This window comes from Lissotriton vulgaris, chromosome 3_1 (genome assembly GCF_964263255.1).
Source record: "Lissotriton vulgaris chromosome 3_1, aLisVul1.2, whole genome shotgun sequence".
Taxonomy (NCBI): Eukaryota; Metazoa; Chordata; class Amphibia; order Caudata; family Salamandridae; genus Lissotriton; species Lissotriton vulgaris.
Genome location: NC_141689.1, coordinates 783321742 through 783393830, shown reverse-complemented (window position 1 = coordinate 783393830; position 72089 = coordinate 783321742).

Below are 72089 nucleotides of genomic sequence, written 5' to 3'. Positions count from 1 at the left end.
CGGGGGAAGCTCTGGGACGCCATGCTAAAAATGGGTGTGGATCCAAACCTAGTCGATTTGTTAGATGATATGCACTCGAACACCAATGCAAATGTCAGATTCACCCAAGACCTGAATGTGACCAAAGACTTCGGGGTGCATCGTGGTGTCCGACAAGGCTGCATCCTGGCCCCATTCCTTTTTAACTTATATATAAATGATCTGGAAGAGTATCTTTTAAGCACCAATACGGATTATCCGTATATTGGCCGTAGGGGGCTGCCAGTCCTTTTATATGCGGACGACGCAGTTCTCCTATCAAGAACAGCAAACGGACTTCAAATCTTACTAGACTCCTTCCATTCTTTTATGACCTCAAGAGAGTTAAGCATTAATAACTCTAAATCATACATAATGAAGGTCGGACAGGGAAATAAAAAAGTAAACTGCCTAAATGTAAATGGTGTACGTATTCCTACTACACATACATTTTCCTATCTCGGGGTCCTCTTTGACAGTCAATTAAATTGGGGACCCGTGATTGAAAAAAAGAAGGGAGAAGTCACTAGGGTAAACGCGGCAATAATGGACTTTTCTAAGAAAGTGGGCAATAGTCCAGTTGCCGCCTTACTCCAACTTTACCAAGCAAAAAGTGTCTCGACAGCGTGCTATGGAAGTGAAATTTGGGGTTACCTTCCTCCGGATCCCTTACAGACTGCTGAAAATAACTTCTTGAAACTAGTATTAAGGGTTCCCAGGGGCACGGCCAACTTCTCCGTGCACGAGGAACTGGGGGTTTCCTTCGTAAGTGACAAGATTGCTGTTAATCCCATGTTATGCTGGATGAATTGTTGGTTAAATGATAACATTCCACTCACCCAGCTTATTTTAAGAGAGTCACTCACATGGGACAACAGGATGAAGGTTCCCTGGTTAAAGTATCTTTGTAAGTGCTTTGCTGATCTAGGTCGCCCTGAACTCTTTTTATCCCCTGAATCGATCACTAAACAGGATGTTATAACGGTCAAGAAAGCTTTTATTGATCTTAGAATCCAAGATAGGGAATCACGTGAGCTAAAAAAAGAGAGTGTTCGTAATCATGTATTAGTAAAAAGCACCTTGCTCATGGAACCCTATTTATCCTGGCAATTGTCCAGTTACGACCGTTTTTTACTGATCAGGTTCAGGTTTAATCTGTTTCTTTTTTGCTGGCTGTGCCAAGGGGATCTCATCGTGGACAAGTGTTGCCGGCTTGCGGCTGCGACGATATGTCTCCGCAAGACCTGGCACACTTTCTTTTCTTTTGTCCCTTTTATACTGTACCGAGGAAACTATATTTAAAACCCTGTCTGAAAAAATAAAATTTTACACAATACCGTCCTGCACTGCACTTTCTACAGCTATTAAGTTGTGAATATACCTTGTATTTATGTAGTTTTTTAAAATTGGCAGTAAAATTTAGAAATAATATGGAAGGATAAAAATAATATATGAATTGCTATTACCTCTTTTTTATAATGGACTCCGCAAAATACTCTGAATGCTTGTTGTATATTTGTCTTCTCCTGCTCATTTTACAACTGTACTTTATTCTTATGTGTAAATGTGTTCTTTTAAATGTAGTGTAAATGCTTTTATGGTTGTCAATTCGCACAACCGAATAAAGTTTATTGACTTGACTTGACTTGAGTCCCAGGCTCTCCACATCACTGGAGTCAAGCTATCCAGGCTGAAGAAGGCTGATAGCCAGAAACCGGTCCTTGGATGCTTGATGCCGGTCTAGGAAAGACATGGCTTGGTAGTTCGGGCTGGACTGTTCCCATGAGGCACAGGGTCAAGGCTGATTTGCATATAGCCATTGTCTGACCTAGGGTGGTGTGGAGTGCAAACAAACGATGGATTTAGGCCCAGATCTTTGTACTGGGGTGAATGTAAGACATTGTTCTGCATTCTGTCCATCAACTGTGGTTTTTGCAATTTTCACCCGAGTGTGCTGGGTATGCTCAGACGTGAGCCCCAGGCTCTCCACATCACTGGAGTCAAGCTATCCAGGCTGAAGAAGGCTGATAGCCAGAAACCGGTCCTTGGATGCTTGATTCCGGTCTAGGAAAGACATGGCTTGGTAGTTCGTGCTGGACTGTTTCCATGAGGCACGGGGTCAAGGCTGATTTGCATATAGCCATTGTCTAACCTAGGGTGGTGTGGAGTGCAAAAAAAACGATGGATTTAGGCCCAGATCTTTGTACTGGGATGAATGTAAGACATTGTTCTGCATTCTGTCCATCAACTGTGTTTTTTGCAATTTTCACCCCGAGTGTGCTGGGTATGCTCAGACGTGAGTCCCAGGCTCTCCACATCACTGGAGTCAAGCTATCCAGGCTGAAGAAGGCAGATAGCCAGAAACCGGTCCCTGGATGCTTGATTCCGGTCTAGGAAAGACATGGCTTGGTAGTTCGGGCTGGACTGTTCCCATGAGTCACAGGGTCAAGGCTGATTTGCATATAGCCAGTGTCTGACCTAGGGTGGTGTGGAGTGCAAATAAACGATGCATTTAGGCCTAGATCTTTGTACTGGGTGAATGTAAGACATTGTTCTGCATTCTGTCCATCAACTGTGTTTTTTGCAATTTTCACCCCAAGTGTGCTGGGTATGCTCAGACGTGAGTCCCAGGCTCTCCACACCACTGGAGTCAAGCTATCCAGGCTGAAGAAGGCAGATAGCCAGAAACCGGTCCCTGGATGCTTGATTCCGGTCTAGGAAAGACATGGCTTGGTAGTTCGGGCCGGACTGTTCCCATGAGGCACAGGGTCAAGGCTGATTTGCATATAGCCATTGTCTGACCTAGGTTGGTGTGGAGTGAAAAAAAAAATGATGGATTTAGGCCCAGATCTTTGTACTGGGGTGAATGTAAGACATTGTTCTGCATTCTGTCCATCAACTGTGTTTTTTGCAATTTTCACCCCGAGTGTGCTGGGTATGCTCAGACGTGAGTCCCAGGCTCTCCACATTACTGGAGTCAAGCTATCCAGGCTGAAGAAGACTGATAGCCAGAGACCGGTCTTTGGATGCTTGATTCCGGTCTAGGAAAGACATGGCTTGGTAGTTGGGCCTTGACTGTTCCCATGAGGCACAGGGTCAAGGCTAATTTGCATATAGCCATTGTCTGACCTAGGGTGGTGTGGAGTGCAAAAAAACGATGGATTTAGGCGCAGATCTTTGTACTGGGGTGAATGTAAGACATTGTTCTGCATTCTGTCCATCAACTGTGTTTTTTGCAATTTTCACCCCGAGTGGGCTGGGTATGCTCGGACGTGAGTCCCAGGATCTCCACATCACAGGAGTCAAGCTATCCAGGCTGAAGAAGGCTGATAGCCAAAAACCGGTCCTTGGATGATTGATTCCGGTCTAGGAAAGACATGGCTTGGTAGTTCGGGCTGGACTGTTCCCATGAGCCACAGGGTCAAGGCTGATTTGCATATAGCCATTGTCTGACCTAGGGTGGTGTGGAGTGCAAAAAAACGATGGATTTAGGCCCAGATCTTTGTACTGGGGTGAATGTAAGACATTGTTCTGCATTCTGTCCTTCAACTGTGTTTTTTGCAATTTTCACCCCAAGTGGGCTGGGTATGCTCAGACGTGAGTCCCAGGCTCTCCACATCACTGGAGTCATGCTATCCAGGCTAAAGAAGGCTGATAGCCAGAAACCGGTCCTTGGATGCTTGATTCCGGTCTAGGAAAGACATGGCTTGGTAGTTCGGGCTGGACTGTTTCCATGAGGCACAGGGTCAAGGCTGATTTGCATATAGCCATTGTCTGACCTAGGGTGGTGTGGAGTGCAAAAAAACGATGGATTTAGGCCCAGATCTTTGTACTGGGGTGAATGTAAGACATTGTTCTGCATTCTGTCCATCAACTGTGTTTTTTGCAATATAGTGTGCAGCAGCTAATAGAAGGTCTCCAAATCTATATTACGTACCTTTGTGAGTTATGATAATCTGGATCCTTAAGAAATAGAAATTGGTAAAACTAAAGAAATGAAATTGTGAGGCTTTCTCAACTTGGTCTGCTAATTTAGAAGGAGTGAAATTGTAAAAAAAAAATGCGATTCTCCTATTATCATGCCTAGAGAATCTAGATTTCATTAAAGACACGGAGACTAACACTATGCAATGACTTTTAATGCAGTTCCAAGTAGCCGCATGAGTCATAATACAAAGGTTCCAAAAGAACATTGAAATAAGCTAAGAAACATAACATGACAACCATCTGCCTCTTTTAACTCAGGCGAAGAGAAGATAAGGAAGATCCAATGAAATAGAACGAATGACGAACTTGAAGGCTGACATCCAAAGGAGACGTGAAGAAGGTAACCAACCAAGGGGATATCCACAAACGTAGCTCACGAAGAAGGATTATCTGAAAAGAAAGAACGCAATGAAAAATTGTGACCAAAGGGTTCACAAACAAAACAAGATAACTACAAAATTGAATCAAGGTATAACATGTCAATGAGAAACAATTGAAACAGCATGTCAATGAGAAACCGATGAACAATCAAACTATAAGTGAGAATAAACAAGGAGTCACCAAGCACCAAACAGGGGAGTGGGACGGGTGGGATAATGTTAGCCTCTGTGTCTTTAATGAAATCTAGATTCTCTAGGCATGATAATAGGAGATTTGCAATTTCATTACAAGAACGGAGGCTACATTATGCATGTTGGTAGCCTTGTAAAACAACATTAGACATGTGTTCAATTGGTTTACAATAGTGTCTAGCAAAGGTACTAGCATCAGACCAGTCAGCAGCTTTAAGAATATCATCCAACTTACCTCCAGACCATAGTAAATTACTCGCCAAGGCACACGACGTTGCTGCGGGTGGTGTTCAGGACGAGGGCTGTGGATGGGCGCCAGCCGTTTTTTACGATAACGGCCTGCTGGGATACAGTGCCCACACCCTCCTCCATTTGGACTCACAGGATCCCAAGTCCAACATCATTTACATGTCTAATTCAGCATACGGACTGAAACAGTCTTTACAGTAAGGTGGCACGATCCGTTATACACCAGAAGAACTTTTAAGAAATCTGTACTGCTGTCCCCCGCTAGCATACAATTACTAAAAATACAGCGTCGGAAAAAACCTAAATAATAGGACAAGTGTAGCTGGCAAGGTGACCCCAGGACCATGCTTCCACTTTCTTCCACGCACGCGACGTCCGATTAATTTCAAAGCCCTGAAGAAGTCCCAGTTGGGCACGAAACGCGTCGGCTGTTTGTGTTTTGACTAATGATTGAAAATAAAAGATTTGAAGAAGAACTCTGACATCTCCGAGAGACATCATTAATATTACTACTGTTTCATGTTTTGTGGTGCACCTTTGCGGTTGTTCGAACTACTCGCCAAGGCACCTCTAAGTGAATGAGCTTGAAACTTGGCTACGTTAATACCTGCTAAATTCATAGCAGACGTAACCCACCGAGCAATGGAAGTAGAGGAAATGGCTTTATGGGGTTTAACAAAGGAAATAAGGAGTTGATTCTCATTAATAGGTCTCAGGTTAGACATTTTTTGAACATACGCTTTCATACAATCAAATACAAAAAGTTTCGGACAAGGGTCGAAACGAGGATAAAAGATTGAGTCAGACCTGGTTTTGGTTCTTCTGTAAACCTCAAATTTAACTCCAAATAAATTATAGGATCTGTTAGAGAAGATCTCCAGAGCTTTTACATCAGAAATTCTTCGACAAGAGATAAGGCAAAGAAGAGTAGCGAGTTTAATGGAGAGAAGTTTTCCATTCAAAAGAGAATTGTCTGGCCAAGATATGAAAAGATCTAGAATCAAATTTTCAGACGATGCTCTTCATGACTCTACAAACAATGACGTTTTTACCGACAGTCTTCCCGTTAACAAGAACATGACCTGCGGAGATAGCAGATCTACAGCAATTATTCGATATATAACTTAAACTTTTGTCAAAAAGTTCAGCAAGAAAGTTCACTACATAAACGATAGGTGACTGTATGGGATCCAAATCCCTTTCCAGGCACCAACGAAACCAAGATTTCCAGATATTATTATATCTGTAGTGAGTTCCCGGTGGCCATCACTCTCTGAGGAGAGTAGCAGCTGATGTCGAAAGTCCTGAGACTTCGTTGGATCTCCTGACACTCTCCAAGCCAGAAGGTTCAAACTCCCCAACAGGGTCAGGAGGTGAGAATCTCCGTTTACGTCTTTAAGGAGATCCTCTAGAGAAGGTATCAGAAAGGGAAGTTCGCATGTTAGCTCCAGAACTGTGGGAAACCATGCCTGTGATGGCCAGAAGGGAGTTATCAGGACTAGAGAGCATTGGTCTTGTCTCACTTTCTGCAAAACTCTCTGGATCATTGCAAATGGGGGAAACGCATATGCATTGATCCCTGACCAGGGATGAAGGAATGCGTTCACTGCTAGAGCACCGGGATCTGGCATCCAGCTGTAGTAAAGCTCCAGTTGAGAAGTGAGACGGCTCGCAAAAAGGTCTATCTCGAAAGGACCCCAGATCGAATTCAGCGAGTCGAAAACAGCGACGTTGTGCTTCCAGTCGCTGAAGTCCGAAAGAAATCTGGAATTCCAATCGGCAGAGACGTTTGATTTCTATGGATAGTACTCCGCTTGGAGGGCAGTTTTGTGTTCTAAGAAGAACATCCAGAGCCTCTTGGCTAGGTTGGAAAGGTCGGCAGATTTCGTACCTCCCAACCGTTTGATGTAGGCCACTGGGGAATCATTGTCCATCTTCAAAATGACCGACCTCCCCTGCAGGGAGTGCTTGAAGCTCATAAGAGCGTTAAGGCCAGCAGTTAGTTCGAGAAAATGTATGTGGTGGGATTATTCCTTCTGAGACCATATCCCTCCCGTGTTCTGGTCCAGGAGGCATGCACCCCAACCATTTAGGGAAGCATCCGATTCCAAAACAAAATCTAGTTCTGATCCAAAAATTGCTTTCTCATTCCATGCCTCCAAGTTTTCCAGCCACCAGCCTATTCTGCTATGGCATCCAAATCTAGGGTGATTCGGTTTCGTACCAGAGACCGGACCTTAGCACTCTCCCTTTTATCCTTTGCAAGGCCCGGTAATTCAGAGGGCCTGGAAAAATTGCCTGGATGGAGGAAGATAGGAGACCTAGGAGTCTGGCCAGCTCCCTTAAAGGGAGATCCTCTTGTCTTAAGACATGCCGTATCTCTTTCCTAATCTTGGAAATTTTAGAAGGAGGTAGGAAGAGGAGACACTTGGAAGTGTCCAGAGTGAAGCCCAGAAACTCCAGAGATTTTGTTGGGGTTAGGATGGACTTCTCCTTGTTGATAATGAAACCCAGGCTTTCCAGAAGATCCACGACCGTTTCTAGATCTATGAGAATTTGTTGGAAGTCTTGAGACATTATCAGGATGTCATCGAGGTAAATGATAAGACGGATACGCCGCTCCCTCAGTAAGGAGGCTACTGCTCTCATGACCTTGGTAAAGCACCAAAGAGCTGAAGAAAGTCCGAAGGGAAGGGCCTGGAACTGGTAGAGGTGACTTTTCCACAGAAATTGGAGGAATGGTTAATGCATTATTGCCATCGGAATCGTGAAATACGCGTCCTTTAAATCCAGTTTCACCAACCTGTCTTCTTTTTGGTGAAGGTCTCTCAGGAGGTGTATCCCCTCCCTTTTGAAATGCCTGTAAACAAGAAATTTGTTGAGGTTTTTCAGATTTATCACGCGTCTCCAATCCTTCGCTTTTTTTCTCCACGAGGAATAATGTACTTACGAAAGTTAAAGAATCCAAAGGAACCTCTATATTGCCCCTTTTTGGAGCATGTAAGAGATTTCTTCTACTATTTTCTCTTTCTCTAAAGAAACAGGAATGTCCCTTGATAGGGTAGTTTGAAATGGAATCGGAACAAAATCTATCATAAAGCCTTTTACTGTGGATAGAACCAAAGGATCCCGGGTTATTTCCTCCCATCTTTTTGAAAAAAGCCTGAGTCTGCCTTCCACTTTTAAGGGGATAGAAGGGGAAGGTAAGAGTGGAAGACTTACTTAGAGGATTTGAGGTGAATGAAGCACAAGATCTTGTCCCTCTCGCTCGGTTTCCTCTTCCGCGAGTGTAGAAGTAAGGGGTGTAGTATTGTTGATAGCCTCTTCCGAAGGCACGGGTTCTCTGGTAGGGCATCTGGTTAAATTGTCCCGAAGAAAGGCCCCTTCTTCCGGCCCTCCCAAAAAGATTATTATTAAACACCCTTCTAATGTTATGTTGGGCCTTATCAAGGGCTGTGAAGGTAGACACATACTTTCCGAGTGATTTGATAAGCTCCTCCCCAAAAAGGAGGCCTTTAGGATTTGAGGAAGGTTCTTTCTCGGCCATGTCAGAAAGTTTGGGGTCGAGTTTATATAGAATCAGTCTACGTCTTTCGGCGTTAATCCTCGCATTAGCATTGCCCACAAGAATGAGGGCTCTTTGACTCCATCCTCTAATTAAATCAGTATTGAGAGGGGTACCATGAAGGTGGCACTCTTCTGCAGAGTCAAGGATCTTAGTAAGGGGGCCGAGGAAATCTAACAGGCGGTCTTGGCAGCCCTTGAACGATTTTTCCAGCCCCTTCCTGGGATCACGCCCGAGCCTGAAAAGGAACTTTATTAGCTCAGGATCAAGATTAGGGGTAAAACACACTTTCTTCTCAATGGAAGGCCTTGAGCACTCCGCTCTAAGTATATTCCTCGTCTCTCTTTCAAGGGGAAAACGTATCCATTTTTTTAATAAACTTAGAGACATGATCTTGGGGGGGACCATTGCGATGAGCGAGGATGTATCAAGTTTAGGGGGAAAACATCTCTTCCCCCATTGGGTCTAAGATGCTGTCTTTTGAGGAAGTAGGAAGGCCAACATCCTCCTCATCCAGGTCTAGTACGTACTCTTCAGGATCGTATGAATTATCATCAACGAAGTCCCCCATGACATGCTGAGCACCATGAGACAATGATCCCCCAAGAGCATCCAAAATATCTGGGCCGCGATGGGCACTTTAAGAAGATGTGTCGCTAGGGACATCCTTCTGGTTTGAGGTGCGAGGACCTCCAAATTGTTTCGAGGTGCTAAGACCCCATACCTGTAGAGGTGCTAGGACCTCCAGTGCTCGCAGAGACATGAGATACAATATTATTCAATTTCTTGGTACGTTTGCCTCCCAAAGGTAAATTATCATGGCAAGAGGTCTCATCAGACCCATCTTCCTGAGAGGGCAGGGGTCTCTTGTAAGGTACGGCCTGGCCAAGTGTCTCTTGCATACATGACCTCATCTCCCTTTGGATTAGGAGTCTAAAGCCATTTCTACCAAAATTAGGTAGAGTGTTATTAGTATTTTATGTAGAAAGCTAAACGCTCTTAAGCTATCTCCCCCTCTTTTTTTATTAATGTATATAAAGCTTAGCACTATAAGCTATCTCCACCTCTTTTTTTTTTTTTTTAATTAAGTGTCAGGTTTGCAGTAAAATGAGCAGGTTTGCAGTAAAATGAGCAGGCTCGCAGTAAAATGAGGAAAGAGACAACTCCTCGAAGGTAGAGAAGAAAGAGCAGCTGATCGTTCAACTACCGATCGAGGGAGGCGAGGAAAGTCCCTTTATATATCTTTTGCCCGGGAGAATATCTCTAATATCGCGCTTCCCACACGATCTGCAAGAAGGGATGAGGAGAGAGCGGACCCACCGCGATGCACCTCGGGGCAGAGCTAATGATAGTGCCGGGCTCAAACGCATCCGAAAGAAGGCGGAAAGGCTTGCGTTACCTAAGGATTACCACGGTCGGCAAATCCGGGGGTAGCGAGCGAGGGAGAGCTCTCGAAGGGCTCCGACCCCGCCCGTGTGCCAAACTCGAGCCGAGCTTGAGCGAGCAAAGGGGAGGCTCCTAAAATGCTCCAACCTCGCTCGCGCCTCGAATAAGAGCTGTACAAGTTTGAATCAGAGAGTGGTCGGGGGCCCGGGGAGAACACGGTAGGACGCTCCATAATCAAGCGCGGGTACCATTTTAAACAAGGGAAAACTTACCTATAGCTGTAAAGGCAAAGGGGTTAAGCAAGACATTACATATACACGCATAAAGACATATAGAAAGACGCATAAGGTCAAGGCAGAAGATCTCCATGAATGGCAGATCATTGGGAGGGGAGGGGAGAGGGCAAAGGTGGGGAAAGGGCCACCAATAACCATAAACAGTAAAAATGACGAATTATAGTCAGAGAAGATAGTAGGATACTTATCTGCTTGGAGCCGCATTTTAAAGAGGCAGATGGTTGTCATGTTATGTTTCGTAGCTTGTTTCAATGTTCTTTTGGAACCTTTGTATTATGACTCATGCAGCTGCTTGGAACTGCATTAAAAGTCATTGCATAATGTTAGCCTCCGTTCTTGTAATGAAATCTTAGTTATCAAAAAGGACACTCATAAGACTGGGTACCCTGTTTAGTGTATGTAAAAGCAAAAGCTCTTGTTAATTGGGATGAGTTATATAATTAAAAAAGGGGAAAACTATATCTAAAAAGAAATTAGATTTTTTAAAATAATACAGATGTGTATATCTTTCCTTGGAACTTAAATGGGTCACAATAAATATTGATATTGTTTAGCTGACCCACCTAAGAGTAGTACATTTATAAAAGACCAACTTCAAATATTACTTACCCTAGGGCACTCATTCTGATGTCAGTCTGACTGCAACCAACCACTTGTCTGTTGTGGTAAGACTGACATATGCTGCTAGAAGTTGGTGGTAAATAATGAAAACCCTTCAAAAAGCATTTTTTTTGCTTTAAAAAATGTGCCATGTTGCAGACATACATGCCCTCAATTGTGCACCCATGCACAATTGAGGGGTGCAACAGGGTGTCAAATTGACACCCTGTCCCCCTTGCAAATTGGGTAATTTTACCAAATCGGTATTTACCGATTCAGTAATTGGCATTGATTCCTATGGGCCTTGAGGCCCATAGGAATCAATGGCAATTACCGAATCGGTAAATACCGATTCGGTAATTACCGAATCGTTCCGAATCGATAATTTCAAAAGTGGAATTACCTACATCCCATTTACCTACTCTTAAATACCGAATTGGTATGATTCCGTATTTAAGAGTAGGTAAATCGAGATTACCTACATCGGGCCCCATGTCCCTTTACACCTGCCCTTTCATGGTGGTTTCCCCGCCATGAAAAAACAGGTGGAAAGTGACTTTGGGGGCCCCCAGCAGGACCCCCTTCCCTTCTGGGCCTCCACTATGGTCCCTGGGGGGCACCTCTGGTGCCCCGCCTAGCATCCCTGCGCCACTGCATGGTGCCTGCCACATGGTGCAAGACTGTTTTAAAAGTGTATATTTTCTATTGCTGCTTGTGCTGCAGCCCGCAGCGCAAGCCACAAAACGCATGTAAACTTTGCGACTGCCATGAAGGCAGTCACATTGTAATACTAGCAGCGGGACCGCCAACTCGTTGTTGGTGGTCCCGTTTCCAAAACAATGCCAGTCGGAAGCAATTTCGACTGGCATTGTATGATGCCCTGAGACTGGCTTGTGTTTATAAAGTGGTTCTTGTGCGACTTGCATGTATGCTCTTTGATACAGAAGAACATCAAATAATTGTGTACACAGTTTATTGTTTGAAAGAAATACAGGCTTGTCAAATTAACACTCCTTTTATTACTCCTTTTATTAAACTACTGACTGGGCCATTTTAATTTCAAGTGCTGATAAGGAGCTATTCAAAAACATTTTAATGTGATATTTTTCGCAGTACATATTGGTTCTGTGGTCTTCAAAGTTTGTAATGCAGAGTTGGTGGATGGGGATGGCAAATGCTTATGTGGCGGCAAAAATGTATTCAATTGCTGACTCACAGCAGACTGTAAAGGTATTCTTGGGATGCAGGACTGAGGTCCATAGGCGCAATATTCTAGAATTACAGTTTCCTAATTGCAATTCTTACCAAATTGCAATTAGGAACGCACAATTCCTGATGTGAGAAAGCGTACATCTTTTAAGTAGTGATTCCTACTAGGTTGCAAATCAGCCTACCTCATGAATATTAATGAGGTAGGTTGCAACTTGCGACCCATTAGGAATCGCAGCCATTAATAAAGAAAACTTAAAAATAAAATACATTTAAGAAGAAAAGATGAAACTTTGAAGTTTCATTTGTTAAGACTATACAGTGGTTCATGGGACTCAAAATATCTCAAAGGAGAAGGGGTTCTTTGGGGATCCTTTCCCAGTTGCGAATTGTTACAACTTCCTTCGAGGTGTTGCAAAAATGTTTATGTTTTACAACTATAATTCAGTGACAAACACTCAGACATAGCACTACAATTCAGCATTTGAAATGGACACCCTAAAGATGCCCCTTCCAAATAAGGAATCGCTAACACAAATCGCAATTCAGTATTGTGTTATCAATTCGCAATTTGTGCCTTTCACATTTCCAAAAGTATGTTTGCGCAAATATTGTCACACTCCTACAGTCTAAGTCTTCTCTTCTCATTGGGCACCCCCTGTCCCCACTCTCTTGTCAGTGGCACTCATGGCACTCTGCGAACAGCCCATTAAGAGCCATTGCACATCGCTGCTGTTACTGTTAACATCTCCTTAAAGTCTCCAAATTAACCACTAGTGTCCACACTTTCCACTAAGGCACCCATATTCCTTCACTGTCCAGATCTATAGCTATTCACAATCCTCTTTCCTTTTCCCACTCCTCTCTTTGTCCAGTTCACACCCTGCATGTCCATCTATCTGCAGTCACTATGAATTTCCCTCCCAACCCATGCTTGGTGTGTGGCACAATACTTTTTCTCTCTCCATTTAGCACTTATTATTGCCAGTTCCCACCTACTATGCTTGCTCATAATTGCCAGTGCCCATTAAACATACAGAAATGTAAATCCACATATGTTAAAAATAATTTGTGCATATCAGATTTCCATATTAGATGGGACTGACACTGTGCCAAATAGAGCAGTTTGCCACTTCCCGGATCCTAGAATAATGTACTATCAGTCATATCGTACTAACAATTGTAGTGCCATGAGCCACATATGGGAGACAGTGGAGTTTATCTTAACTCTACTACGTCCAGCAGTGGGAATTTGGAAAGGGAGTGTATTGGGAATAACTCTATGCATTATTTATATTTTTCAGCTTCAACTTTTACCATATCTTCGTATTATGCCCTAATTGCTTGCTTTGGTGGGAGGGAAGGAGATGGGGATAGTGAGCCCTCTCTCAATACCCGCCATTTCTATGTGAGCAATGATTCTGTGACCCAGAAGAAGGGGCAGGAAGTGAAAGAATTTGGAGCTGTCTTAGTTGTTCCTTCCTCTTCCATAGAATGAAAGGGGGTGCAAAATTCACTTGGGTGTACTTCAGAAAGTGCGTGCCTGATCACACTCATCTCCAGTAGATCCATTGCTTTGGCCTATCCTACCAGAACACATATGCAATTTCCTGGGATGCAAGTTCATAGGTGCGCATACCCTTTTAACATGTATGACCATCTGTTCCGAGCTGGTAGAACATTCATGATGTCTAATAGCTTGGAGTGGCAGGGAATCTGATTACAAACCCTAACACACATGAGCCAGGCTAGAACATTTTTACAAGACAGCCTTGTCCAGTTTTAGTTGATGCTGCTGGGACCGTCAACTACCATATTAAAAGAAAATAAAGGGGTACATATACCTTAACAAGTTCTTACGTGGATGGGTTGGAGGACAAGCAGGTGGAAGAGAATGGAGCAGCAAACACTGTTTCTCATATTTCACTTAACATCTACTTCTTCTAGGGTCAGCCCATTCCACTTATCTTTCGCATAAGCATGAAGCTTTGGACAAGGAGAAGGGTAGGGAATAAAAGACTTGGGAGTAATATCAGTCACTTCACATCCTAATAGCAACTTTCAGTCTTTGGGATTGTGCCCTGTGTAATAGGAGACAGTTGGATGAAGGTGTAGGGTGCTTGATGGTCCTTGGAAACAATCTGTATGGCCTTCCTTCCACATCAGCCACAATCATCATGATCAGATTAGAGGCATAAACAAGGAATAAGCTGGAAGCTCTAAACTAAACCCACCAACTTATCCATAACAAGCATTGGAAATGCAATAGGTCTCGCATTAGGAAAGTTTGAGCAATTGGTATTGTAAATGACACTTTTTTTATTTATGTGTTGGTTTTGAAAATATCAAAAGTAATAGCTTTGTCAGTTACAATGTCAATAGTTTTAACTTTCGCAAATGTGACACCTATAGCATTTGTAATGCAATGTGTGTTGTCTTTACGTGACTTAGATGTATTGATATTGCAAATAACAATGGCTTTTAATTTTGTAAATAATTAATACTTAAAGAAAATTTATTGTAATTTATAAATGGCAATAGCTTAAACGTTTGTAATTTAATTTTGTGAAGATTATGTTCAGTGTATTTTATTGTGACGAAAATCCAAGAACATTGCATTTGCACCTGGTGGTGTATGTGGTGGTGGATGTGGTGGTGGATGTGGTGGTGGTGGATGCGGTGGAAGTGGTGGTGGATGTGGTGGTGGTGGTGGATGTGGTGGTGGTGGTGGATGTGGTGGTGGTGGTGGATGTGGTGGTGGATGTGGCGGTGGTGGATGTGGCGGTGGTGGATGTGGCGGTGGATTTCATGATGGATGTGGTGGTGGATGTGATGGTGGTGGTGGATGTGGTGGTGGATGTGATGGTGGATGTGATGGATGTGGTGGTGGATGCGGTGGTGGATGCGGTGGTGGATGCGGTGGTGGATGCGGTGGTGGATGTGGTGGTGGATGGGGTGGTGGTTGTAGTGGATGTGGTGGTGGATGAAGTGGTGGTGGGTGTGGTGGTGGTGGTGCATGCGGTGGTGGTGGATGCGGTGGTGGTGGATGTGGTGGATGTGATGGTGGTGGATGTGGCGGTGGATGTGGAGGAAGTGGAGGTGATGGTGGAGATGATGGTGGATGTGGTGGACAGTGCACACAGTCAGAGCAGCGTGCACCAAAAACAAACACAGCCCATACAAAACCGAAACAGCATGTATCAAATGCAGAGACGGTTCACACAGAACATGAGCACCGTGCACCTAAAGAACACACAGCCTATGCACAACTGAAGCAGCATGCATTAATAGTTCCGACAATACACATAACACAAGCAGTGGATTGAACAGAGTAGTGGAGGGATAGAAGAGGGAAGAAAACCAGAAGTGTTAATTGGGAGATCATAGGAGTAAGTTGAGATCTGAGATGAGTATAGGAGGGATGGAGGAGGGGAGAGAAGAGCCAGTAGAAAGGGATTAGGGAGAAAGAGAACATAAGACAGAAGGTGACACAGATGGAGGTTGGAGATTGGGGAGGGCAGAGGTAGGGAAGGAGAAGGGAAAAGGAGATGAAAAATTAGAGGGAAGTGTGCCACGAAGGCAAAGAAAGAGATGAAGATAACAGGAGGTTCAGGGGGGATAGAATGTGAGAGAAGAGAAAGTGAGGGAGGAGTGAAGTGAGGACAGCAGGAGGAAGGTGTTGGACTTAGGAGGGGACTAGATAGGGGGAAGGGGAATGGGGGTGTACTAGAGGAGATGACATGGGATCTAAAGACGAGAGAAGGGCGCGGGAGACGAGTGAACATCGATGGAAAAAGTGGAAGATTGAGGGAGGAGAACTAAAAGGTGATGCGATGAGGCATGGTCGCGAGGGGAGAGTACAGAAAGAGCAGAAGTTGGGGAAGGAGAGAGAAAAGAAAGTAGAAGAAATGGAGAAGCATGGGGAGGGGGCAGGAAAGAGATGGGGTGAGAGGATAAAGAGTGGGATAGAAGGACCAGGAGAAAGGGATGGAAGGTGGAGAGAAGAGGGGGAGTGGCTGAGATGAGGGTGAGGATGTAGGTGGAAAAAAGAAACTAAAAAAGATGGGAGTGGAATGAGCCTAGAGGAGAGGGAGGCTGGAGAGGAGAGAGGCAAGAAAGAGACGAGAAGGAGGGGGGAGGACAGAGGAGAGGGGGTAAGAAAGACATGAGGGGCGGGGTGGGGGGAGAGGGAGGCTGGAGAGGGGGCAAGAAAGAGATGAGGAGGGTGGGGGGGGGCGTAGAGAGGCCAGAGGAGCTGTGAAGCATCCAGACTGTCCTGAAGGAAATAAGGTGCGAGGTCGGGGTGAGGCCAGAAAGAGTTGGGAAGGGAGGATGGAGAGGAGATAAGTATATGGCAGTGGGGACGGAAAATAAAAGAGATGCGGAGAAGAGAACAGTTTTACGCGGGAAAAGTGAAGGAGGGCGCTGCAAAGCGAGAAAAAATCAGAAGATAAGAAAGAGGGGTGGGGAGAATAGAAGGAGATGAGGACGGGTACGCAGAGGGAGAGAAAATGAAGAAAATGAGGCGAGAGCGGAGAAGAGAACGAGATACAAATGAGACGACGGCGGAGGGGACGAAAACAATGAGATAAGGATGAGAGGATGAGACGGAGGCTGGAGAAGTGAAGTGCGGGAGAAGGGTGGGGGAGCGAGCATAGGAAAAAGGAGAGAAAGGGCTTCCGAGAGAATTATTAGTGGAGGGGAGAAGAGGAAGGCCGTAAGGCGCAGAGGGAAGAGAGAAAATAATGAAATGTGGATGCGTAAGAAGGGAAGAAAAGGCAAACAGAAGTGATGAGAAGAAAGAAAGAGCATTAAAAGAGAGTGCCGCTCTAGAGGGTACACGAGGAGAGGGAGGACAGGGCATGAAAAGGGTGTGTGCACACTTTAGAGTGTGCATCTGATCTGAAGATGCTTTAAGGTGGTAAGAAGGGGCAAAGGGAGGGCTGGGGAAGTGATGACGTGGAAGAAGTGAGACGTAGGCAGAGATGGGGGTAGAGTAGTAGGTGCAATGGCATGGTATAGTGAGGGGGTGTGGCGTAGCGGAAGGAAAGAAGGAGCACGAGAGACTGCGCAGAGGTGTCAAGAGAGTGACATCCATGTGTGGTGGTGTGCATCAGGATGCACTGGGACAAAGGCAGTCAGAGAACGAGGGAAATGAGACAGACCACGTGGAGAAAGAGACAGCAAAGTGGAGAGGATGGTTCTAAGATTAGCAGGTCGAAAAGTGGGGAAAGAGGTGAGACGCGGAAGGACTGCATGGTGCACGCGAGAAGGAGGGGAGGAACAAGGGAGGGGAAGGAAGAACACGAGCTGGAAAGGGGGCAGGAGATGTAACGAAAAAGGAAGAACAAAAACGGAGGTTGGATGGGCAAAGGAAGAAAGAGGCGACACACGAACTGCAATAAATAAAACTAAAAAGGAAAAAATTGGAGATATAAAATAAAAAGGGGTGAAAGAGGGGGAGGCAGGAAAGTAAACGGAGAGCAGTGAGACAAAACGAAGACGACTTTCAGGAGGAGAGCGTGGGAAAGGAGAGGAGGGGAGAGCAGCAGAAGAAGCCGAATGAGAGAGATCGAATGAGGAGAGGAGAGAGGCGGGGCAGGAGCCCGCTTGTTAATAAATAATCCCCGGAGGTGGTGATATTTCCCGGGATTGTGAGAGAACATTTCTCGCTGCACCAACACAAACAGAGGCAGCGAGAGACATGTCACCGGGGGAGGGGGCGGGTGTCTGCGCGCTGCTCCGGGGACAGCGGGGGAGGGGCGTGTGTGCGATGCTGCTGGGGAAGGCATGCGGGGCTGCTGAGCAGGGACATTTGAAGGATGTAAGGGGCCCTGGGCCACACGTATTATGCTTGGGTTAAGGAAGAAAGAGAACGATTGCGCCAATGAAAAAATAAACCGGTATACGGATGTAATTTACCTTGAGAGCAGAGAGGTGACCAATGGACGGAGGGAAGAGAGAGAAGGGGAGGGTTGAGGAGAAATGCGACACGGCGGGCAGGGGAGGGGGCGGATCGGGTAAAAAAATAAATAAACAAGATGGAGGGAAGAGAGAGAAGGGGAGGGGGGAGGAGAAATGCGACACGGCAGGCAGGGGAGGGGGCGGAGCGGGTAAAAAAAAAATAAACAAGACGGAGGGAAGAGAAAAGGGGAGGGGGAGGAGAAATGCGGCGTGCGGATGAGGGAACTGATGTGCACGCGCTTTTAAGCTCAATGCGCATGCGCATTGAGCTTAAAAGTCACGGGCACTGCAAGGAATCGCCATGATTCCTTGCAAGTAGTTAAAGAGTGGATAAGCCCCATAGTCTCGCAAGCTCGATGCGCATGCGCATCGACAGGCGAGACCTAAAAAGGGGTCATGGAGTGGGTCTGAAAGCCCCCTTCCAATCAGCATCTATCGGAACAATAAATCAGTGACCACTTATAAAAGTGCCTTCCTTTTTCTCTATTCTCTGATGCTCTGATCTCTGGTTTTCGAATAATGGATGATGAGAAGTACATGTAGCCTTCAATTCACCCATTTACAGAATCATAACTGATTGCAAGTAAGAAGGCACAGGAAATAAATTTACTCAGAGCACCTTGTCCGACCCACCAGCCTTCTGGTGTGACACTGTGATTATAGTGAATGGTTGGAGGGAGTACCAGAGGTACTAGGAAGTCCCTCTAACTGTCCCATCAACCCTCCTACACCAGACTCAAACTGGAGTATCAGCAGGGGGGTTGGTAAGGTAGTGTCACACCAGTAATCATGCTCAAATGTGGTCTACAATACAAGACAGTTGAGGGGCTGTTGAATCTCCTCCCAGGCAATTCAAAGATGCATACCCTTATTTATCTTCCCTCTAATACCACATATCATGGTCATTTCACATTTACAACATATCACTCATAGCCCCAGTAGCTATATCTGATCTGATTTCCAGTGTGATGTAAGGTTACCTCATTGCCTGTCTGTAGTGAGCACACTCATAATAGCAAGTCCCCGGTAAGCACACATTGTCAAATAAAAGTAAAAACCACAGCATTGCTAGATTGCGTTGTATAATGAACAGCATTGTATTTTATTGCTGTGGATTTTGGTGTAGCACAATACCCACACTACATTTTTTTGTCATTGGTGGATTAAGCAGAAGAAATTGAAAACTAGATATTATAGAGAAGGGTCATCAGCTTCTTTCTTTACGAATGACACAAATAAAGACTTATATCAAATGTGAGAGGAAGTCTATTCAATGTTTAACCTTCTTCATGACCTGTAATTCTTTGTCTAGGATATTGGCTTGGTCGAACGTTAACTAATGAAATCCAAGAGAGGAGATATCTTGCCATTATAATTTCCAGCTGGGGAGATTTTATGTAACATCAGCAGGCAGAAAGGCACAAAAAATATAACATCAGTTATAGAAGGGAGAGAGTGGCTCCAAAGTTAACCACGAAAATGTAGACAGATTTAGCGGAAAAGCACATTAACGTATCTTATATGTCCAGTTTATACTGGAGGCCAAAAGGCTGTTTTTGCCTCGCAGTTTTGCTCAAATTAGGTTTTAGCCAATTATAGCTGCACCTCTGCCTAAATCTGATTACGCAGTTTTCACTGCAGAAAGCAAAACATTTAGGGCCTGAATACAAGTAAATGTGCTATTTATCGCACCTGATACATAAAGATAGCCCAGGGCTTAATTTTGTTGTGTGTGATAAATAGCACCTATTATGAGCTATTGGGGAATAACATGCGGATTTTGGTGTCTAATACAAAAAATTCCACATGGTACGGCATATATCGTGCACATTTCCCCTGTTAAATTTCGGCAAGTTTGACCAGCTGTAATGTATGAAGGTTGGGTCATTTAACACATCATATAGGTATCGGACGTGTTAAATAAAACCAAACGCATAATTTCATCCCGTGTGTAAATAGGGGTTTGCAGACAAGACAGAATAAACCACCCATCTTGCAATCAGCGCCTCAGAATATGGACCCAGCTTCTGGATGCTCTTGGTATTATAACATACATTTTGAAGTCATGAGCGAGAAGGAGTGTATAAGGCACAAATTAAAAAGGATAAGTGAAAATGATGAGCCCTGAAGAACACTACAGGTAATATTTATGGGCTATGGTGAAAATGACGGAATCTAGAGCACCTTGCAGTGGTCAGTTAAATAGGATATACTTCTGTGCAGATATTAAATTGGTTTGTTACCTTTACTGTGCAATGCTTACCTCACGTTGCCTTTGCCGAAGGTTCCTTTACCTAACATGGCTTTACGCTGCATGCCTTTAACCCACATGTATTCAGTATTGGAAAGTATTGGAAACTATTTTAATTTCAAGGTTTAGTTTATATGTCTTTTTAGAAATTAAGTGTTAGCAAGTATCGGTAATTAATTACATATTGAGGTTTAATTTAGTTGCATTTTTACAAATTAGTTGCAGTTATTTGTAAGTAGTAAGGAGTATTTTTATTTAGTAGTTTGTTTCATATGTATTTTTATACACAATTGTTAAGTACTGGTAGGTATTACTAAAGTATTTTTGTATATTTTAAACGTCATAATAATAGTTGAATATCTTTGTAAAATATGTCACCCATGAAGGTTAGAAGAGCCAATAAGGCAAGTATGGTGTAGCGCAGAGGTGCAACTAGAGTCAAATTTCGGGGGGGGGGGGGCTAAGGAAAAATTTCGGGGGGAGGGGTGAACCTTTAATCAGTAGGCAGAGTGAAGCTGCAGGGGCTCTTAGAAGGGGTGAAACAACTGCAAGGCCTAATTAACATTCAAATGGTCTTTTAAAGACCTGTGAAACGTTTGGGTGCGGCTCTGTGTGTGCCCGGGATCTGTCTCATCCCGGGCTGCCACACACGACGGGGGGGGGGGGGGGGGGGGGGCTGAAGCCCGGTGAGTTCAATGGGTGTTGCGCGCCTGGTGTACCATGTCTTCCTACTAGTACATTGTTTGGTGGATATGAGACTTTGAACTCTAGAATCTGGAATAAATGCATCATGCCGTGGCCACGGTAAGTGTTTTGAGTATATGCTGACTTCACAAATGGATGTTCCAGCTGTGTTTCCTTTGAGAATGAGTAGGTAAAGCAGCATCAATAGAGCTTCTCGATGGCCATGTCACTTAACTCTATGACATGAGAGTAGCCACTTGTGTGAGAGAAGTTAAACTGTTCCAGTTGTATTTGTTGTGGTGTGCGTGGGACAGTCAAACAACATGCAAGATATGGCTGGATTGCATCAGTAACTTGCAATACCGCCTTGCAGATTGATGGCTTTGAGGTGACAATTTTGCTTTTCCGAGCATAGTCTCATAATGCATGGTTATAAAGTTATGAAGGTTGTCGTCTGCTTAGAGTAAGGTGAGTAGTGCGCTTTATAAACCCCTGATTGATTGATACAAAAACCAGAGAAATTCAGAATTTATAGCTAGCTCAGCTAAATAAAACTTGCGCCCCTGCAAAGCACTTCTGATGATGTCACATATTACATCACTCATGACATGGTCAGTGACATCACTGATGACATCTCAAATGACATCACTGATGACATCATCCAGTGACTGTGTGTTACTGTAAAGTTTAAATATGTTTAATATATATAGGTAAAGGCACATTGAAGAATAAGTGGGTGTATAAGTGTCTGAATGGATGATTTAGTAGGTGTGTGACTGACTATAAGTGAGTAGTTAAAGTTATCTTACTGAATGCATGAGTTAGTGAGTAAATTGTGTGAATGTCTGTATCTGTCTGTCTGTTGGTGTGTAAGCGGCTGCATGGGTTTGCAAATAGCTACATGACTGTCTATATGGGTTATTCATTGGTTGTCTGAGTTTCTGTATGGGTGCCTGAGTGTTTGTGTGGGTAGAATGTGTGACTCTGTACATAGATGTGTGAGTGGGTGATTCACTGGGTGCATGGTTTCAAGAGTGCATCTGTGATGGACTGTATCAGTGGATGAGTGTGTGTGTAAGGGTGTGTTAGTGAGTGAATGTATATCTATGTTGTATATGTGTGAGTAACTACATATGTGAAAGGCAGTATATATGTGTGTTGGAATATATAAATTACTATAAGTGAGAGTGTGTGATTGTGAGAATGGCTGTATGGATGACTCTGTGCTTGTATCAGTGATTGTATAAGAGCGTAAGTATGTGCCAGTATTTGTATGAGTAAGAGAGCTGTTGTGTGCATAACTGTATAGGTGAGTAAATGGCAGTGTGATTAATTATTTGCATGACTGACTAGGTGTTTGAGTAACTCTATGGATGAGTGCCGGTGTGTGAGTTTCTATATAGGGGTATGAGTGCATATGATAGTCCTGTACTGAGTGATCATAAGTATGAGTGACTGTACGGGTGAGTGAGTGGATATGTGTGTAAACCTAAGAATCAGTGAGTGGGTATGTAGTTATTGGTGTTGGAGCGACCGCTCGAGCCTGCACCAGGCGAGGTCGCCCCACTTCCGCTGCTCCTGCCCGCTGTGGCCAGGACCCTGCCCTGCTGCCTTGCTGAGGGCTGCGCACTGCCTTCTACCACCTCTGTTTTCGCCGCTGTTTGCCTGCTGCGGCGTGCCTGATTTCCCCTCTGTTTTTTGTTCGCCTGCTGCATTGTACTGTTCACTTATCTCCCTTCGTATTTTCTCCTGTTTTCCCCCGTTTTGTTTAACTCGCCTCCACTTGTATTTTCACCTGTTTTCCCCCGTTTTGTTTAACTTGCCTCCCCTCGTATTTTCTCCTGTTTTCCCCCGTTTTGTTTAACTTGCCTCAACTTGTATTTTCTCCTGTTTCCCCCCGTTTTGTTTAACTTGCCTCCACTTGTATTTTCACCTGTTTTCCCCCATTTTTTTAAACTTGTCTACCCTCGTATTTTCTCACTTGTCTCCCCTTTTGCCTTCTGTACCCCTTCTGCTGCCCTCCCCCACCATAAGTGTGGAAGGGTATACTCAGATGTGAGTCCTTGCTCATTGCACCATCAGGATTCAAACAAGCCGGGCCGAAGACGGCTGAAATGCCAGAAACTTGTCCCCGGAAGCTTGTTTCCTTCCCAGTATAAGAATTGGCTTGGTAGTTTGGTCTGCCCTGTTCCCATGATGCACTGGGCCAGGGACAGACTAATTTGCATATAGCCAGGTTCTGAGCTGGGATGGTGCATTGAGCTAAAAAACGGTGATGGATCAAGCCCTGATCTCTTGACTGGGTATGAGTGTTCTGTTTAATTCAGATACTCTGTCCATCACCACCCCCTTTTCTGAATCGTTTTGTCCACCATAAGTGTGGAAGGGAATACTCAGATGTGAGGCCCTTGCTCATTGCACCATCAGGATTCAAGCAAGCCGGGCCGAAGATGGCTGAAATGCCTGAAACCGGTCCCCGGAAGCTTGTTTCCTTCCCAGTATAAGAATTGGCTTGGTAGTTTGGTCTGCCCTGTTCCCATGATGCACTGGGCCAGGGACAGACTAATTTGCATGTAGCCAGGTTCTGAGCTGGGATGGTGCAGTGAGCTAAAAAACGGTGATGGATCAAGCCCTGATCTCTTGACTGGGTATGAGCGTTCTGTTTAATTCAGATACTCTGTCCATCACCACCCCCTTTTCTGGTTCGTTTTGTCCACCATAAGTGTGGAAGGGTATACTCAGATGTGAGTCCCTTGCTCATTGCACCATCAGGATTCAAGCAAGCCGGGCCGAAGACGGCTGAAATGCCAGAAACCGGTCCCCGAAAGCTTGTTTCCTTTCCAGTATAAGAATTGGCTTGGTAGTTTGGTCTGCCCTGTTCCCATGATGCACTAGGCCAGGGACAGACTCATTTGCATATAGCCAGGTTCTGAGCTGGGATGGTGCAGTGAGCTAAAAAACGGTGATGGATCAAGCCCTGATCTCTTGACTGGGTATGAGTGTTCTGTTTAATTCAGATACTCTGTCCATCACCACCCCCTTTTCTGAATCGTTTTGTCCACCATAAGTGTGGAAGGGTATACTCAGATGTGAGTCCCTTGCTCATTGCACCATCAGGATTCAAGCAAGCCGGGCCAAAGACGGCTGAAATGCCAGAAACCAGTCCCCGGAAGCTTGTTTCCTTCCCAGTATAAGAATTGGCTTGGTAGTTTGGTGTGCCCTGTTCCCATGATGCACTGGGCCAGGGACAGACTAATTTGCATATAGCCAGGTTCTGAGCTGGGATGGTGCAGTGAGCTAAAAAACGGTGATGGATCAAGCCCTGATCTCTCGACTGGGTATGAGTGTTCTGTTTAATTCAGATACTCTGTCTATCACCACCCCCTTTTCTGAATCGTTTTGTCCACCATAAGTGTGGAAGGGTATACTCAGATGTGAGTCCCTTGCTCATTGCACCATCAGGATTCAAGCAAGCCGGGCCGAAGACGGCTGAAATGCCAGAAACCGGTCCCGGAAGCTTGTTTCCTTCCCAGTATAAGAATTGGCTTGGTAGTTTGGTCTTCCCTGTTCCCATGATGCACTGGGCCAGGGACAGACTCATTTGCATATAGCCAGGTTCTGAGCTGGGATGGTGCAGTGAGCTAAAAAATGGTGATGGATCAAGCCCTGATTTCTTGACTGGGTATGAGTGTTCTGTTTAATTCAGATACTCTGTCCATCACCACCCCCTTTTCTGAATCGTTTTGTCCACCATAAGTGTAGAAGGGTATACTCAGATGTGAGTCCCTTGCTCATTGCACCATCAGGATTCAAGCAAGCTGGGCCGAAGACGGCTGAAATGCCAGAAACCGGTCCCCGGAAGCTTGTTTCCTTCCCAGTATAAGAATTGGCTTGGTAGTTTGGTCTGCCCTGTTCCCATGATGCACTGGGCCAGGGACAGACTAATTTGCATATAGCCAGGTTCTGAGCTGGGATGGTGCAGTGAGCTAAAAAACGGTGATGGATCAAGTACTGTCTCTTGACAGGGTATGAGTGTTCTGTTTAATTCAAATACTCTGTCCATCACCACCCCCTTTTCTGAATCGCCCTCCCCCACCTGTGCGCTCCCTCGAGCCGCCGGACGACCCAGCCGCTGCTGAGCCGCCCTCGGCCCTCCTTCCCGCCACTGCCCCCCGGCGTCTCCGCCCTCCTCCTGCCCATTGGCCGCCCCGCTCCCGCCACCCAGCTGGCCCGCCCTCCCGGCTCCTGACTTATGACGCCCCCAGAGCGACCGCGCAGCCGACGCGCGCAGCGGGAGCGCTGACTGAGCGCCGAAGGTGCGCCAATGGTAAGCCCGTCTGCGCCCGTCCACGCCTGGACCGCGCCCAGTGCCAGGATCCCTCGTCCTCGCAGACCCCAGCCCGCCCGCCGGACGTACGACGCCGCCACCCTCAACGCACTCAACACCGGCCGATTCCCGGGATGCTACCGAGCCACCCCGAGATGCACCAACGGACCCTTCAGCTGCCGCTCCTGCGAGTTCACCTGCATCCGGACCTGCACTACTCCCGCACCCACCAAGACCAAGATGAGCAACAGCAGCAGCCACCTGAAGTGCATCCTGCTCAACACCTGCTCCGTCCACAGACACGCCGTCGAGCTCTGGAACCTGCTCGACACTACTTCACCAGACGTCGCCTTCCTCACGGAAACCTGGATGAACGCCTCTTCAGCGCCCGACATCGCCATCGCCATCCCAGACGGCTACAAGATCATCCGAAGGGACCGCATCAACCAGACCGGAGGAGGCATCGCCATCATCCAGAGGAACACCATCCACATCACGACCAACACTGACGACACCCTGACAACCGCCGAACACCTTCACTTCCAGGTCCTCATCAATCCCAAGACCACCCTCAGAGGCACCCTCATCTACAGACCCCTGGGACCACGCACACAATTCAGCGAAGACATCGCCGACTTCATCTGCCCGCACGCCCTCCTCTCCGCTGACTACATCCTCCTCGGGGACCTCAACTTCCACCTGGAGAACAACAACGAAAGCAACACCACCACCCTGCTGGACAACCTCGCTAACCTCGGACTCAAGCAGCTGGTGACCACCCTCACCCACTACGCCGGACACACACTCGACCCCGTCTTCTCATCCAACAAGGACATCACCTTTAGCCACGCCACCGGACTCCACTGGACGGACCACAGCTGCGTCCACTTCAGCTTCAGAAGGACCACGATCCACCACCACCAACAACAGGTTGCACGCAGAAGCTGGAACAAGATCACAGCCGACCCGCTTGCGACTTCCCTGAGCAAGAACCCACCCACCAACGCAACGAACCCCAGCCAAGCGGCCATCAACCTCACTAAGTGGATCAGCGACTGCGCAGACGACCTCGCCCCCCTGAGGACCCCGCCTAGCAGACCCGGCAGCAAGAAAGCCCCATGGTTCACCGACGAACTCAAGAGCTACAAGAAGAACTGCCGAGCCCTCGAGAGAACCTGGCGCAGAGACCCAACACCGGACAACATGACTGCCCTCAAGCTCGCCACCCGAAAACACCACCAACTCATCCACGCAACCAAGAAAACTGCATTCAAGGAACGACTGGACAACAACGCACACAACAGCAAGGAACTCTTCAACATCGTTAAAGAGCTCTCCAACCCCAACGCCGGAAACAACAACATCACCCCTTCGCAAGACCTCTGCAACTCCCGCGCCTCCTACTTCCACAACAAGATCGCGGACATACACAACAGCTTCAGCACTCAACCGACGCACGCCACAACCGAACTACCGCCCCCCACCACCACCCTCCGCGCCTGGACCCAGGTCAGCACCGAAGACACCGTCCGCACAATGAACTCCATCCACTACGGATCTCCGACCGACCCCTGCCCTCACCACGTCTTCAACAAGGCCGACGCTGTCATCGCACCCCACCTGCGGGACATCATCAACACCTCCTTCGACACCGCTACCTTCCCAGAGAGCTGGAAGCACGCCGAACTCAGCGCACTACTAAAGAAGCCATCAGCCGACCCCACCGACCTCAAGAACTACCGCCCCATCTCGCTGCTCCCTTCCCCTGCAAAAGTCATCGAGAAGATCGTCAACAAGCAGCTGGCCACCTTCCTCGAGACGAACGGATCCCTCGACCTCTCGCAGTCTGGCTTCCGAGCCAACCACAGCACCGAGACCGCCCTGATCGCAGCCACCGATGACATCCGAGCACTGCTTGACAACGGAGAAACAGCAGCCCTCATCCTCATAGACCTCTCCGCGGCCTTCGACACTGTCTGCCACCGTACACTAGTGCAGCGACTCAGCAACGTCGGAAATCCAGGAGAAGGCACTGGAGTGGATCATCTCCTTCCCCGCCGGAAGGACACAGAGAGTTCACCTCCCCCCGTTCAGATCTGAAGCCACCGAAGTCATCTGCGGCGTTCCTCAAGGCTCCTCGCTCAGTCCAACCCTCTTCAACGTCTACATAAGCCCCCTCGCAGACATCGCACGCCAGCACAACCTCAACATCATCTCCTACGCCGACGACACCCAGCTGATCCTCTCCCTCACCAACGACCCCGCCACCGCCAGAGCCAACCTTCACGAAGGGATGAAAGAGGTAGCCGAATGGATGAAGAACAGTCGCCTGAAACTGAACTCGGACAAGACGGAAGTCCTCATCCTGGGATCCTCACCCTCCACCTGGGACGACTCCTGGTGGCCCCCCGCCCTAGGCAGCGCACCCAAACCAACAGACCACGCACGCAACCTAGGCTTCATCCTGAACTCCTCCCTCTCCATGACCAGACAAGTCAACGCCGTCTCCTCGTCGTGCTTCAACATCCTGCGCATGCTACGTAAGATCTTCTGGTGGATCCCCACCGAGACCAGGAAGACGGTCACCCAGGCCCTCGTCACCAGCCATCTGGATTACGGCAACTCCCTCTACGCAGGAACCACCGCCAAACTCCAGAAGAGACTCCAGCGGATCCAGAACGCCTCAGCACGACTCATCCCCCGTCGCAGCCACATCTCCGAACACCTGAGAGACCTGCACTGGCTCCCGGTCAACCACAGAATCACCTTCCGTCTCCTCACCCACGCTCACAAAGCCCTACACAACCAAGGACCAGGATACCTCAACAGCCACCTCAACTTCTACGCTCCCAAATGCCAGCTTCGATCGACCGGCCATGCCCTCGCCGCCATCCCCCGCATCCGAAGAGCCACCACAGGGGGACGGTCCTTCTCCTACCTCGCCGCCAAGACATGGAACTCCCTCCCGACCCACCTCCGCCTGACTCAGGACCACCTCGCCTTCAGGAAGCTACTCAAGACCTGGCTGTTCGAGCAGTAGCAGATCCCCCTGCCTGAGCGCCTTGAGACCCTCTGGGTGACTAGTGTGCTATATAAATGTTTTGATTGATTGATTGGAGTGTCTATGGTTTTTGAGAATGGCAGTCTGTAATTTAGAGTGGGTGTATGAAAGTTTATATTAGGGTGTGAGAAGATGCATCAATTTATCACATGCATGAGGTCATCGGTGATGTCATTTGAGATGTCATCAGTGATGTCATCAGTGATGTCACTGACCATGTCATGAGTGATGTAATATGGGACATCATCAGCAGTGCATTGCTGGGGCACGAGTTATATTTAGCTGAACTAACTGTAACGGGGGAATATCTATGGCTTTGTACAAGTGAAATGTCCAACTAACTATAACTTTCTCTAAAACCTATGTTTTTTTCAGTGAATTTCTAAGGTTTTTTAAATGCCAATTTCTAACTATAACGTGCCTGAAACCTATGTTTTTTTCTAGGCCTGGGCTGTGAATTCCATTCCGTTCGTGGAATTTGCGGTATTTGGGTAGTTTCGCGTTCTGTGGAGAACGCAAAATTGCCCAAAATTCTGCGTTCCGTGACTTCGCGAAATTTTTTGCTTGTTCGCAGTCTCAAAATCCGTGTTCGGAAGATATTTCCCCCGAGCACGCAAACAGTGATTGCGAACAGGAAAAAAGCATAGCGAACAAGTAATTCTGCGTGTTCGCAGAGAATTTTTTACCGATTTGCGTAACGCAATTATGCAAATTCCGCCCACCCCTAGTATTTTCAGCAAATTTCAAAGGTTTTTTAAATGCTAATTTCTAACTATAACGTGCCTGAAACCTATGGTTTTTTAAGTGAATTTCAAAGGTTTTTTAAATGCTAGTTTCTAACGATGCCTACAGAGGTTGGACATGTGATGAAAGAAGAAAAAACACACAGAAAAAAGCAAAGGAAATGCAGAAAGAGGCAACAGAAGACCACAAAGATGAAGAAAAGTGCAGGAAGATGCAAGACATGTGCAGAAAGAACCAACCGAGGAGCAGAAAAAGGCCTTGTTGCAAAATCATCCTGTACCCACAACTTTTTCAGATGGGTACTGGAGGTAACTGACTCTGACTAACCAGGCCTAGAGCCAGCGCCATGCTAAAAGACACTTAGAATGCAGTTAAAACACCTACATACACTAGGGAACACTATACATTAGGGTACCCCTGTGATTAGCATGACCTCCTCTGTAAGGCCCTAGTACATAATAGGTTGGGGGGATTAAACCTACCTCTTAAAACACGCCACAGGTGCCTTTGCACCGTGGTGAAGGGAGGGGGGCGCGAGGGGACATATGTGCAAACACACCTTGTGGCCGTTTTAAGGTGGGAGATTAAATCCCCATGAATCCCGAGGGTCCCTAGGTCCAAAAAGCCCACTAGATACCTCCAGTAAGCACCACAGAGCTGCTTTGCACAGAGGTTTAAAAAGGGGCGTGGCCTGGACCACATCTCTGCAACGCTGGCCTGTGGCACTTACTGGAGGTACCTGGTGGCCTAGTTGCCTGCCAAAGGCCTTCAGCATTGAAGGGGACTTAATTCCCCAACTCAAAACGAGTCACAGGTCGTGTTTGCACACGTCACCTCAGGCCCCGTCTCCTCCCTTTACAACTGTGCAAAGGCACCCTGTGGCACGTTTTAAGTTGGGGGATTAAGTCCCCTTGATTCCTGAGAGTCCCTGGGTCCAACTAGCACTACTGGAGGTCGCCAGTAGGTAGTTATAGTTAGGACCTTTTTTCTATTCAAAAAGCGTTTTTTCTTTTCCCAATAACTGGAGGTACCTGGTGGGCTAGTTGTCCCCCAGGGGACCACAGGATTGAAGAGGATTTAATTCCCCAACTTAAAACACGCCACAGGGCGTGTTTGCACACATGTCACCGCAGACCCCGCCCCCTTCCTTCACCGTTGTACAAATATTCCTCTAAAAACAGTCGAACTACGATTTCCAATTTACTCACCTGTTATCAGGAGAGAACCCAGTGCGGCATCTTTTTGCCAAAGAACTGACCCTGAAAAGTAATTGTAAGCGTACTTACCAGTAACTTGTATTTCCTTCCATAGGAATCCATTGTGTGGTTTTCAGCAGAAAAGTTTTTAAGTGTCGATTTTTGAAACATACAAATATTGCTCTAAAATCAGCCGAACTACGATTTCCAATTTACTCACCTGTTATCAGGAGAGAACCCAGTGCTGCATCTTTTAGCACAGCACTGACCCTGAAAAGTAATTCTAAGCGTACTTACCAGTAACTTGAATTTCCTTCCGTAGAATAACATTGACTGGTTTCACTTGGAAATTCTTCTAAGTGTGAAGTTTTGGAACTTTAAACAATTCCTCTAATGCCCCCTGGCCCATACTGGAGGCTCCTGGTGGTACATGTTGGACTAGTTGGCCCCTAGGAAACCTCTGGATTAAGGAGGAATTAATTCCCCAACTTAAAATGCGCCACAGGGCATGTTTCCACACATTTCACCTCAAGCCCCGCCCCCTACCTTCACCACTGTGCAAACGCGCCCCGTAGCGTGTTCTAAGTTGGGGGATTAAGTCCCCTTGCAAACTGGGGGTCCCTGGGGGCCAACTAGCCCACCAGGAACCTCCAGTATGCGCCAGGGGGCTGCGTTGCAGAGAGGTGTAAAAAGGGGCATGGCCTCATTACACCTCTCTGCAATGCAGCCTCCTGGCAAGTTTGCAGAGGGGAAACTAATTCCCCTTGCATATTGGTGGTATCTGGGGGCCAACTAGCCCACCAGGAACCTCCAGTATGCACCAGGGGCTGCGATGCAGAGAGGTGTAATGAAGCACGCCCCTTTTTACACCTCTCGGCAACGCAGCCCCTGGTGCGTTTGCAGAGGGGGAACTAATTCCCCTTGCATACTGGGGGTCCCTGGGGGCCAACTAGCCCACCTTGAACATTCACTATGCGCCAGGGGGCTGCACTGCTGAGAGATGTAATGAGTCCACGCCCCTTTTTACATCTTTCTGCAACGCAGCCCCTGGCGCGTTTGCAGAGGGGGAACTAATTCCCCTTGCATACTGGGGGTCCCTGGGGGCCAACTAGCCCACCAGGAACCTCCAGTATGCACCAGGGGGCTGCGTTGCAGAGAGGTGTTCTGAGGCCATGCCCATTTTTACACCTCTCTGCAACGCAGCCCCCTGGCCCATACTGGAGGCTCCTGGTGGGCTATTTGGCCCCCAGGGACCCCCAGTATGCAAGTGGAATTAGTTCCCCCCCTGCAGATGCGTCAAGGGGTGCTTTTGTAGAGAGGTGCAATTAGGGGGCGTGGCCTCCTCCCGATCCTGTTTTAAAAAAAAATTTACTTCTTTTTCTTTTTTTTTTTGGGCCCTGGGGACCGCATCCCCCAGGGCCTGCCCCCAATTTTTAATTTAAAAAAAACGGGAAGGGGCCCACATGGCACTCCTCCCAAGACCAAAGTGGGCCCCGGGGACCCCATCCCCCGGGGCATGGGCCTTTTTTAAAATATACTTTTTTAATTAGGAGGGGGGCTGCTTTGCCCTCTCCTGTGGCCACTTTTGGCCCCGGGGACCCCATCCCCCGGGACCGGCCATTTCATGTATTTATTTATTTATTTTTGGGGGAGTGGGGCCACGTGGCCTTCCTCCCGGGCCACTTGTAGCCTCGGGGACCCCATCCCCCGGGGCTGGCCCACTCCTTTGGGGACTTTGGGAGGGTCCCCAAGCCCTCCACGGTCCCTGCCGGCTCCCCGCATCCTGCGGGAGCCGGCATTGCTTTTCTGCATGGGGAGCAGCTAACATGCTGTACTCCAAGCAGAAAAGCAATCCACTTTGATTTTTGAAAGAGAGAGCAGGTTTACTGCTCTCTCATTCAAAAACCAAAGCAGTTTGCGCAGCTCCCGCTCTACCATAGCAAACCTGCTCCTGACATTGGATGGTCCTCGGAATTGAGACAGCAATCGAACACAGCTGCAAGGAACTTGAGGAAATAGCTGAACTGGAAAAATTTATTCTAGCTGATCCCTCTGTCACGGATGCCAAAAACCTCTTGGATAAGATCAACACCACAATTTCAACCTTTAACACTTTTGAACTAAATAGGAAGATCACCAAAATCCAACAAGACAAGTCTGCTCAGGTTTTTCAGATGGATACGACTCAAACAATTCTTCTCTGACAAACCAGAGTTCGCCCAACCCACAGTACCCCAATTCCATCGGGCCTCTAGCTTCAATCCCCCTTCTTGCGCCTTGCCACCTGAAATCTTGGCCTTTGAACGTCTAGTCCTGCAGGACATTGCGGACCTCAAATCTAAGTTCCAATACATACCCTACAACCTAACTTTGGTGGAAAAACAAGCATTACTCACCTTAAAGAATAATCCTGAAATCATAATCAAACCCGCGGACAAAGGCGGAGGGATAGTAGTCATGGGAATCAACAAATATATCCAGGAGATTAAACGACAACTCTCCAACCCCACTCACTACCGCCCTCTTACCAAAGACCTACTGCTGGACATCAGAACTAAAATACAGCAAGTCACTGGAGAAGCCAGAGCCTTGAATATCATCTCCCCAAAAGAGTACGATTTCCTTAACAACCAGCACCCTAGGACACCTGTGCTGTACGTACTCCCGAAAATCCACAAAGTCCACACCAACCCCCCGGGACGCCTATTCGTGTCTGGATGTGGGTCCATTTTAGAGCCTCAAGGAAAACATATAGATGCCATCATGAAAGATTTCGTCCCCATCACAGACACATTCATCCGTGATACAATGGATCTGATCAACACCATTGAGGACAGACCATTCAATAACGACACAAACCTGATGGTCGGACAAGGACATAGATTTGTTATTCACCAACATTCTGCATGACGAAGGTCTGGCAGTCATTAAATCACTCCTGGAAGCAAGACCCCAACCCGCCCTGATTCCGACCAAATTCATAATGGACCTCCTATGCATTGCACTTGAAAATAACTACTTTCTGTATCGGGACACCTTCTACTTACAAAACAAAGGGAGTCTCCATGGGTGCTTGTTTTGCCCCAAATTTCGCTATTCTCTTTGTCCACCACATGGAGAAAACACACATACTGACCATAAACAATCCCTTCTTTGAAAATATCAATCTCTGGTGTCGCTACATCGAGGACATTCAATTCCTCTGGAATGGGACCACAGGTACTCTGAATACCTTCATTGACTGGCTCAACCATTCACAGAAAAACCTGAAATTCACAAGCGACTGCAAAAACAATGATCTCCCATTTTTGGATGTTACCATACATGCCGAAGTGGGTAAACTTGGCACATGCTTATACCGCAAGCCAACAGAAAGAAACACTCTGCTACAATACTCCAGTTATCACCCACGCGGTTTGAGAGATGGACTCCCCTACGGCCAATTCTTATGCATTAGAAGGAATTGTAAATGGCGTAAGGACTATTTTCATGAATCTAACTTTCTCAAGAACAAACTAATCAGCAGAGGATATCCCAAACGTTTCTTCACAAGAGCACGGAAGAGGGCGTGGCATTGCCATTGTGATCTTCTCCTTACACCCCAACCTAAAAAATCCATGACAAGAATATCCTTTGTCTCCAGATTCAACCCATGCAGCAACCAGATCTCAAAGATTATAAAGAAGAACTGGACACTGTTGCGCCCCCACAAACCTTTCCAAGAACCACCCCTCTTCTCTTACCAACGTGGCGACAATCTAGCATCTCATCTTGTGCACGCAATCATATGGCCAGATAAACCAGCGGACAGACATACCATCACTGCAGCATGGGGATTGGCACCCATCCTTGGACACTACAAATGCCAGAACTGCAGTGTATGCGATTTAACCGTGAACACTAAGAACTTCAAATGCAACAATATAACGTACAGACTGAAGAGCCACACCAATTGTAGATCACAGAACGTGATCTATGCCATCCGATGCCCATGTGATCTTATCTATGTTGGACAGACAACGCAGATGGTGAAGCAACGAATTATCCAACATATAAGCTGTATCAACTGTAAAGTTCTGGTGGAGAAGTGTGGCTCACTGGTTAGAGCAGGCAGACCCTGAAGCAGAGGTCAGACCTGGGACCAGGGTTCAATTCCCGACGCGGCAGGGTCTTGAGCTCAAATGTCCACGGACATAAAAATAAATAAATAAATAAAAAAAAGTTTTTTAAAAAAAAATGTGCCACTGGTCACCTAGAGAAGAATCACTGCGATACTGACATCACCTGGCAAGTGATAGACAAGCCCACCCTACCAATCAGGGGAGGAGATATCAAAACTCTCCTAGAGAGGTGCGAATGTAAATGGATCACTTTATGTAACTCAGTGAACCAGGGTCTTAACACCATTGATCAATGGAACAGTACCATCTCTGTCTAACTATTCCAAGTGCCTCAGACGCTGATCTATGATTATCAGCTTTGTCACCGTTCCATTACCCCTTGAACCCCTTACTTGAACCTTTTCTGCCATTGTGCGATACCATCATTGGTGCCTCCACACCATGTGTACATCTGTTCTATGAGATCTGTTTGTACTACATGTCTATTTTTTCCTTTAACTCTCTATTTACATGCCTGACGCCATCTTAAATGGTATGTGAATTTTGATTTATCGCCAACAGTTCATATACCAGTTCCACAACATCATCAATTGTGCCTCCATACTAAGGGGCTCATTATGATAGCGGATTTTCCGCATCCTCCGGGCCGGCGGAAGCCACTGCCGGCCCGGAGGATGCGGAAAATCCGCAGCGGACCCACCAAAGACCCACCGCCACATTAGGATGGCTGGTGGGTCCTGGTTTCCGTCCGCAGCTTTTCCTCCGCGGTTGGCTTACAACCGTGGAGGAAAAGCACTAATCTGGTGACGGTGTCTCTCAGACACCGTCCGCCAGATTAGTATGTGCCTGCAAACATGCTTTTCCGCTGCGGCTTTTCCGCCGTGGAAAAGCATGTGTAACTTCACTGCGGGGGCCCGTTGTGGGCCCCCTAGGTGAAGGGGGGGTGGGGGATGCACATGGGGGGTACCTATGGTACCCCCCTGCATTTGCATGCAGAAAGCGGCAGGCACCGCGCGGTGCCTGCCTCTTTCTGCATGCAAATGCAATGCTTGCATTTTTAACATTGCCGCGGGTGCAGCTTGAAGCCGCACCCGCCACAATGTTAAAAATAGAGGATGTGACCGCCACCCTGGCGGTCACATCCTAATCGCACAGGAGGGGACTCCGCAGCCCATGCGGACGTCCCCTCCTCCTCAATGATCATAATCGGCCCCTAAGTGTACAACAGTTCTATGAGATCTGGCTGTTCTACATGCCTTACTTTTCCTCCAACCAATATGTACATGCCTGACACTTTCTTTATGTTAACATGTCAATACCCTTCCAGTACCCAAGGGTGTCTTGCATCTTGCGATTGCTGTCCACTCGAAGCCCAGCATTATATGTATACACAATGTGTTGCAAATTCTAGTGGTTCACCACTTATGTGTAATTTCTGCTTTTCCGTAGCAACTAATAAGCCTGTACTGCTGGAGCTTCATTGAGTCTTAAGTCATGTTCACCGTACCTTTCCTTTCTCTAGCTTTGTATCTTCCCCCTCCCTGCATCCCGCTCCTCCCCCCTTTTCCTCAGCCGCACTCGCCTGAGCCAGCTTCTGGACACGCCCCCTTGGCCTCCGCCCCCCCCGCCTCCGGATATACCATGGGTTGTCTCCGCACAAACAACTTCCGGCACTCTGCACATGTTGTTGGCGAGTCCAAGCCGGTCCGAGCTGCTTGGACTCGGTCTCAGCACCAGATAAGCCCCTTCACCGGGCCTCCATTCAGCGCCCCTTCGGAACGCTCATGGTCTGACTTGTGCCTTTTGCCCCTTCAGGTTAGATTCACTCAAGGCACTGACTGCCAACCCCCCAGCGGGACATTCTGACTCCCATACAGACTTGACGATCCCCCAGAGGTTTCTCCTTCCTCTACAGGTAATTGGTGCCCGCACCTGTTCTCGAGTCACAAAGTCGGTATTGTGCTATTTCACTCACCGGCACTCCATTTCTTCACAGATTCAGTCCCCTCCATCCCCCGGTTTCTTCCCGCAGGAGCTGGTCTGCTGACCTGCCTCGCCGGGTAATTCCTTGCTCACTTTCCTTTTAAACACCCACTCCCCCTCACTCCCTCACCCCACCATCAGCTTCGGATCACAGTCCCTTGTCCACCGGCTCTAGCCCGCCCGCTGCCACTCGCCCTCCCCCATCTCAATTAATCTGCGCCCCAGCCTTGATCCCCACCACAGCCCCTCCGTGAGTCCTTTGTGGCCTCTGGTTTGCCACTAGCAGGGCCGCTCTTTACCGTCGGTTCGCGCCCCACCTCACCGGCTTTGCCCACGAGTGCTTCGCCCCTGGGCCCCCTCCGCACCCTCTTAGGGCTCCGCAGCTGGAAGACCCCCTCTTCTTCCTCCTCCTCTGCAAGCACCGACCGTTGCACGTGCACCTTCACCACAGCTCACTCTTCACTCGCTCGTGTTCGGTCCGCCTTTTACTTACGGTCCCGACCTCTTACGAGCGGGGTTTCATTTACCGAGCTCTGTGCTCTTACACACAATTGGCCTTCCTGCCCCTTGTCCACCCGATTCAGGTTCTCCTCCCCACCCCGCCCTCTGACCTAATTCACCCCCTTTCTACCTTCCCACACCTCTTGGTCTTACCTCTTTCACCCCCCCACATTTCTTGGTCTTCCCTCTGCTTGCACTCCATCCTACTCACCCTCTCACCTTCCCACCTACCACTGCGCCTTGGGACCCTGCTCCGACCAATGCGCCCAGTCTGTGCTCACCCTTTTTCTCCCCCCGTATTTTCGCCTTCCTTCTTTCATCTTCCCTACCCATCCCGACCTCCCATTTCCTTTCTTGTACAGCACCGTTTTCTTAAGGCAACCCGGTCCTGAAGATGATCCTGACTAACAAGGATCGTAACGTCGTCGACTCCTCAGCTCATTAAATGGCGCATCCCCCATTCTGGCTCAACTGAATCATTCATTCTAGACAGACAAGCTTTCGCATTGTTATTTGAGCCATGCCTTTGTTTTGATTCACTGTATATATTCTCACACTTGCACACCATGCGCTGTTCATGCTGATCACAATTGCCACTTGCGTCGCCACCGGTATGTCACTGACACGTACCATGCACCAAGTCCAATTTGGGTTGTTTTGTTATTTATTTTTGTACAGTGCTGCTACAACTGTGTTTCTTCCCTTGTTTTCTAATTATATGATGCCATGAGCACATTCCAAAAACGTATTGAGTTTCCTTGTTTCTGTCCACGTAATGCTTTTCGCATGCATATGTAATTGTCTATACAATAACACCAGTTGGGAGATTGTTTGTTTACTCCAACTACCATAGCAAACAGCAGTGTCCCGGGGGTAGGCACCCGGGACACTGCAGGAGCCGGCCCTGGGGGGTGGTGGTCCCCAGGGCCACCACAAGCCTCCAGGAGGAGGGCCGCATGGTCCCCTCCCAACAGTTAAAAGCCCCAGGGGTGGTGGTCCCTGGGGTGGTGGTCCCCGGGGCTGCGGGGGGGCCTGAGCCCCCCGCATACATAATATTAAAGCCCCGGGGTGGCAGTCCCTGGGGCTGGGGGGCAGGGGCCCCATTATTATAAAAAAAAGAAGCCCCTGGGGGTGGCGGTCCCCGGAGCTGCGAAGGGGCCCACAGCCCCCCGCAGCCCCGGGGACCGCCATCCCCTGGGCCACTTGTAGCCCCAGGGACCCCATCCCCCAGGCCTGGCCCACTCCGTTGGGGACTGTGGGGGGTCCCCAAGACCCCCACGGTCCCTACCGGCTCCCCGCATCCTGCAAGAGCCGGCATTTATTTTCTGCATGGGGAGCAGCTAGCATGCTGCACCCCATGCAGAAAAGCAATCCGCTTTGATTTTTGAAAGAGAGAGCAGGTTTCATGCTGTCAAAGCCCAGCTCACCTGAGTGTCTGTTCAGTTCTGATGGAGGTTGAAGACAGTCCGACCCCACCCTGAAACTGCTTGTTCCAGCACACTAGTTTTTAACAGTGCACTAAAAACCAGAAGCTCAAGGGAAGGGGGGAAGTGGATAAAATAAAATAAGAGAGACAACACCGATCTTGCGTTTCCACTGTTGAAGAGCTGCTAAAATCTGCGGCCCTCTCTGACTTCTGTAGAAACTGGTGCCTAATGAAACATAAACAAAGAACAGATAAGTGCAACCTATCCCTACATGTGTTCCTGACTAACCCTTAATCTATTAGAAATACTCTTCTAAAAGTACCTTTTGAATCCTGGTCTCTAGCTTCCAGGTTTGGAATGTGTTACTGTTCTGGGATGAGCTTTCTATTACTGCAAAACTTCTGTAAAATCAAACGAATATCATTATCAGAATTACCAACATCTAACATTCACCTTAATATAACTAAAGCCTAAATTCTTAATAGCAAACTCACTTTCCACACATTTCCAGACTTCTTATAAAACAAATTCTGTACTTTTACATCAAAATACAGCAGGTAATTTGTGCAAGTCCTTGATTTACTGTTTGCCTTGCTGGCAATGGTTTCCTCTGTTCGATTCTTAATAGTTCCATGTAAAACAATGTTTATTTCACAAAGTTCCACAAAGTATTCTTGTAACAAAGGGTTTGAACCACAAAGTTCGTGGGAGATATCTTCTTCCAAATTGTCTTTACATGAATCCAGAAATCGCCGTCAAAGTTCTTTCAGGTAATTAAAAGTTTTGCACTTACTTGTTGCTGAAAAGGGATACTGATCAGTCTAACCTTGTCCACTTTCTCTTTTGCAGGTCAACTGCAGTGGACTGAAGAGTGGCTGAGGCAAGAAGGAGCCGGAAACCGGAAGAAGGAAGAGCCAGGAGCCGCGCCCGTTGAAGTCAATGAAGGTCTGGAGAGAGCAGGAGTGCCAGCGCCGAAGGATCTGTTCTCAGGTAAGTGGGAGGTAGACGAGCACAAGCACTGGGTGAGGCTCAGGGGCTGCCTTTTATAGACAGGGCTGGGTGTGGTTCGAAGAGCTGGGTGTGGTTCAAAGAACTGGGTGTGGTTCTCACAAGCAGGTGTGCAGAGCTTCAGTTAATATGTTAATGAGTTGAAGTAACACATGGCCTAGGGAGGAGTGCTCTAAATAAGCCTTGGTAAAAGCAAGGTCCAATGTGCAAACAAGACAGCAATGTCCAAATTTGTGAATACATTGAGCAACATACACAGAAGTCTTAGGGAGGGGCTGAGATAACAAGAAAGGCTTTCAATAGTGTGTTTAAAGAGAGCTATTACAGAGACCACTAGTGCAATGAAAGGGGACATGCTCTTTGCTGTGCACAAACCCTAACAGTCGTCCCATCCAAAGTCCCTCCTACAGGACGGGGTAATCCTACATTTTTTAGATAAAACTGTCTAGTCAACCGTGGGGCATGTACATAGGACGCTGGTTCCCATGATTTCTCAGTTTCGTCATATCCTTTCCATTCTACTAAATAAAAGAGACGTCCATGAATTCTTTTTGCGTCTTTTATGCTTTTAACTTCATATTCTAGATTTCCCATAATTGGTATGGGTGGAAGTGGTGGTTCGGGTCGTGTTTCTGGGTTGTACAGCTTAAGCAAGGACACATGGAATGTAGCATGTACTGGGTATTCTTTTGGTAAGTCCAATTTTACTGTTACCGGGTGTACTATGGCAGTTATACTAAAGGGTCCAATGAAACGTGGTTGCAGCTTTCGGGATCCCTCTATATTTAAGTTCTTTGTGAAGAGCCATACTTTGTCACCGATTTTATACATTGGGGCCTCAGATCTGTGTTTGTTTGCTTGTCTTTTCATGCTTTCTTTGTACTTTAATAAATGTTTCCTGGCCTTGTCTTGTATGTCACCTAATCTCGTTAGTCTATCTGTTACTGTAGGTAACAGGGAATCTTTTAACAAAATGGGTATAGCTCTCGGATGATACCCTTGCATGAAATAGAATGGTGAGCAAAGTAGAGCTGCATGCTCAGTATTATTATAAACGAACTCCGCTACAGGGAGAGCTTCCAACCATTCACTAGAATAATCAGCCAATAAATAACGTAGCATTTGAAGTAAGGTTTGGTTCAGTCGTTCAGTTTGTCCATCTGTTTCTGGATGGAAAGCAGTGGATAATGCCACATCTATTTTCAGTTTTTCGCTTAATTTTTTCCAAAATCTAGAGTTGAACTGGCTACCTCGGTCTGACACCACTTTACTTGGCAAACCATGTAAACGCACAATTTCTCTTATAAAAATATCAGCAAATTCTGCCGCAGTTGGCAATTTTCGTAATGGTACAAAATGTGCCATTTTAGACAACAAAAAAAACTATCACTAACACTGTTGTGAAGGATTTTACTGGTGGTAAACCTACAATAAAGTCTACACTCACAGTGTGCCAAGATTGTTTGGGTGATGGCATTGGTATTAACAAATCGTCAGGGGCCTTATGAGAAGATTTATGTCTTGCACAAACTGGACAGGTAGTGACAAATTGCTTAATGTCCTTACTCATATTATCCCACCAAAAGTGTTTTCGCACATTTTCCAGGGTTTTTACCCAGTCAGGATGACCTGCCAACGGTGAGGCGTGATGCCAAATTATCACCTGTGTTTGTAATAATTCTGTGGTGGGCACTAACAGCATGTTGTCGTGATACAATAAACCTCGTTGGATTGTGTTATGGGAATACTTTAACCAATCTTGAGGTGCTATTTGCATGTGTGCATTATATAGATCTGTGATGAAATCCTTCTGTTGTACTGGTGCCAAAAGTTTTTGGGGAGGAATAATGGGTTCTCCTATTTTGTCTTGTTTCATGTCTGAAGTATGTCCGTATCTAGATAACACATCAGATTGAATTTGTTGTGCACCTGGTCTGTAGGTTATAACGAAGTCAAATGAACTAAAAAGATTTAACCAGCGCATTTGACGTGGAGTTAGTGCTTTTAGTGATCCAAAAACTGTAGGTTCTTATGGTCAGAAAAGATGGTAACAGGGTACTTGGCTCCCATTAAATGGTGTCTCCATTCAGAAAAGGCTACTTTGATAGCTAATAGTTCTCTTTCAGCCACAGTGTAATTTTGTTCAGCTGGTAATAACTTTTTGGAGTAGAAGGCAATAGGATGTAATTGGCCATACACTGCATCTCGTTAAGAGAGAACTCCTCCTAAAGCTACTTGTGAAGCATCTGCTTCAACAAAAAATGGCAAGTCAGGATCAGGATGTTTCAGAATTGGGGCTGAAGTGAACTTTTGTTTCAGGAGTTGAAAGGCGTGTGCCGCAATGTCTGCAAAATGAGCAATAAACCTCCTATAAAAATTGGCGAAACCCAGAAATTTCTGAACATCCTTCACAGATGATGGTTCTGGCCAATCAGTAATAGCACTAATTTTCTTTTTATCCATAATTATTACTTGAGGTGACAGGCAGTATCCTAAAAAGTCCACTTTGCTGACATTAAAAGTACATTTTTCTAATTTAGCAAAGAGATGACTTTCTTTTAACTTTGATAATACTGCACGAACATGTTGGGTATGTTCTTCCGGGTTCTTAGAGTAAATGAGGATGTTGTCTATGTATACTATGACACAAACGTTCAGGAATTCGTGTAGGACCTCATTTATAAAGAATTGAAAGGCCGCAGGGGCATTACACAACCCAAAGGGCATTACTGTGTACTCAAATAGACCAAACTTTGTCTTGAAAGCTGTCTTCCACTCATGCCCCTCTTTTATTCGGACTAGGTGGCAAGCTCCCCGCAGATCTAGATTAGTGTATACAGTAGAATGTCTTAATTGATCCAACAACACAGGTATTAGAGGAAGAGGATATTTATTTTTTCTTGTAGCCTTATTTAGTCTTCTATAGTCGATACACGCGTGCAGAGATTTATCCGGCTTCGGGATAAAAAAAAGTGGAGATGACACCGGAGATGTGGAATGTCGGATGAACCCAGACTGTAGTAGGTCGTCTAGGTAGGTTCTTAAATATTTGGTCTCTTCATCAGTCAAAGCATATACTCTGTTATTTGGTTTATTTATTTATTATTTATTTATTTATTTATTTATTAGAAAGTTTTGTATAGCGCGAACAAGACCCGTGGGTATCGGAGCGCTTCACATAAAAGAGCAGATTAAGGATTAATACATACAGTCCCAATGATCACAGAACACAAATATGAGGTAGATGATTATAGGGCTTTGGGCGGTGCGTATTGATATATAACCCTCCGACTGACCATTATGCATTAAGAAGTTGGTTAGGCAAACTTATATCATAATCTATCTACGCAAACCTGTATGAGGTAGAAAATTATATGGCTTTAAGATGTGAGACAACTATGAAAGATAAATGTATAGAGGCTGACTTAAATCATAATCTATCTACGTAAACATGTCTGAGGTAGAAAATTATGTGGCTTTAAGAAGTGAGATAAACATGAAAGATAAATGTATAGAGGCTAACTTATATCATTTTCTATCTACGTAAACATGTATGAGGTAGAAAATTATATGGCTTTAGGATGTGAGGTAGTATATAGGTTCACATTGACATGAGGTAACCTTTAGTGTATAGCTTAGTTCCAGTAGTGACGCCAGCCTCAATAGTACCACCCGTCTCATATCATTGAATATCTTACAACTTATTCCCAATGAAGCTTCTCCTTCTGAAGGCGAGAGTGTTCTGAAGTAGAGCTGCACTTGATCGTAACCATGTTCATTAAACCTCATCAAGAAGCTCTTCACTTCCCGCTTAAATGATACAATATTCTGAATCTTCCTAATGCTTGGTGGGAGTGAGTTTCATATTCTGGGGGCGGCTCCTGAGAACGCTCTGTCATAAGTTTTTTTCTTTCTAAAAATGGCTGGCCGCAGCAGCAACTCCTTGGCGCTCCTAGCTGGTCTGTTACCTCTCGATAGCTCAATTTTCTTGGCTAGGTATCTTGGCGTGTTGTAGTGAAGCGCTTTATGGGTGATACATGCTATCTTTAGTTGAATTCTGGCTTCAAAGGGTAGCCAGTTTAGTGCTTTCAAGTGAGGGGATATATGGTCACATTTTCTCGATCCCGTGATGAGTCTTGTCGCTGCATTGAGGCAAGCTTTTAGTGGCGCTGTGGACGTTTTAGGTAAGCCAGCTAAGGTGGTGCAGCCATATTCAATCCTAGATATAACTAGGGATTGTATTGCAAGTTTAAGATCCGCCTCCGAGATGAAGGGTTTCAATTTTCTTAAGTAGTTCAGGTGGAATCGTGCACTTTTAGCCATTGAATTAATGTGCGCTTTCATGTCAAGGTTTTCATCTAAAGTGATTCCTAGCGATTTAGCTGAATTGATTAGGGTTGGGGTGCAGTTTAGCGCCGTCACCAGCTCAGTCCATTCCTTTATTTCTGCCTGGCTCCTTGTTGGTGAGATTAGTAGGAACTCTGTTTTTTGGGCGTTTAGCTTTAGATGATTGGAAGTTAACCATTGCAACGCCTTTTTTAGCGTCTCATTCATTAGCTAAATGTCTTCAAGGGAGGCGATCTTTATATATATATCTGTGTGTCATCCGCGTACATGTGATAGGACATCTGTGAGTTTCGGAGAATTTCTGTAAGAGGTTCGACATACAAGTTAAACAGGTCAGGGGATAATGTTGATCCTTGTGGAACTCCAATTGAATTAGGGCATATAGGTGAAATTGATTGGTTAACCAGGAATCGTTGTGTTCTGTTCTGTAGGAAAGACTTGAACCATTTCAGCACATTTCCCGTGAGTCCCATCCTGTCTTGCAACCTTATCAGTAATGCTTCGTGGTTTACTGTGTCAAATGCCGATGACAGGTCCAGGAGAATCAGTAAGCAGGCTTTGTTTTGGTCTAGGGCCTGTAACGCATCATCAGCAATATGGAGGATCGCTGTTTCCGTGCTATGCCTGATCTGAATCCTGATTGGCATTCATCTAGTAGGGAGAACTTAGTGATGTGTTGGCTCAGTTGATACTGTACACATTTCTCAATTAGTTTGGCCAATATAGGGATGTTGGTCACTGGGCAAAAGTTATTCGGATCTGTTGTATCCGCTGTAGGTTTCTTGATTATGGGAACAACTTGTCCTGTTTTTAGACAGTCGGGGAGGATCCCTTGAGATAAGGATGCGTATATTATTTTGGTCCAGATTGGGACTACGATATGGCTGATTTCTCTTAGGCACTTCGCAGGTAGGGGGTCGTGATAGTGGTTGTTCGGCTTGAGTTCCGAGAGCGTTCTGGCGACCTTGTCCTGGTCGTATAATACGAATGTGTCCCAGTATGCCTTGTTTTTTGTCTTTCTACACCCTGTTGTCGAGTCCTCGTTTAGGGCCTGCGCCATATCTATGGTGTCAATGCCCTCTGTTTCTTCCCCGGCATTCATTGTCCAACAGAAATGAATATTTTAAAGGCTTGTGCTTCTGTCAACGCCCAGCTCACCTGAGTTTCTGTTCAGTTCTGGTGGAGGTTGAAGAAAGTCCGACCCCACCCTGAAACTGCTTGTTCCAGCACACTAGTTTTTAACAGTGCACTAAGAACCAGAAGCTCAAGGGAAGGAGGGAAGTGGATAAAATAAAAAAGAGAGACAACACCGATCTTGCGTTTCCACTGTTGAAGAGCTGCTAAAATATGCGGCCCTCCGTGACTTCTGTAGAAACTGGTGCCTAATGAAACATAAACAAAGAACAGATAAGTGCAACCTATCCCTACATGTGTTCCTGACTAACCCTTAATCTATTAGAAATTATCTTCTAAAAGTACCTCTTGAATCCTGGTCTCTAGCTTCCAGGTTTGGAATGTGTTATTGTTCTGGGATGTGCTTTCTATTACTGCAAAACTACTGTAAAATCAAATGAATATCATTATCAGAATTACCAACATCTAACATTCACCTTAATATAACTAAAGCCTAAATTCTTAATAGCAAACTCACTTTCCACACATTTCCAGACTTCTTATAAAACAAATACTGTACTTTTACATCAAAATACAGCAGGTAATTTGTGCAAGTCCTTGATTTACTGTTTGCCTTGCTGTCAATGGTTTCCTCCGTTCGCTTCTTAAAAGTTCCATGTAAAACAATGTTTATTTCACAAAGTTCCACAAAGTATTCTTGTAACAAAGGGTTTGAACCACAAAGTTCGTGGGAGATATCTTGTTCCAAATTGTCTTTACATGAATCCAGAAATTGCCGTCAAAGTTCTTTCAGGTAATAAAAAGTTTTGCACTTACTTGTTGCTGAAGAGGGATACTGATCAGTCTAACCTTGTCCTCTTTCTCTTTTGCAGGTCGAATGCAATAGACAGAAGAGGGGCTGAGGCAAGAAGGAGCCGGAAACCGGAAGAAGGGAGAGCCAGCAGCTGCGCCCGTTGAAGTCAATGAAGGTCTGGAGAGAGCAGGAGTGCCAGCGCCGAAGGATTTGTTCTAAGGTAAGTGGGAGGTAGATGAGCACAAGCACTGGGTGAGGCTCAGGGGCTGCCTTTTATAGACAGGGCTGGGTGAGGTTCGAAGAGCTGGGTGTTGTTCAAAGAACTGGGTCTGGTTCTCACAAGCAGGTGTGCAGAGCTTCAGTTATTATGTTAATGAGTTGAAGTAACACATGGCCTAGGGAGGAGTGCTCTAAATAAGCCTTGGTAAAAGCAAGGTCCAATGTGCAAACAAAACAGCAATGTCCAAATTTGTGAATACATTGAGCAACATACACAGAAGTCTTAGGGAGGGGCTGAGATAACAAGAAAGGCTTTCAATAGTGTGTTTAAAGAGAGCTATTACAGAGACCACTAGTGCAATGAGAGGGGACATGCTCTTTGCTGTGCACAAACCCTAACACCTGCTCTCTCTTTCAAAAGCCAAAGCAGTTTGCAATGGTAGGGCGGGAGCCGCGATACTCCCGCCCTACGATAGCAAACAGCAGTGTCCCGGGGGTAGGCACCCCGGGACACTGCAGGAGCTGGCCCTGGGGGGTGGTGGTCCCCAGGGCCACCACAAGGCTCCAGGAGGGGGACCGTGCGGCCCCCCTCCCAACAGTTGAAAGCCCTTAGGGGAGGTGGTCCCCGGGGCTGGGGGTCAGTCACGGACCCCCTATTTTCAATATAAGAGCCCCGGGGAAGTGGCGGTCCCCAGGGCTGCGAGGGGGCCGTGAGCCCCCCGCATACATAATATTAAATCTTAGGTTGGTGGTCCCTGGGGTTGGGGGCCCCTCTGGGCCCCCCATTTTTATAAAAAAAAGAAGCCCCGGGGGTAGAGGTCCCCGGGGCTGCGGGGGAACGTGAGCTCCCCACATATGTAACGTGAAAGCCCCGGGGGTGGCGGTCCCCGGGACTAATTACCAAAAAAGCGGCTTCGGGTTTTTTCTCCACAGGATACGCGTACCTATGGGTATCACGCGATTTAAAAAATAAATAAAGTAAATGTTTGCCTTGGGGGTCCTTATGGGACCCCCTAAGCAGGCCTAGGGGGTCAGGGTGTTTCTACCCTGCCCCCTTTTCACGATTTTTGTGTTTCTTTTTCTGTTTTCTTGTGCCTCGGTTCGACCGAGGCACAAGATGGATGCCAACACTTCCTTGTTTGGAGTGTTGTCAGTCAATTAGCATAAAGCTTGTGCTCGGGAAGATACGCGTACTGTACGTGTACCGTACTTCGTCTATAGACATATCTATGATTTTACTTTTGATTTTCTCAGGAACTACTGAACGGATTTACACCATTTAACAAAAAGCCTGATCTGCGAACCAAACTCTACCTTTTTGCCAAATTTGGTGTAATTCCGTTAAGCAGTTCAGGCTGTAGCCGAGTCTAAAGGTCCCTATGGAAAATTGCATGCCGAAAACACATTTTGGGCCCCCCTTTTTTCTAAGCCCCCGCTTGACAAATCACCCCAAAACTTTCAGGATAGGAGCGGAGCGCCCCATCTTCCTGGAGAATTTCACGAAGATTCGTCAACCGGCGCCAAAGTTATTCCAAATAGAATGTTGCGGATTTCCTATGGAAACTAGGTCCTAACTATAACTACCTACTGGCTACCAGTAGGATATATATATATATATATATATATATATATATATATATATATATATATATATATATATATATATATATATATATATATATATATATATATATATATATATATATATATATATATATATATATATATATGTATATATATATACAACGTTCAAATAAACTGAATGTCTTTGATTAGCATTTTGGAGTGACTTCTATATAAAACTGATGATGATCTGGAGTACTCACTTGTGACGAATGGCCAGTGCCTCTGTTTTATCCGCATGTTCCCTCGCTACTTCTCTGCAGTGAGGCTAACCGTGCAGCGCTCAGTGAAGTACTGCTCTGCAGTTGATCTATTTAATGCAGGCAGCTGTCCTTTATGAGCAGTACACCTATTAATTTCCTATGTTTTCAGCTTGCTGTGCATTTCTGGTGTTTTGGGCCTACCACTATGAACTCCATACCTGAGTGCAGTGTGCACACTCAGGATTATGCTTGGCGGCCACTATAGATGTCCCTAAGCGTGTCATGCACAAGGGTCAAAGTGAAAGGGAACAGGAGTGAAACCCATAAACCAAAATGGGACTGGGTATATAGTATATATAAGGTACAATGTCCCAATAGGTATCAATTATTAAGGCAGTTTCAAAGATGCATGCATCAAGCATGCACCTGTTCCTTACCTGTAATGCTTGATGCATGCATCTTTGAAACTGCCTTAATTATTGATACCTATTAAGACATTGTACCCTATATATGCACAAGGGTCAGACATACTGTTTTGAAGGGTTTAGGGAACAAATACTATTGTTACTGTCCCATTTCAGACCTGAGTGACCAACTCATACTCAAGACTACATGTGGCAGCCATTTTGGATGTGCCTGACTGTGTTCTGTGAGAGATTCAGGCATACTATTTTGAATGGCTGTAGACACAAATGAATTTCAGTGCCTGGTATTGTCTAAGTTTAGTCATTTGAACTATAGCTATGTGTACATACAATTTCAAATTGAATACTCTTGAAATTTAAATTCCTATTTTTATTATCCCATACAAGAAATTAATCCTCCACCACCATTTTTACAATCATCAGGGGAACCACCCATTGCTTGGGAGGAATGATTCAGGCCATTTAATGCATTTCTTGTTGCCATTGACGGTTTTAACTATAGATCACAGAGAAAAAAGGGTTACTTGAACAGGCTTTTGGCATGAAGTATCAAGGATAGTTGCACATCTTCGTACTTTCACATCAGAAGATGAAGAGAAAGAATTAGATGAGTATGAAGACGATGTGAAAAGATTGAAAAAACCTGCTTCATTAAATGTTTTGGCAGCCAAATATGAATTTCCATCTTTCCCTGATCAACTGATTAGAGACCAGCTGGTTAATCGGTGTTTTATCAAAAAGATATAGGAAAGACTACTCACTTCCAAAAATTCACTTCTCGATTAAGCAATTGATATAACTAACATGCTATGAACAATCTATTGTTATATGTCAGAGTGCATATAGAAAAGGTTTCTAGGTCTAAAGATCCTGTAGAATAATTTGATGTGAGTGAAACACAAATCTCGCTAATAATTCTGAATTTGAAATGACCATCATCCAAAGAAACATTTAGCAACAAGAATTTGAAATGAGTTTTGTATTTACCAGATGTTATTCCTCAAGGGTATAATATTGTCAAAGTTAATGTTGTGGGATACTTGAATACAGGTTTTGGATTCAGAGGGCAAGAGGTGCAAGGGAAAGTTTAGGTTTCACAAAGTGGTCAAGATATTCTTGGTTGGCACCATCAGGGATGTTAATGTCCTTAAAACTGGTTGGTCACCACAAGTGCTTGTAGCTACTGAAATTGAGATAAGTAATTTTACATAGGGAATTGAGAGAACATGATGACGTTTTTTCAAAAGAACTTGAGAAGTTTAAGGATGTTGAGCATGTGATCAAACTAAAGGAAGGAAGAATTAAGATACAAAATAAATTGAGATGTGTACCTTTGTCGTGTAGTTCCTATATTCCCAATAGGCTCTGCGCATTAGAATAACATATACTATAGATTAGACGTAGGATCGAGGTCGACTAGGTCTCTATCGTATATATTAAACTTAATTGTGAGTGCCAGCTAGCTCAGAGGTCACTAGAAACCTTCTCGAATTTACAAGAAGGGATTCGTTTCTGACAACCGCATAAACATGACAACCATGGTTTCCCAAGAATAAGAAATCAATCTCCAGAGTCGCGGAAACAACAGATAACTATTTTACTCAGTCAATCGTGCATGCTTTGTTTCACCAGAGCTGCTGAGAAAATAGAGAGACGGCGTTTTCAATAAAAAGTATTTATAGAACAGTCTTCTTTCTCAAGAATAAGAAATATACTGCTACAATCGTAATACTGGTTATGAAGTACAGGGCATATAATACGATAAATATTATAAAGTAGTACTGTAAAAGCATGATATGGTTTCTAAGCCATAAAATACCTAAAACGAGTAAAATACATACAGTAATAAAATAATGACTAAAAGTACCCAAATGGTGCTTCCAAAATATGCCTACCCTGGTGTACCTAACCTAAGTCTAGTACAAGGGAAGAAGTAAGTGAGGAATAGCTTAAGTTTAGTATTTCTCTGCCAAGGATCTATCCAAGAATTCTCTCAGGGTCTAATCAGCTCCGTACCTTGGTTTTAGAATGAAAGGAGGTCTTGTATCTCTCTCTCATGACTCTATTTCCCAGCAACCCGCAAGGGTAGCCCGGAAACACTGGAGCTGGATTTCTCCGTAGGAGAAAAGACAGCGTCTCTCAGTGCGTCAGCTGGAGGGTCGGCTTCCTTCGGCACTTGCTGCTGCAGGGCGTCGGGCAAGTATTTAGTCGATCTGCTCCAAACCACCTTGTGTTTGTCTGGGCAAACGTAGGCATATTTACACTTTGAAGGTGCCGAGTTTGACGTGTGATTGGACTTAATAACGTCACTCAAAGATTCAGTTCTTTGAAAACTCCATGATTTTCTAGATAAATTGGTATTCAGGCGAGGGGAAGTCCCTAGCTGCTGAAGGCGGGTTTTTCTAAGAAATCGTTGTTGGTTCTTGGAACTTAGTGGAAGTAGCCATGCCGTATTTGGGCTGCATAGGCTTAGTCCAAGTATGGTAATGATTCATATGCCTATTTAAGGATTGGGCAATTTATACCTATATAAGGGCATGAATCGGGAAAATTACACTAGGGTCCTAGATTCATTTACAACACCCACTCCACGATCTTAAGTTAAATAACTTAGGGCCCGATGTAGGTAAATGCCATTTACCGATTTTAAAATACCGAATCGTACCGATTCGGTATTTCAAAATCGGTAAATGGTATGTAGGTCCCAACATCTGGATTCGTTACCGAATCCTTAACAATTCTTTAATTACCGATTCGGTAAATACCGAATCGGTAATGGCCATTCATTCCTATCGGCTTTGAAGCCCATAGGAATGATTAGGCATTACCGATTCGGTATTTACCGAATCGGTAATTAAAGAATTCACAAGGGTGCAGGGGGTGTCACTTTGACACCCTCTGGCACCCCCAAAACAGGCACAGGTGCCATGTGGCAGGCATACCTGCCCTAAGGGCAGGTCTGCCTGTCACATGACATAGGTGTGCATGCACACATGTGCATGCACACCGGAATCGGTATTTTACCATGGATTTGTATTCCATGGTAAAATACCGATTCTGTAAGCCATGTGCAGAAGGTACATTGCCTACCTACATTGCATTTTCGGTAATTTTACCGAATCGGTAAATATTACCGAATCGGTAATTATTTTACCGATTCGGTACATATTACCGAATCGGTAAATTTACCGATTCGGTAATGATACCGATTCGGTAAAATTTCCGAAAATGTGCCCCTACATCTCAATAGCCCTTTACCGATCGGAAACGGCCAAAAATCGGTATTTTCGGCCGTTTCCGACCGGTAAAGGGCTACCTACATCTGGCCCTAAATGCATAAGCACTGACCATATCTAAGGTATGTGTTTACAATCCCACCCCAAAATACATGAAATGCACTTGAAATGGTTGTACATGAAAATTTGAGCATTTCGACTGTACGCATTTAAGGAAGATGATGTCATTCTAAGCATAAAGTATCATATCTGAAATGCAAATTGAATGAACCATGTAATTATATTTATGAAAAATGGCTCTTAAATACAGAAAAAAGGTCAAGACCATTTCATAACATAACATGTCAATGTTTATAGTATTGAGGACAAGGCCAAATATTTCCTCTAGGAAGTGTTCAAAAAGAATTTCTTGTTCTTTAAGAATAGTTCTACTTTAAGCAGATTAGTCTGTGACAAAAAGTTCAATCTTTTTAGGAGAGAAAAAATAGCAATCGTTTGAGGAAAATAGAGTTCCAAAGTTAGAAGTCTTTGTTTTAAAAACGGGAAGGCCGAATTTCAAAGTTCAGGGAACGCTGTGTGCATGAATCAAGAGTTATTCTCGGTGTCAGGAGAAAACATCAGATCGTCTAGGCTGGCAAAGAAATCGTCTACCACAGTAGGTGAAAGTTGAACTATTTCATCAAGTAGATCAAATGTGCACAGATGAGAAGTATTGCCGGCAGCGCCAAGTGCAGCGTTAGCAATGTTCATATCAGATGGTACCTGTGTGCCTGTTGATCCTCGTATCTCACCCTCAGTTAGACTTACTGGTGAGACCTCAATGCTACCGTCATCAGGATTGGTAGCTGTTGGGGACAACACGATGTATGACCTAGCAAGGCGTCGACATCCGATGGCAGGACTGATGGAAGTGTAAGACAAATGTCCAACACGCATTCCTCTCCGCAAAGCAGGCATCGTAGAACAGGTAAGATGCAATCTTGACAGATTGGTCTGAACGATAGAAACCAAGTTGTGTTCAGATCTCTTAAACGAGCCAAGCCAGGAATCTGTATAATTCTCTCATGATACCTCAAGGCAAGGAGGCATTGTTCCATGGTATTCTGAGTATCGCTAGTGACCGGACTTGCCATATTGGAGCAGAAGGAATAAAAATAGAATTCCTGCTACGAGTCCCAAAATGAGAGGCAGACAGCCAAACACAGAGTGCACGAAATTTGGAAAAATGCTGAGGACTGCTTCAAATGGTGTTAACAGTCCCGAAAAAATCGTCTTAAATACATGTGGAATGCCACTGGTATCAAACATGCTTAAGATTTGACTCAACATGCCTGCGACATGTACTGGGCAGTTTGTTGATAATAATGCATGTATCTCTGCAGAAGTCCTTGCAACTTGCAGATCATACGTTTCTTTAGACGAGGTCAGTGGCACAGTCTTTTGCAAAAGAATGACTGTCATTCTGCTTAAAGTATCAGTTCGTATAGAAGAGATATTCAGTGAAGGCCATAATGCTGTCCCGCTGTCTGTCTTGCTCTTTGGATACAATACTTGCATACAACAAGTGACCCTGGATGACACACTAACAAGATAAAGTTTTCCTGGCAACATGCCACAACAGCTGTGGTCATTGAGCATAACGTAGCTGCCATTGGATAGCTGCCTGAAAATTGGTTCTATCACTGTGGAGGGTGTACCATGCAGGTGGCAAGAGAAGTTATTTGCAGAACCTTTGCAGGCTCCGTGTAAATTAATACCTTGGCACAAGAGTGTATCACTTAGTGAGTTCTTACAATGTTTACCACTAAGGAATACCTCCTTCCCCTTATTCCAACATTTGTGTGTGTAAGGTAAAGTCCAGGTCGACTTAATGTATTCTTTACCCAACCTTTCATACAGGCCCGCTGGTATATGCTGTAGACAATACTGAAATTGGAAAATCGTCACTGGTATCGTAATGGTGCCATGTATTATCCATTCAATGACAGGCTTCTCAGAAACTGTCAATGGTAATCTTTCCAGTTTTTCAATGCTCAGTACTGTATAGTCTACTCCTCTTTGTGCCAAAGAGATTTTTTATCTGTAAGGTTAAATACCGCAAACAATGACGATGTGTTGATTAGACGCCATGGCACGTAGCCTGAACGAAGATTTTGCAACATCCAGCCTAACTGCATTAGAGAACGTAATTGAGACTGGCCATGTTGTAACATTAGCATGTCCTGCTCCATAATGTCAATTGCAGAAGATACAATGCAGTCCAATGAATATATTCTGGAGGACAGCGTCGTTAACCCATTGTCCACTACAGAGAGAGCTTTCTCTAAATTAATACGGTCAATTTCTCGTTTTCTTTCTGCAGTTTCCATTTGCGTTATTTTCCAAGCTTCGTTGTACGCAGCGTATATACCGGTTTATATGAAACGTTTTTGATGTGGTTTGTGAGGCCCCATTAAGAAATCTCGCAAATCCTTGCCTTCTTTAAGTAAAGATAAGTGTTATTTGATTTCCAAAAGTGTGGATGTGTGTAGCCACTCAAGGCATAGTTTTCCTACACTGTATGTTGTTACTATCCCTGGATATTGTCTCTGGGAATATCTTTGATCTGGCCTGTTCATTTTGAACCCCTGTGTTTTGTTCAGGAATCTATCATGACAGTTATTAGTGTCTGTGGGCCAGATTAACCATTTTTTCCAATCAGGATTAGTTCTGTTGTGTTTTAAAATATATGGTACGTCTACCTCCTTTTCTGTAGTATCATTACTCTCAGATGTGGGTTTAGGTATAGACGGTTTATTCAAATCTTTTATCTTGGCCAAGACAAGAAGTTTGTTGAATAGTGTCATTTAAAACATTATTTGTTCTGGTATAATGCAGGCTCTGGACAGGGCTTCTAAACCTTGTACCTGCCAGTCTTTCGTGCCCCAGACAGTTTTTGTCTCAATGTTGTCTTTACAAAAGTCAAAACCTAATGTAGACGGCTGAGCATAAACGTTTGCTGAATAAATTTGTTTAGTATTGGTCAACATTGTTTTCATTCCAGTCTTATTCACATTTTTTAAATAAAACGTTTCTGGATTTGTAACATTAAACCCTGAGAAGTATGGAAACTTTTCATAAAAGGTTTTTGAGCTGCCCTTTGGCAGCGTTGGACAATGTTCCCATTGATTATATATAAAAAAACATTCCTAGGGCTTGCAGATTTATGCAAGTAATGGTGACCATAGTGATTGAATCAATACATTTGTTCATAATCTGATGACCCTTCTAAGTAGTAATGTTCTGTAAATTTTGTAAACATTTCTAAATCTGACATCATATTATTAATAGTCTCAAAGTCCCAATCATCAGAAAATGTGCTGGGTGATACAAAGTCACTTAAAGAAACCTGGAACTGGTGCGGAATCTTCAACAGCTCCACCGGACCATTGATGCCATAATCAGTTCTATCCCATGCTATACCACCAGGTATGGGACAGCTAAGATGTTCACTGATGAGAGGTCTCTTTTTTCACGATGGGATGATTTGTGAGGTCTCAGGACCAAGTTGATTTTCTGACTTGCTGTGTCCATTGTACTGTATTTTCCATCTATCATTTTTCCCAAGCTTAAAACCAAAATGAGCCAGAGCAGGAGGAAAAGTACACCTAACACAATCCAAAATTCAATCCATGGTGAAACCAGATATGTTTTTTCTAGTTGATGAAAGAGTTATGTTATTTTTTCTTTGAAAGTTTTATTTGCTGGCTTATCTTCAGGTTCACTGGGATCCTCAGAAAATGTATCAAAGTTGATAAAATAGCCAGAAGCTGTTCTGTCAATTGTTAGAATTGCATCAGGATTGTTATTAATCTTTGGAGTTGCTTCTTCCTTTGTCATATTGGTATAGTCAGAGGCTACATCATTGTAGACAGGTGTTTCTTGACGAACTGGTATTTAGGTCTCATGAGGCACGAGTTCCATGGCTTTGTTACATAGTCCTTCTTTTCTTACTGCAGGTTTATCAAAGGTGATAAGTTTTTCAGTTTGAACCTCTTGGATAGTAGCAAGATATGATCTTCTGCTACATCTTGGGAGTCCACTGGGCCTACTACTTATTATTGGCCACATGTTGTGGTTTGACCAGGTCGATAGACACAACTCTGTTTTTCCTTTTACCAGCAAGGGGCGGTAGTACTACTGATCTTGTTCCTTGGATTTCTACGACAGGTACTGCTTTTCTGTAAGAAGGCCCAAATTCCTTCTTTACCGCGATCTTTTCCCTGACTAGATCCCCAATCTTTGCAATCCAGACAGGCCTTGCTGGGACAGGTGGTTTTTCTTCAGTGGTTGTTGGCTTCTGTATCGTGTTACTCAGACTTCTTCTTGTTTCATTTAAGTCCTGTAAAACAGCCAAACGATCTTTGACATCAAAGGATTTTTGTTCCACCACTCAAGTTTGACAATCGAGATCTTCGATTATCATTCTAGTACCAAATAGTATTTCATATGGAGTGATTCTACCCAGAGAATTTCTTGGCAGATTATTAAGACTACGTTGGACACTTATTAGATGTTTGACCTACCCATCACTCGAGCCTAATACCTTAGCTGTTATAGATTGCTTTATGTCACGTTTTTTCTTTCCACTACCGCATTACCCTCAGGATGGAAGGGACTAGAATACCGCAATACAATGCCCAAGCTAGCCATGGCCTCTTTGTAAGCTCGAGAGCTAAACGCAGGACCCTGGTCAGAATGTGGCGTGCCGATTGCGTATGTGCCGATAAAGACTCGCAAATCCTTTATAACAGTTCTGGCGTCAGCCGAGCGCTGGGGCCACATCCAAATAAATCTTGTGCAGGAATCCACTGCGACCATGATATGTTTATAGTTGCCATCCCTTGTTAAGGGACCACAGTGGTCCAGGTAAACACACGCTAGTGGTTTATCTGAAATCAGAAGGGGCGTCTGTGCAGGTCACTTCACTGTAGAAACTTTCATTTTTTGACAGATTTCACATTCTAGAACATTGTTTCTAGTTTGTTTCCTCATGCGTGGCCACCAATATCCCTGTTTTAATAATGATACTGTGACAGAAACTCCAGCGTGTGCAGAGGCCAATCCTTCATGTGCTGCTAAGATAAGTCCTAACCTATGTTCCATGTTTGGAATTGCCCTATCCCCCACTCCAGGGATTTGAGCTAAAGGAACATTATTCGCATCAGTTATATTTGAGTACTTTACTGGAAAGCCTTTCGGGAGTGTCTTACCACTGTCTTTGACTGAAGCAGTGACAGATTGCATTATTTTGCTGTCTATTTTTGTTTTTGACCGAGTGATTGCTGCTATGGAAGCCATTTGCACAGCTGCCTTCGCGGCTTCATCAGCCAATGAATTCCCTGCAACGTAAACGCCATCACGCTGAGGACTCAGTGTATGGATCACGTGCGTCTTTTGTAGTTCTTTCTGCAAAAGAACTACTTGTTCCCAAAGCTTTTTATGCTTAATTGTGCCACCTTTTGCGTCTTTGAAACCGTTTTGAACCCAGTTCTGCATATACTCATTGTAAGATTGTACGCAGTAATACGAATCGCACACTATCAGTGTGGGGAATTCGCGATCAGTATTTTCAAGCGCCATCTTGAAAGCCTGTAGTTCAGCTCGCTGAGCTGCACAGTCTCAGAGTGATTGAGTTTTTGTGACCATAGGTCTAAATTTGCCTTCGCGCCAGCGACCTTTAACAATCGCGCACGCAGCACTATAGGCTTGTTTACCCCCAATTGCAGGCTGTGCTGATCCGTCTGTATAGATTATACATCCATAATATTCTAGAGGCAGAATCTCGGTCGGCAGATCACATTCGTATTCGTATTGTAGGAATTCTTGTGTCCTCTGATAGGGGTCAAAAACGTATTCAATGTCTGTTGCAGCAAGAGAGTTAACCCATTGGATCCATCTCAGATGTAAAGCTTTTGCATTTGGAATGCTCGCTTTTTTTACTGCCTCTGCGGCAGGTACAGGTGTAACAATCATTATTCGTTTTCCCTGTGCGAGAGCTCTCTCTTTTGCTACTGCAGTTTGAACTGCTGTCACAATTTTCTCTGTAGAAGTGAATTTCACTTCAGCTTGTGTGTACAAGTGTGATTTGTAAGCAATTGGGACCTTTTCACCTGAATTAAAGGTTAGGTATGGGAATCCGCATCTCCCTGGGATGATTCGGATCACAAGGTTGCGCACGTTGTTGCGTGTTTCTAACTGTGTTTTTGCTAACATGTATGTTTGCACTGAACGCAAAATCTCTGTGTGTTTTTGAGTTCAATTAGTTGGTTTGAAATCAGGTTTCATTAGTTCGTAGAGAGGTTTAACCCTCTCTGCGTAATTCAGAACATAAGTTCTTTCAAAATTCAGGAAACCTAGAATTGACTGTAGGGTTTCCAGCGTCTTTGGAGGTTGGAGCAGGGTACATTTCTCTAAGAAGTTAGCTGCCAGGCTTTTGCCTTCACTTGATAACTCGTAGCCTAGAAATAGGACGTTGAGGTGGGCAATTCGTGATTTCTTAAAATTGAATTTATACCCTTCAGATGCGAACCCAAGTATTATGGTGTTCACTCTTTTCAAGTGCACGTCCAAATCATCGTCTGTAAGATAGATGTCATCGACATAAGAAAATGCCTCATCATCATACATTTGTAGTAACTGTGTTACTCTGGCTGAAAATAACCCTGGACTATTCTTGAATCCCTGGGGGAGACGGCAAAATTGTCAGTGTGTCCCCATAATTGAGAAAGCGATCAAATGCCTGCTTTCAGGTGCAATGTTTTGACAGAAAAACCCATTCGAAATATCTAATGTGGTTTTATATTTTTTCCGCACAATGTTATTCATCAATGCTGCACTATGTGCATTTTGTACTGCAAAAGTTTTGCAACAGGAGTTTAAATGTCTGTAATCCAATACTAGACAATATGAATTGTCTGGTTTGGAGACAGGAAACAAAGGATTGTTAATTGACGAAGTGCATGTTTCAATCACCCCTTGGTGATCAAGTTGATTCAAAATCTCCCTGACCTGTTTTTTCCAAAACCATTTTTATTTTACGAGTTCAAGCTAATTTTGGTACAGCCCTCCACAGTCAGGAGGAGACTGTCAACGACAAATTTGAAAAGATACAGCATTGACACAGCATTGAACCCAGTACTTTAGAACGATATACCCCCAACTACCCCAGTCCACCCAATCCCAAGAACACCGTCCAACCCCTCCCTTAGCTATCCACCCCTTATCCCACCCTAACCCAGTGCACGTGATCACAGTTCATCAACATAAGATGGAGAACAAAGGTGGTGCTGGCCAGCAGCCTAGGGTACGGGATCCACATCTGGAGGTAGTGCATCATCAATGTCCATGGGGGGGTCAAGGGTCAGGCCCCTGTAGTCCTCCCACCGTTTCCAGATTTTGTAATGTTTGCGGGGACACCCCCGGGCTTCGAATGCGGGCTGTTCCAGGCCCATGAGGAAGTCCAGGCCCGCCTTCCAGGCACAAAGCGGGGGGGCACGTTCGCTCTTCCAGGCCTGTGCCAGATCCCTATTTGCCACCACAAGCCCCAGCAACAACAGATGACGTTTGTAGATGTTACCCCCAACATTTTCAAGAACATGAAGAAGGCCCAGCCTAGGGGTACGAGGTAGGTCCCACCCCAACACCTCCGACAGGCAGTCCCAGACCCCCGCCCAGAATCTAGTCAGTGTCTCACAGGACCACACAGTATGGAAAAGCGTCCCCCTTTCAGCACCGCACCTCAGACACTCCGGGGCCGCTATAAGACCCGCCCGCCACAGGCGATCCCTAGTGTAATAAGCCCGTTGAAGGTATTTGAATTGGATAAAGCGGAGGCGGATAGCTATAGCAGCACCACGTGGAGATTCAAGGGCCTCACGCCAGTCATCCTCATCCAGAGGGCCAACATCCTTCTCCCAGGAGGCCTTCAATGTCGAGAGGGAAGGGGAGCAATGCGTGACCAGGGAGCGGTATATCTGAGAGACCTTCTTGTCGCCCAGATCCCCCATAAAAAGTTTTGCCTCGATGGGGCTAAAGTCAGGGAGTTGCTCCAGGCCCACCAGGCTAGGGGTAAGAGCATGGTGAAACTGGAGGTACCGGTAACATGCTAAATTCAGAACTAAGGTCCTGAAAGGACTTAAGCGTAGTGCCAGAGAGGACATGGCCGAGGGATGAGATCCCGATCGCGTCCCAGCCACCGAACCCGGACAGAGACGCCAGCACCGGTAGTAGGCCATTGCGCCACAGCGGAGTCTCGCCCGTCAGTCTACCCCACCAACCCATACGGTGCAGAGCCCACCGCCAGACCGCGAAGACCACCTGGGTAACCTGCGGAAGCCGGCGCCTCCACCTGGCAAAGTACAGCAGGGTGTGGAGGGAGGCGCCACCCATTAGAGAATGCTCCAGAGCATAGGCCGGATCACTACGGTCCCCATACCACCACTCGTTAAGCACAAGGAGATGGGAGGCCTGATAGTAAGACAAGATGTCCGCGGTCGCCAAGCCGCCGCAGTATGTAGAGAGAAAGCACGTGGGTAGTGCCACCCTGGATACACCCCCAGCCCACAGAAATCGGCCCAGCACAGAGTCAACACTCCGGAACCACTGCGTGTCAATCTTGAATGGATGATTCTGTAGTTGTTAGAGGAGACGAGGCAGGGCCACCATCTTAAAGATGGCCGACCGGCTGTTGATGTTAAGAGGCATACGCGTCCATGTCTTGATGTCCATCTGGACCCGATCCCACACCGGCTGGATGTTCCGATCCCACGCCACCGCGGGCGAGGCAGAGAGGAAAACACCCAAGTACTTCACGCCATCCACAGCCACCTGAAGGGATGCAGCCCAAGGACAGTTCACCGTGTCACCCCCCAACACCCATAGAGTCGACTTGCGCGGGTTGAGGAAGAGCCCCGACGCCCGACCAAACTCTTGCATCAGTTCCAGTACACGAGGGCCCGTGCGCTGCAGGTCAGTCATGAAGAATAGCACATCATCGGCATATAGAGCTATGCGGTCCGAATGATCCACCCCCCACACGAAGCCTTGATAAAGCACATCACGGCGCACCCGGGCAGCCAGTGGCTCCATGGCCAGCGCGAAAAGGTAAGGGGAGAGTGGACACCCCTGACGAGTGCCTCTGGTCACCGGAAACCGAGCGGAAGTAGCCCCTGAGACACGCACCGAGGCAGTGACATCGGTATAGAGCAACTTGACATAAGAGACGAAGACCGGGCCTAGGTTCAGCAGCGGCAGGAGAGCAAAGAGAAAGGTCCAGCTGACGGAATCAAAGGCACTGTCGATATCAGCCAACAGGAGCGCCGCCTGATCCTCCGAAGACCCGATCGCATCAATCGCAGCCTGCGCCCGCCAAATGTTGTGCCTCGTTGCCCGGCGCGGCATAAAGCCCGCTTGATCCGGGTGAACGAGGGCCGAGATATGTGGAAGCAGGCGGTTCGCGAGCGCCTTGGCCAGGAGCTTGGCTTCAAAGTTAATGAGGGATATGGGGCAATAAGATTCATGGCGATCAGGGGGCCACCCGGCTTCTGGAATACCACAATTTCGGCATGGCGCCAATCCGGTGGGAGGCGGCCGTGCTCCCGCGCCTGCTCCAGGGCCCGCATGTAATGCGGCCCGAGCTGCAGATAAAATTTCTTATAGAATTCACTGGGGAATCCGCTCGGCCCCGGTGCTTTACCCACATTCAGTTGACCCAGCGCGTCGCCCGGCTCCTCAGCCGTTAGGGGAAGATCCAGGGCATCGCGTACTTCATCGGACACAGCAAGCGGGGGGACTGTCGCGAGGTAACCCGCGATGTCGTTGGGGGAGAGAGTCTCTCGGGCGGCATACTGGAGCCCATAATAGCGCGCAAAGCTCGTTGCAAGAGTTGCCGGGTCCATAATCGCCACCCCTGCATCGTCAACAAGTCCCGGTAGAGTGAGAGGCTGCAAAGTCTGTTGGCAAAGTCTGTGGAGCATAGAGCAAGACTTGTCGCCCCACTGGTACACTCTACTACGTGTGGCCAACCACGCCTGGTGAGCCTCATCCAATAAGACTGAGGAGTAAGACTGCTGTGCCTGTAGGAGCAGCCGCAGCGAGATATCATCGGCCACCTCCCCGTGACGAGCCTCTAGTTCCTCCACCCGCTCTGCAGCAGCAACAATACTTTCTTGCCGAGTTCGGCGAGCAGAAGCACACCAAGCGATATCTAAACCCCTCAGGGTGGGCTTCATGGCCTCCCAGACAGTCACTGCGTCCACCTCCCCGGTAAGGTTGTCCTACCTATAGCGGGCAATCGCGCCACGGAGGTGCTGGGAGTAATCAGGGCGCTGTAGGTGCCACGTGGACATCCGCCACCTGAACGGTTGGCGTGCTTTGCACAAATCAATTTGGACCGCCACGGGGGAGTGATCAGAGAGCCCGCGAGGCCGAATCGCCGCCCCCTTCACCCTATCAAGGAAGGCCCCCGGTACAAACACACAATCAAGGCGTGAGAGGGAGCCATGAACAGCCGAAACATATGTGTACTCTCGCCTCTCCGCATGTAGGTGCCGCCACACATCCACCCATCCAAGACCCTCAATCATAGCCCCCAACTGTGTAGGGGAGGCCATGGCCGCCACCCCAGGCCTCCTCTGCCTGTCCAAGGCCACATCCACCACATCGTTCCAGTCGCCACCAATCACAGCCAAGGAGTGGGGGAGCTCAGTCCATAGGGCAAACAGTCGTTCCGCTAAGGTCCACTGCAGGGGGGGGCATACACACTACCAAACACCACAGGCTCCACACCAATCTTCCCTTGAACAAATACAAAGCGGCCTTGAGGGTCGAGCCATTGACGCTCGTGAGTGTACGCCAGCCGTCTATGAATAAGAATGGCCACTCCCCTGGAGCCCCTAGTAAACCCAGCGTGGAACACTTGATGAAAGCCAAACCGCTGCAAACTCAAGGCCTTAGTGCCCAGCATGTGCGTTTCCTGGAGATGGAGTACATCCGCCAGGTCCCTCTTTGCCCAGCGAAGCACTGCCCCCGCTTAATCTTGTCCAGGAGTCCCCGAACATTCCAGCTGAGAACGTGCATGGAGGCGCCAGAAGACACTATCTGCGGGACATCAACCATTATCACAATGCGCCCAACACCACAATCCCCGACTCCCGGCGCAGGCCTCCAACACCACAGTTGCAAAAATCACAAAGACCACGTGCACCCCACAAAACAGGACCCCAAGACCCACTGCCCCCGAAAAACAGACCCCCCGACTAGCAACCCCACAACCCAAAACCCCCCTCCCCCACCCCAATACCTCAAGAAACAATGAAGTATCTGTCGCGGCATACGGTACTTCAGGCCCAAAACATAGCGCTGAAAGCTAGGCATGCCAAAGGATCCCAAACCGCCCCCCTACCACCAAACAAACACACTCCCAACACTACCCCCCAGTCCCAGCAGAAGGAGGCAGCCCTTGGAACATGCTCCAAACCCCCCCCCCCCCCAGCATAGAGTACAATCAAGAGCAGTGCATGACAAAGAATATCAGGTCGCAAAGGTCCCAAACATACGCCAAAGGGCAAAATAATACTGCACCAAATCATGTCTGTGCCGCCGATCGGCAGGCCGCCGCCGCAGTGGACGGTCATAGAAGAAAAGCAAGGTGCAAACAGCCAGCGGACAGAAGTCAGGGCCCCTTGCCAGAGTGATCGGTATCATGCTGCGTGTCCCCCAAGAGGGGGTCCCGGGACAAGGACCTCCGCCTCGAGCGAGACTTGCGATGCCGCTTCCCTTTGTTCGGCAGGTCGCTCCGTTCCTGAGAGGAGCTGCGTGAGGATCCGGAGTGCAACCCCGGCTGGACATGTGGCCGAAGCCTGACCGCCTAGTCAGTCCAGGTGAAGACGGCCTCCGGGGAATCGAAAAAGTGGGTCTTTGAGTTGAAGATCACGCGGAGGCAGGCCGGGTAGAGCAGCGAGTATTGAATCTTCAGGCCTCGCAGCTTGGCTTTGGCCGCCAGGAAGGAGTGTCTCTGCTGCTGGACCAGCCTGGTATAGTCCGGGAAGATCATGATCTTACAGTTATCATAGAGCAGAGTATCTTTGAGCCGTGCCTCCCGGAGAATGACGTCCCTATCATGGTAATTGAGGATCCGAGCGATGATCGGGTGAGGCCGCTCCCCAGCCGGCGGCTTCTGTGTCAAGGCGCGGTGAGCGCGCTCCACCACGAAGCAACGTGACAGGGCGTCGGGAGGTAGCCAGCTCTCCAGCCACCGGGTTAGGAAAACATCCATAGGCCCCTTTTCGCAGTCCTCCGGAAAGCCGACAAAACGCAGGTTGTTCCGCCGCGCCCGTCCTTCAGCGTCCTCCACCCGGTGCGCTAGGCCCCGCTGCGTCTGCTCCAGGTCGGCAACCTTCTTTTTCAGGGCACCGACGTCGCCCTCCACCGTTGTGACCCTGGTTTCTGTTTCAGTGATGCGGGCGACCGCATTGCGAAGGTCCTGGCGCAGCAACATCACATCGGCACCCACTGCGCCGATCTTCGCATCCAGCATATCACGAGACTGCGTGATGGCCGTCAGCAGTGCTGCATTGTCCGGTCCAGCATTCTGGCCTCCTCCGGCCGCCCCGGCACCCCCTCTGGAGCTGGTGAACTTGTCGATGGGCCCGGTCTTAGCGGCGGCGTTGCCTCCCCCACGTCGAGTCATGGCCGCAGCAGAGGCGGTCTAGCGGCACGTACCCGCAACGGGGTCGCCCCGTGAAGATGGCCAACAAGCAGGATCCGGGGCGTCCACAGTACACCAAGCTCCTCGGTATCAACTCGCCCCAGCCCTCCAAGACACAAGCCAGTACCAAGGGAAAGTCACTCCAACACAGCACAGTAATCACCAGGCATAGGTCCAGGGTGGGACCGCCGCAGAGGCGCCTCCAATCTGTCCGCTTCAGGCAGCGCGGCAGGCCCTTCGTGTCCGTTAGGGTAGCCCGAACAGGGCAATCACCGGATCTGTACGGCCGCCTCGGTGGGATCCAACTCCGCAGGACATAGCAGACGGGCACCCTGTCCCACGACCTCCGATGACTCCGCTCCAGCCTCGCGGGCCCAGACGTACGACGTCCGGCCGGTGTTCAGGGTTATCCGGCGGGCGAGACAAAAATTGAGGTCCCGGCTCGCCACGCGGCAAGAAGGCCCAACAGGCCCGGTCTCCAACGGCCGCGTCAGCGGAGGTCCAAAGCTCCAACGACCACACCACCGTGGTCCGCCGAACACCAGCAAGCGCCTGCACAGTAATAGACGAGGGAAGAGGGTTTAGGGCAAGGATAAATTAGCGGATACGGATCGGGCCGGCAGGAGCTCTACAGAGCCGCGTCCGCCATCTTCGCCCTCAAAGCCACGCCCCCCCTGACCTGTTTTTTAGCTTCTTGCTTAACTGGATACTGCCTCTGTGCAGTAGGTTGATTTTTTAACTGGATTTTATGGTGAGGAGAGTCCTCATCCCATCCCACATGATTTATATAGAATGCTGGAGCCTGAGGTACTGCCCATTTTCTGGCATATGTGTGTTTTTATGAATTGGAATGTGATTTGAGAAGGCTGCCATAATTATCTCTTCGCCATGTGGGCACTCCCTAACAAAATCAGGTGGCCAGTCTTGTTCAGCTAGAAGAATGTCATAGCCTTTAGAGAGCTTCTCCCAAAAGAGTGCTCTTATTTATCTAGTTATGTCCCCCTCCATCCAGAGTGTTACTTCATATAACTTGTGGGGTACACTAACCCTGGTGTCTGCAGTTCCAACTTGAATGGATTCTTTCAAGTCCACTGTCTCCAGATGATCCTTCAAGATCTTGCGAACTATGGTGACTTCTGCTGCACTGTCTAGCATTGTCTGGGCCCACTCCACGTTCTTGAGTTGTGTCCTCAAGATCCTAGGCATGTCTGATTTTTATGCTTGCTACCTTCTTTTTGGTGAGTTGAGTTTTCTTATTTTTTGGAACTTGCTGTTCTTCTTTGGACTTCACGCGTTCCTCTTTCTGTTCTGATTGTCCTCTCCTCTCCGATTTCTGCGAGGAAGTCTGAAAGGTACGAGAGGAACGGGTATCAGTATCTTGATATCTATCAGGTTTTCTTAAAGTATCCCTATTCCTAAGGTTATACCTTTTTTCAGAGGGCTCCCATTGGGGAGATCTACCTCCCCGTTGGGGAGATCTTCCTCTGGACTGAGAACGTTTCTCTTTAGGAAGTGTCTGTTTAGTATTTTCCCACTGCTTTTTAGTAGCAGTGAGATTATTTTTAATAAACACCTTTTCAGGATTTTCTGTTAATTTGGGTTTTACTGGTTTCCCACCCAAACTATCTCTTCCTAGTTCTTCATAAGATTTTTCAATAAGTCTAGCAAGCTCATATGGTGGGTCTGTTATATCTGTTTCTTTTAACTTTTGGCTGATTGCCACGGATGCTGCTTCACCCTTATGTTAGCTAATAATATAGCTGAGACCTGTTTGAAATCTTTCAGTAAATTCATACCCAGATTTAAGACCGGTTCTGGACCGTATTCATTTTGAATCTGTCTCAGAACGTCTGGTATTATCACCATAGATGGTACACTATGTGTTTTTGTGCAGATTGAAGCAAAGACTCTACCCCAAGTGTCACAGTCCTCCACATGTGGTGCTATCACCATTGGTAAAAAGATTGTCAGAATTCTGTGTTTCTCATGAGGTGTACTATCAGGGAATACTGTCTCAATTTGAGTAATTTTCTGAGCTAACCAGAACGGAATTTGTTCCCTCTTTGCGGGCAATTTACCAATGACTGTGGTGTGATTTTGTTTGTATTACCCTTGTGAGGGGTGTGCTGTGGAATCCTTACAGCTGGTTGGACTGTTAAAGTCCTCATGACATATTGAACCAAGTGTCTGTGGATTTTGAGGAACTGTTTCAGCTGGGCTAACAGTTCTCGACCTGTCATATTTTCTATGTCAGGATGTGGTGTATAGCTGGCTGGTACCGACCATGTAGCTCCTGGTCTACCTAGTGGACCGAGCCTGGTAATGTGATTTTGATGTTGTATGGCGCCTTTACACCAGAGCTGATGCTCTTGGTAAGTTAATGGAATTTCAAAGTACTCGAAAGGAACATATTCCACTGGAGGTTCCTCTACTTTGTAGTAGTGGAACTCGTGTGTTACTGCATTTGCTGCAGGAAACAGAACCCATGAATAGAATACCTCTGTTTTGCCGATATTCATGTGCCTCTATAGCAAAGATTACTTTACCACCTCTTGATGATACTCCATTTTCTATAAGTTTTATAGTTATGGTTTTTCTTACATTTACTGGGATGATTATTGCATCCGGGTCACCCTGTTGGAGATTTGTTTAATCTAAGACTGCTTGAGCTGCTGCCGTTGCTCTTTCTTCGTCACTCTCTGTCATTTTGTTGACCGAAAGTTTGCAGAGCAAGTTTCGAGGAAACAAAGATTAGGTGCACAATGTTTTGGAACACTGTATCCTTCAACGTTGAAGAAACCAAAAACTAATACATATTACTCAGTTTTGGTGGATATTAACCTTTTACCCACTCCAGACGTCTATTGGAGTATTTTACGGGAAAAAGGGGTCTGTGTGAAAAGCACGACTGAGTTACTCTAGTATCTATCGTTAAATTATCGCCTTACCAAACGTTGGGCGCCATGTAGTGTAGTTCCTATATTCCCAAAAGGCTCTGCACATTGTAATAACATATACTATAGATTAGACGTAGGACTGAGGTTGACTAGGTCTCTATCATATATATTAAATGTAATTGTGAGTGCCAGCTAGCTCAGAGGTCACTAGAAACTTTCTCCAATAAACAAGAAGGGATTAGTTTCTGACAACCGCATAAAAATGACAACTTTGTTTCCCAAGAATAGGAAATCAATCTCCAGAGTCGCGGAAACAATAGATAACTATTTTACTCAGTCCATCGTGCATGCTTCGTTTCACCAGAGCTGCTGAGATAATAGAGCGATGGGCGTTTTCAATAAAAAGTATTTATTGAATAGTCTTCTTTCTCAAGCATAAGAGATGTACTGCTACAATCGTAATACTGGTTATGAAGTACAGGGCTTATAATATGAGAAGTATTATAAAGTAGTACTGAAAAAGCATGATATTGTTTCTAAGCCATAAAATACCTAAAACGAGTAAAATACATACAGTAATAAAATAATGACCAAAACTACTCAACTGGTCCTTCTAAAATACGCCTACCCCGGTGTACCTAACCTAAGTCTAGTACAAGGGAAGAAGTAAGTGAGGAGTAGTTTAAGTTTAGTATTTCTCTGCCAAGGATCTATCCAAGAACTCTCTAAGGGTCTCATCAGCTCCGTACCTTGGTTTTAGAATGAAGGAGGTCTTGCATCGTTCTCTCAGGACTCCATTTCCCAGCAACCCGCAAGGGTAGCCCGGAAACACTGAAGCTGGATTTCTCTGTAGGAGAAAAGACAGTGTCTCTCAGTGCGTCAGCTGGAGGGTCGGCTTCCTTCGGCACGTACTGCTGCAGGGCGTCGGGCAAGTAGTTAGTCGATCTACTCCAAACCACTGTGTGTTTGTCTGGGCAAATGTAGGCATATTTATACTTTGAAGGTGCCGAGTTTGACGTATGATTGGACTTAATAACGTCACTCAAAGACTCAGTTCTTTGAAAACTCCATGATTTACTAGATAAATTAGTATTCAGGTGAGGGGAAGTTCCTAGCTGCTGAAGGTGGGTTTTTCTAAGACATCGTTGTTGATTCTTGGAACTTAGTGGAAGTAGCCATGCCGTATTTGGGCTGCATAGGCTCAGTCCAAGTACGGTAATGATTCCTATGCCTACATAAGGATTCGGTAATTTATACCTATATAAGGGCATGAATCGGGAAAATGACACTAGGGTCCTAGATTCATTTACAACACCTTTAAGTATTAGAGAAGAATTAGATAAATTATTGAGTCAGCTGTGCATAGGGGGGTTAATGAACCTGTGGATTCCTCTTTATGGTTGACTCCCATAGTTGTCGGCTGCAAAAACAATAATGAGTTGCATATGTGTATTGATCTCAGGAGTATGAACAAAGCTATCTGAGTTGATGGGTTTCCATTGCCAAAAACTGATGAAACAATCATTGTGGGTGCAAAGCATTTCTAAGATGGGCATGAAATCTGCTTATCATCAGTTAGTTTTAACTCAAGTGTCCAGACACCTAATGTCATTTGTAACACCTAGCAGAGGTTTTCAGCTTTGCAGAATACTTTTTAAACTTGCTTCTGTAGCAGCTGTTTTTCAAAGAGTCAAGATTGATATGTTAAACAATTCCAGGGGTGTTCTCGTTTTTCAAGACAATCTTTTAGTCTCTGGTAAGGACAAGATAAACATTTTGACAGACTGGGTGCCATTTTTAGATCTTTGAAAGAGAAAGATTTTAGACTATGGAGAGATAAGTACAGGTTTAGGGTATGTAAAGGGAATATCTGCATCATGCAATTTCAGTAAAAGGCATTTCCACTCGTCCAGAGTTACCAAAGGCATTTGAAGAAATTCCTGCGCCAAATGATCTGGAACAGCTTCAATATTTTTTAGGAATGTGCAAGTTTTACACCAAAAGTATTCAAGATTTTACCACCAAAATGCAGCCTCTTTTTGCTCTGTTGAAGAAATATGTGAAATGTTATGGGGTGAAGTGCAGAAGTCAGCCTTTAATGAGAGATCCCTCAAGTACACTGTCACAGACTTGGGGATGAGAATCACGGAGCTGACAGCACCCTTCTTATTTTACAGGCTTGCTCAGACGAAACCGGGAGTCAGACAGCCTTATTTATTTTCCTTGGTTCACCATAATTACAGGACCTTCACTCTATTAGCACCCTTCTATTAACCCCACAAAGAGAAAGGAAATGAAATAGAGAGAAAGAGTGCGATTTTAACCCACATAACACTAGAAATAAATAAATAGTGACTTACCTGATTTCTTATTTTTGTCGAGGGTACCAGCGGACAGGAGTTCCAAGGGTCCTGAGAAAGACTAAAAGAAGATGTTGTATTGAAATCGAACTACTATTCCTTGTTTCTCTGCATATTCTCATGGGGACTGTAAAATAAAAGACAACAAGTTAACCCAAAATAGATTCATTTTTGTGTTAATCATTCTAGACCAGTTCACAAGTGGTGGAGAATGCGGGCACTCTCCTTACATTGAAACGTAATGGATGTTTTAATTCAACACCTAGTGCAAGGACAATGCAAATTAGAATGGGTCCTGGAATTCCAAATGTTTTAGGCTATGGCTGATTGGGAAATAATATGTGCTGAAGACTCAAATGGAGCAGCTTAATAAGTTGGCCCAACAACAATTGCAGGTATGTCTGGATTAATTAGCCATAAAGGAACAGTTGTCAGTGCCCCTATGATAACTCTACAAAAACTCCTACCAGAAGATGACTTGATGCCTTTTTGACATATTTTGAATGAACAGCAAGGGCAAGTGCCTGGCCCATAGAGAGATGGCCTTTTTATCAGGCACCTTTATTGACAGGTGATGCACAAGCTGCGTACCAAACAGCTAATCCCCAACATATGAAGTGAAGTGGGTAATATTGGATAGAGCCGGTCTAGATGAGGAAGCCTACAGGCTGAGATTCAGACAAGAAGTGGGAAAGCCGGGTGATACACCAAAAGAGATTTATTTTAAATTGAAAGCAGCAGATGAGAAATGGTTAAAACCCCACAACCATGTGAAGGAGGAGATAATGGACAAAATATGTTTAGAGCAGTTTTTCTAGGCATTACCTCTTCAAACGCAAAGATGGCTATGACAACATTCAGTGCTTAACAGTGAACAAGCTATTGTGATGGCTACTACTTTCTCATGAGTTCAACCTCACCCTTCTTCCCTAGAGTCTGACAGCAATGTACAGAGCCTAGCTAAACCACTGAATCCTCATAATGACACAAAATATCAGAAGACTACTAGTAAAACCAAGAAAACATATCAGGCAATCCCAGAGTTTCAGATTAGGTTCCTTCTGGACCCCATTGTTTTGAGTGTGGTGAATGGGGCCACATAGCCCACGTCTGTAAGAACAAAAAGTCCACAAAGGAACCGATGGATGTTAATTACTCCTGAGCTCCTTTTATTTCACTCAAGAGATGGGTTCTGTTTTTCAGGTTAATCAATCACAACGCTGTGGGAGACATATATAGACGGTATTGAGGGGTTGGGTCACTTCCTTAGTTACAGGACACAAACAGGCTCAAAGGCAGCAGATTGAGGATTTGGAGCAAGGGGTGTCCAGGGCAGAGACTATCCATGCAACAGACAATAGTGAGAACATGGCACACAGAGTAAAATTAGCGCAACAGGAAAACAGGGCCTCTGCAGGGGAAATGGCAAAAACAAAACCCACCAGCACGCTACATACTGTCTATAAGCTCCTGTCCTGGCTTGACAAAAGGGAAAGGGCTAGCAGGTGGGTGGCACAAATCCGGTTGGACAGTGGGACGATAACTACGGACCCCCAGCAAAAAGTAGAGGCCTTAGCAGCCCACTATGAAAAGTTTTACATGCCCACAGCCGCAAACATAACAGCAGACAACCTGGCTTTTCTTATGTAGTGTAGTTCCTATATTCCCAATAGGCTTTGCGCATTGGAATAATATATCCTATAGATGTGACGTAGGACTTAGGTCGACTAGGTCTCTATCGAATATATTAGACTTAATTGTGAGTGCCAGCTAGATCAGAGGTCACTAGAAACTTTCTCGAATGAACAAGAAGAGTGAGTTTCTGACAACCGCATAAACATGACAACTTTGTTTCCCTAAGATAAAACGTATCTTCAGAGTCGTGGAATATTTCACTCAGTTAATAGTGCAGGCTTCGTTTCATCAGAGGTGCAGAGAAATAGAGAGACAGGCGTTTTCAATAAAAGTATTTATTGAACAGTCTTCTTTCTCATGCAGAAGAAATTAACAGTTACAATCGTAAAACTGGCTGTAAAGTATAATGCGTACAGCACGATGAGTATTATAAAATAATACTGTAAAAGCATGGTATGATTTCTGTGGAGAAGTGTGGCTCACGGTGTAGAGCAGGCAGACCCGGAAGCTGAGGTCAGACCAGGGTTCAATTCCCGACGCGGCAGGGTCTTGAGCTTAAATGTCCACGGACTCGATAATTCTCGCTTCGGTGCCTGCTCTAATCATGGGCTCTCACTCTGCAACTCTGGGCATTAAGCTTGCTTAATCTCCACAATGGCCCCATGCGGCGGGATGCCTGGCTTTCACCTTGGGGATGCCCTCTAGGGGCTATCTCACAGGGAAAAGCCAGGACGGGTGCCCAAGGCAAGCGCCGGGAAACCTCCGGGTAGCTGTGCGCTCAATAAATGCAATAATAATAATAATAATAATAATAATAAGCCATAAAATAAATACCAAAGACTAAAAGTACTCAACTGGTGCTTCTAAAATACGCCTACCCGATGTACCTAACCTAAGTCTAGAACGAGGGAAGAAGTAAGTGAGGTGTAGCATAGGTTTTAGTTTCTTTGCCAAGAATCTATCCAAGATTTCTCTTAGGGTCTAATAAGCTCCGTACCTTGGTTCAGAATGAAGGAGGTCTGGTATCTCTGTCTCCGGACTCGATTTCCCAACACCCGCAAGGGGAGCTTGGAAACACTGGAGCTGGATTCTCAGCGAGAGAAAGGCAGCCTCTCTGTCAGTGCATCAGCTGGAGGTTCGGATTCCTTTGGCACTTGCTGTAGCAAGCTGCGTCGGGCAAGTAGATAGTCGAACTGCTCCAAACCACTGTGTGTTTGCCAGAGCAAGTGTAGGCATATTTATATCTTGTAGGTGCCTGGATTGACGTAAAGTCGAACATAATAACGTCACCAAAGAACGGTAGTTCTTTGAAAATGCCAT